Source organism: Erinaceus europaeus, chromosome 17, assembly GCF_950295315.1.
Source record: "Erinaceus europaeus chromosome 17, mEriEur2.1, whole genome shotgun sequence".
NCBI classification, from domain to species: domain Eukaryota; kingdom Metazoa; phylum Chordata; class Mammalia; order Eulipotyphla; family Erinaceidae; genus Erinaceus; species Erinaceus europaeus.
This window is the reverse complement of record NC_080178.1, coordinates 73148508-73220596: the sequence shown is the minus strand read 5'-3', so window position 1 is coordinate 73220596 and position 72089 is coordinate 73148508. Positions and strand designations below refer to the sequence as shown.

General features: G+C 40.0%; 1 protein-coding gene and 1 long non-coding RNA gene across 6 annotated transcripts; one reads left to right on the top strand and one right to left on the bottom strand.

The window, feature by feature from the left end:
• Positions 1-16858: 16858 nt before the first annotated feature.
• On the top strand, positions 16859-68323 carry ZDHHC13 (zinc finger DHHC-type palmitoyltransferase 13). Of its 4 annotated transcripts, none has more exons than XM_060177054.1 (17): positions 16859-16964; positions 27975-28120; positions 30601-30723; positions 31752-31829; positions 32693-32837; positions 35036-35100; positions 38250-38412; positions 38596-38721; positions 42702-42835; positions 47711-47813; positions 51827-51949; positions 52820-52882; positions 53640-53733; positions 54742-54825; positions 60348-60505; positions 63219-63316; positions 67742-68323. In XM_060177054.1, exons 1-17 carry the CDS (start codon positions 16938-16940, stop codon positions 67878-67880), a joined length of 1869 nt encoding a protein of 622 aa, XP_060033037.1. In that variant the 5' UTR covers positions 16859-16937; the 3' UTR covers positions 67881-68323. The 4 variants fall into 4 exon arrangements, with proteins under 4 accessions (XP_060033037.1, XP_060033038.1, XP_060033040.1 ...); XM_060177057.1 differs by having other exon boundaries at positions 16864-16964; positions 27980-28120; XM_060177056.1 differs by lacking the exons at positions 16859-16964; positions 27975-28120 and having other exon boundaries at positions 31769-31829.
• On the bottom strand, positions 49115-56605 carry LOC132533903 (uncharacterized). 2 transcript variants are annotated; one of them, XR_009545661.1, is made up of 4 exons: positions 56550-56605; positions 54938-55082; positions 50680-50744; positions 49115-50536 (listed from the first exon to the last, which is right to left on the bottom strand). It is a non-coding gene; the product is annotated as an uncharacterized LOC132533903 (long non-coding RNA). The 2 variants fall into 2 exon arrangements; XR_009545660.1 differs by lacking the exon at positions 56550-56605 and having other exon boundaries at positions 54938-55151.
• Positions 68324-72089: the final 3766 nt, after the last annotated feature.

Here is a 72089-nt window from a genome sequence, read left to right as displayed (position 1 = left end):
TCTTCTTTGGCCAGGAGTGTGTCGGTATGAGAGGTATAGTTTTTATCCACATGTAGAAGATTCTCACAATAGTGAAACAAAAACAAAAACAAAAACTAAAGAACTTTGTGTGTGTGTGTGTGTGTCTCCCTCTCTCTCTCTTCAAGGGTCTAGCTCCTTGGAAAAACAGCTAGATAACAGAAGCAGTTTGGGGGGTGGAAGATAGCTCACCTGGTAGAGTGTACATGTTCCACACACAAGGACCTGGTTTGGAGCTCCCTGCCAGGACAGAAAGAAATGGAGAGAGGAGGGAAAGACAGAGAGGGGGAGAGAAGACAGACACCTGCAGACCTGCTTCACTGCTTGTGAAGCAACCCTCCAGCAGGTGGGAAGCCTGGGGCTCGAACTGGGGTCCTTATGCGGTCCTTGTGCTTTGCACCATGTGCACTTAACCCACTGTGCTACTGCCCGGCCCCTGAGCCACTTCTTTTTAAGACTTTCAGCGAGGGTTTACTTTGTGCCAGACATTTAGCTGGTTGCTGTATATGAGAGAGCAGAATGGCTGGGCTTCGCTGTCAAAGATCTTTCTCTTGCCCTCTGTCTTCCCATCCTGTCTTGATTTCTCTCTGTCCTAGCCAACAACGACAGCAATAATAACAACAATAATAATAACAACAACAAGGGCAACAAAAAGGAAAAAAATCAGGAGCAGTAGATTCATACTGTAGGCACCCAGCCCCAGCAATAACCCTGGAGGCAAAAAAAAAAAAAAATGAAGTGGCTTTGTCACATAAAGACTACTGTCCGGGGGCTGTTAAGCACACATTGTACTGAGTTCAAGAACACGTGTAAGAATCCAGGTTTGAGTCCCCTACTCCCCATCTGTGGGGGAGATGTTTCACAAGTGGTGAAACAAGTCTGCAGGGTATCTCTCTTTCTCCCCCTCTTTATATCCCCCTTCCCTTCTCAATTTCTCTCTGTCCTATCCAATAAAAAATAAAAAATAAATAAAAGAAAATATAGCTGCCAGGAGCAGTAGACTCATAGTGCCAGCACCAAGCCCCAGGGATAACCTATTGAATGACTACTATGTTCAAGAATTTTCTGTATGTTAATACAAAGTCTTATAACAACCCAGAAAGGTAATGATCATCTCATCTAAATATAAGCTCACTAAGGCTCAGAAAGGTTAAATAAATTTCCCAAAGGCACACAGCTAATGAGATGTTGAGTTCACATGTGAATGTTGCGATTCACATTCGAGGTTTTCTTTCTAATGTGTAAGTCATGCACTTTGGGGTGCAGCACCTATCTTTCTCATAATGGGGTGGGGTTAAGTCTTGGGAAGAGGTGGCTGAGGTTTGACCTGTTACCAGTGGTGCTGGAGAGGGGCATATCTGTCCCTGAGGCTCCAGAGAACAGACCTGTGAGCAGTGAGTGACAATTATATGGTGGCTGGAGATATGGGGCAGCTTTAAAGAACTATTAGATGACAGGAAGTGACTTCATAGTCCCTTTTGACGTGGACAGTCTGGGCCACTGTCATGCTGTTGGTCTAGGAGTCTGTGGCAAGGATGACTCAGTGCCATGCATCTGAACAAGGTAGCTCAGTAGGTATAGTCCTGCTTATTCTAGTTTCTAGGAGGTGCTTGAAAGTTTTGACTGGCGAGGAACTCATCAGCGAATGACTAAAGCCTATTGGATCAGTTTCTTTCTTCCAGTAAGAGCCTCACCCAGTCAGTGGCCTTTCAAAGGAACCTGGTTTCTCCTCTGGACACAAAATGAGAATGTGGAACAGCAGGTTCTGGTCTGGGGAAAAAAAAAAGCTAAAGCCTGAAATAAGTAGAATTCATCATTTTTACAATTGAATTTCTAAACACTGGTCCTCTAAAATGCCTTCTCCGACCCAAATAGCCTGTAGTCAAAGTGTGAATGCCCCTGGTCTGTGCTTTGAGGATGAGTGATGTGTGTTGTCCCCATTTGCCAAGTGGACTGAGTCTCTTTTCTGAATACCCCAACATGAGATTTCAAGCCACCTTTTTTTTTTTTTTTTTTGCCTCCAGGGTTATTGCTGAGGCTCGGTGCCTGCACTATGAATCCACTGCTCCTGGAGACTTTTTTTTCCCTTTTGTTGCCCTTGTTGTTTATTGTTGCTGTTGTTATTACTATTATTGTTATTACTGTCATTGTTGTTGGATAGAACAGAGAGAAAGCGAGAGATGAGGAAAAGACAGAGGGGGAGAGAAAGACACCTGCAGACCTGCTTCACTGCCAGTGAAGCAGTCCCCCTGCAGGTGGGGAGCCCGTGGCTTGAACCGGGATCCTTATGCCAGTTCTTGCTCTTTGTGCCATGTGGGCTCAACCTGCTACACCACCACCTGGCACCCTCAAACCACTTTCTTGTTGTTGTTGTTGTTTTTGCCTCCAGGGTTTCTGTTGGGACTTGGTTCTGGACTATGAATCCACTGCTCCAGTGGCCATTTTTCCCCTTCCTTCTATTTTATTCAATAGGACAGAGAGAAATTGAGAGGAGGGGGGGGGGACAAAGAAGGAGAGAGAAAGATGGACACCTGCAGACCTGCTTCACTGCTTGTGAACTTCCTCACTGCAGATGGAGAGCGAGGGCTCAAACCTGGGTCTCTGCACATAGTACTATGTACGCTGGTGCACCACCTCCCAACCCCCTCCACCACCTGGCCCCTATCCAGTCGCCTTCTTTATTGCTGAAAATCTTCCAAACTATGCTCAGCTCACTGTAACACATCTGTAAACATGGCAGCCATTTGACAAAGCACCTCCTTTCCCACTCCCCTTTGCACCTCCAAGGAGTGAGGTGAGAGGAAAAGTGGGAAAATATGCCCGTTTTTTTAATCTTTGTTTATTGGATAGAGACAGCCAGAAATCGAGAGGGTAGGGGAGATAGAGAGGGGGAAAGAAAGAAGACACCTGCAGCCCTGCTTCACCACTTGCAAAGCTTTCCCTCTGCAGGTGGGGACTGGGGGCTCAAACCCGTGTCCTTGAGTATTATAACATGTGCGCTCAACCAGGTGCGCCACCACCCGGTCCTAAAATTGCCTATTTTACAGACCAGGACCAGGAGACTCCAAAGGTGGAGCAGTCAGGGGGCTGTTCAAAGGCGCTTGATTTCTTCAGGGCAGATCCAGGACTTGAACTTAGATTTCTTAATTTCAGATTCAGCTACAACCACATGCACAGTTACAAACCTCCTCCTCCTTGGCTTCCTCCTCCTCCTCCTCCTTTTCTTCCTTCTCCTCCTTCTCCTTTTTCTTTTAATCCCAAAGTGTATATCAGTTTACTTAGTTAAAATTGCAGCCCTAGTTCATGGAATTATAAAACTGGAAAGGGTTTTGTCGTAGGTTGGACAATAATCCCCCAAAGGCTCACCTCCAAACCCTCAAAACCAATGACTATGTTGCCTCACATATCAAAAGACCTTTGTAAATTTAGAGGGAGGATTTGGAGATGGGCTAAATCATTTGGGTGGATTCCTATAATCACTACAGTTTAGAAGAGAGAAGATTGTGGGACAGAAAAGGAAATGTAACAGTGGGAGCTGAGGCCAGAGTGACAAAGCTACACACTAATGAACCTGGGCAGTCTCTGGCAGCTGGAAAGCACTTCCTGTAGAGCATCTGGAAGTGTGCCCCTGCCAATACCTTGGGTCAGTCCTGGGAAACTGACATTGGATGTCTGACCTACAGAGCTAAGAGGATAAATTTGTGTTGTGTTAAATGTTACAGCCCTTCTTGGGGGAGCTCATTTGTCTCCATGCACTAGTGCTGTCCCCTCAGAATAACTAAGTCTTATAGAAAAAGTTTTTAATTTGTGTGACCTTGAAGTGCTCCAGTGAGTCTGCAGAGGTTACAACTGTTCCCTGCCCCCTCCCTGGCTCCTCTCCTCCATCACAGCAGAAAATCCTATGGAAGCTCCATTGTGGTAAATATATATATGCCTCTTTTATAAAGAAAGCAACCCTGCGTCATGGCCAAGAGCACAGGTTCAAGTCCTACCTTTTCTTCAGCTGTGGGGCCTTAGACAAGTCAGTAACCTCTGTGAAGCTCAGCCTCACACAGCCAACCTAAGGATGATGACTACATGAGGCAAAGTACTTAAGAGCTTAGCAGTGTTTGGCATATGCTAAGTGCTTGCTACAGACAGACTAGACTTTGCTATATGAAGTTAAGACTGAAGGTTCTACCCCAGTACTATCAGGAATCATTTGGGCAGCACTGACTGAATATGGACTCCTCCCCTACGAGGCAGACACTAGCCTTCCCATTTCACAGGTCAGGAAAATGGGAAGATAGAACTGGCCTCCAAGTGATTGTCTTTCATATGTGTCAGGATTTGAACTCAGCAGTGTCTCAACTTGTATCCAGTGCTCCACAGTGCAATCAAGGTATGTGGGGATTATTAGGTAGGTTGCATTATTGACTAGAAATACTGAGATAGGTCCCTGGATTTGGATAACAAGAGTCCAAGTCTCCAGAACTGAAGCTTTGCCACACTCACTGTGCAAATCTGAGGCAATCCTGCCACCTCTCTGGTCTGCACTGTTTCCACCTGCCAACCAAGGAGGTTGAACAGATTACTCAAGGATCCTTCCCACCTCTGATCTGCTGCGCTGCACCTTGGATTTCAGAAAAGCTCTAGTGGTGGAAGAGGCATTAGCGGTGGCCCCTGAAATTGCTCATCAGTTTTTCCTTTTGAACTGTGCGTTTTTGCGGGAATTCAGAATCGGCCCAAGGAAAACTCTCTAATTATCCTATGAGGACTAGTCCAGCCAGTAATTACTCCTATTATTTTTAATTGTATTTTATAAGGTGCCTTTCATCCAAGATCTCAAAGGAGTTCTCAAACATTCATTAGGAGAACCCCACCCCCTTCTGTGTGGATATGAAAGGCAGAGATAGGTTTTAATGTCAAAAAGAAGAGGTGGGGGAGAGAAGTAGGGATTGAGATCCCAGGAATAATTTCACCTCCGAGTTCAAAGGCAAGAAGAACAGAGATGTACCGAAGAAGTGCTCACCTTCACAAGGGATTTAAAGGACATTCTGTGAAGAGCAGGTGGATCAGGAAATATTCTTCCTTAAGAAAAAAAAAAATCAACTTTGCCTTTAACTGCCAAGAAGAGGGCCATTCAGTTTGGTTCAGCTCAATCTTCTTTTTTAAATTAAAAATGTATTATCTTTATCTATTTATTTGCTAGAGACAGCCAGAAATCAAGAGGGAATGGGGTGATAAAGGAGAGAGACAGACACCTGCAGCCCTGCTTCACCACTTGTGAAGCTTTCCCAACACAGTAACAATAATCAGGGGAGGAAACAGATTTTCCAAGTGCCAAATGGACTTCCTGATCTTGGTACGGTGGGAGGACATCCAAAGCTTCTGTCTGCCTAGTATTCATTCCTTTCTCTTCTGGGAGTATTACTTCATCCTTATTCTTACTCTTAGTCTATGGAGTTCCTTGGGGTTGACATCCTCTCTAGTTTCTTGGTTGGGCATAGGACACTGATCAGAGTGCTACACGCTCCTGGGATGAGCCCATTTCCCAAGTTAAGCTAATGCAAACCTTCTTTTAGGACTTCTAGAACTGCTGGCAGAGAGGTCCTCTTTCCTTGGATATAAGGATAGAGGAGTTTGAGGCTGTAGCTGTTGTGGTGGGCCAGACCAGTGGATAAGGGAAAGACTGTCTAGAATTGAAGCTAACAGAGAAGAAATGAGAGTTGCAAGACAGAATTTTTGTAGGCTCTTGATAATTTTCCAGATATGTAAGTCAAGGCATATCTTTTTTTTATCCCCTACTAAGTCACTCTGATAAAGGTTGTTTGTTTGTTTGTTTGTTTTTATACTTGTCACTAAAAAATATCATCACTTATGTGGCTGAGTGGTGAGTGATTCTATGAATCCGACCTTGGGTCTCCTCATTCATCAACCATCTATCTACTCATCCATCCATCGACCCATCCATCCATCCTGTATACATATACTTAATACATTTAGTAGTTTCCCCAGTGTTCAGTTTTGAGTAGACTGATAATCAATTTGTCATGATATATTTAATAACAAATATATATATAAATACATCCATTTCTCTTTAAAGCTACTGGAGATTGGGCAACAAAGGGCATATCCAATTCTGAACTCAGAACTTGGGACACAGCCATAAATTCAGTCCTCCCCGGCAAGTTTCATCAGTGCCATCACAGTCAGACATGATCCCTTTGCTGCCAAACAGGATTCAGTCATGCTGGTGATACAGCCCAAACAGGAGGTCCCAGAATGTCATGGACAATTGTGTGGATTTTCCTGTTGGAGCAGATGCCAAAGCTGTTAGCTTTGTGGTGACATGAATGTGAACTGCCAGGGAGGATTTATTTACTCTACATTTGTTTTTATCCCCTGTATCACAATAGCCACATTAAGAGGAGAGCTGCCTAAAAACCACAGAGATGGTTGCATGCTCTTTCAAGATAAAACGCTATTAAACCAAAGAGTCAGAACCTGTAGGTATATAGACCAGCCACCTGTCTCAAGTTCCTCTTTTTCCAAGTAAAACTACAATTGTAGAGCAGAACATAGGAGCCCAAGGACACATAGATCTTAACTCCAGACTCTTAGTCTGATGCTTTTTCTATTATGCCACACTCCAGCCTCGGGCCACATTCCAAAACAGGTGGAGTATATCTCAAAGGATTCATTTCCTCTTTGATCAGTTACTGGAGTTGATAGGCCAGGGAATGCTGAGGGCAGTACATTATATTTTGAAGTCTTCACAGTGTCTGTCATCATTGCTTGTGGACTACAATGACAGTTTAGGTGCTGTGGCATCTTTCTTTCTCTATATCTATCTATCTGTCTGTCTGTCTGTCTGTCTGTCTATCTATCTTCTATTGAAAAAAATCTTCCCAGAGTGATGAAACTCCAGTGATAATAAAACAAAAACATAGTCACAGGATTGGTTGGAAAGGATCTTAGAAAGTATTTTGCCCACCCCCTCCTGATGTTTGTATTCTGTCTCTGAATTCCATGTTCTCTTCTACCTTTACTCCTTCCTCTGTGTTAATATATTTTGGGTCTCATTTTATTTTTTTATTTTTTTACAGTATGCTAGAGAATGAACTTTTTAAATATTTATTTATTTATTTTCCCTTTTTGTTGCCCTTGCTTTTTTATTTTATTTATAAAAAGGCAACACTAACAAAACCATAGGATAAGAGGGGTACAACTCCACACAATTCCCACCACTGGAACTCTGGATTCCATCCCCTCCCATGGTAGTTTTCCTATTTTTTAATTGAGTCTCATTTTAAAGTGAACAAGCTAAAACCAAAAAAAAAAAAGTTGTTATTATTTTGATTTTTGCATGGGACTAGTGGTCTTCTGAACTTTGTTTCTTTTCTTTCACTAAATTTCTTGAAGAGTTTCTGCCTGTTGCTCACATTTCTTCATGATTCACTCGTTCGTTGACAATTTTTTTCTTATTAGTGATTTATAAGATAACAGAGGTAAAGTTCCACACCACACCCACCATCCACTCCTTAACTGTGACAGCCTGAATTTTCTCAGAAGTCACCATACGGACTTTCGGGGGTCATGGCCATGGAGTAGCAGCAACCAAAAGATTATGTCCACAGACAACTAGATAAAGCCATGAAAAAAAACCCCTGGAATCTCACAATGTTTAAAGAAATTCACTGAGTCACAGGTGGATGCAGGTATGCATAGTAGGGGGCGTAGGAGTAGGACAAACTTTCAAGAAAAAAATCATATATTCCCTCCATATCCTGTCACTAGCTGTGGAGTAGACTATTGTATGGGTCTGTATAATGACCTGTACCCAACCACCACACCAGCTGAAGGGAGAGATCATGGCAAGTGTTCATTCTGCTTCTTGACTGCCTAAAGCTGAACACATAGCTGTTAACTGTATGTGAAATGAAAGATTGCTCTTCTTCACAAGGACGGTGTAGAAGGCACTCCCACTTTGGGCTGTGTCTACCAATGAGTCTATTAGATATATATATCCTCCAGGGCTATTGCTGGGGCTCAGTGCCTGCACCATGAATCCACTGCTCCTGAAGGCTGTTTTCTCCCCCTTTTGTTGTCCTTGTTGTTTTATCATTGTTGTGGTTATTATTGTTGTTGTTATTGATGTCTTTGTTGTTGGACAGGACAGAGAGAAATAGAGGAGGGGAAGACAGAGAGGGAGAGAGAAAGAGAGACACCTGCAGACCTGCTTCACTGCTTGTGAAGCAACCGCCCTTGCAGATGGGGAGCTAAGGGCTGGAATCGGGATCCTTATGCCAGTCCTTGCACTTTGAACCACAGCTTAACCTGCTGTGATACCGCCGGACCCCTGAATCTATGATTTTTATAAGGCACACCCTACCCTACCCTTCAGTGATATGTTATTGTGTGCAACAGGGTTTTCTAATAGTTACTTCCTTCTTCAAACAGCAGTTTGCTCTAGGCTATGATGCAAAGGGTCGTAGGAGTCTCCTTGGGGACCTGGCTAAATGATATTCAGTTGCACAATATGGTAAACTTTCTGGCAAGGTGTTTGGTTTCTATAGCATCAAGCTCATTTTTAATTTCCTTCAAGCCACTATTTCAGCCTTCCACCTCTCTTAGCATTATCTTATTTCTGTGACTATTATAGAGCCTGGTGCTGTTATCTCACTTGGCAGAAACAAAGGACAGGACACTAGTAGGCAACAAAATGAACCTGACCTTCACCTCACATATGACACAAGAATAAACCGCAATAGATCATATTATCTAAATGTAAAATCATGAAATTTTCAAAAGAAAACAAAGCATAAATGTTCATAAAGTGTGATGATTTCTTAGACACATTACAACTCAGAAAAAGCAATATAAATAAAATAATTTTGTTTCATTAAAAATTTAAAAGTTCTGCTCTGTGGAAGACACAGCAGAGGATGAAATGATAAGTACTGAGTGGAGAAATATTTGTAAATGACATAACTGACAACAGTCTTGATATTGGAATAAAGAGAAATAAACAAAATGAAGACTGAAAAAACAAAAAGACTGAAGAAAATATATAGATGACAAACATATGAAAATATGTTCTCAGTATTGGTCATTAGGGAAATACACATTAAAACCACAAGATACCGCTGCTACAATGGCTAAAATTTAAAATATTAATAAAAAATACTAGTCATGGGGAGTTGGGCGGCAGCTCAGTGGGTGAAGCGCATGTGGTACAAAGCACAAGGATCAGCGCAAGGATTCCGGTTCGAGCCCCCGGCTCCCTATCTGCAGGGGAGTCGCTTCACAGGCAGTGAAGCAGGTCTGCAGGTGTCTATCTTTCTCTCCCCCTCTCTGTCTTCTCCTCCTCTCTCCATTTCTCTCTGTCCTATCCAACAACGATGGCATCAGTAACAACAACAACAATAACTACAACAATAAAACAACAAGGGCAACAAAAGGAAATAAATAAATAAATTAAAAAAAATATATATATATATATATATACACTGGTCATGGGCTGGGGAGATAGCATCATGGTTTTCATATCTGAGGCTCTGAGGTCCCAGGTTCACTGTCTAGTATCGCCTTAAACCAGAGCTGAGCAATACTTTAACCTTGCTCATTCTCTGTTTCCGTCTTAGTATTTCTCTTTCTCTCTCTCTCTGAAGTAAAACAAAAAAGTGATTTTTAAATGATGGTCATTGTGAAAATAAATGAGATTTTGCATAAAATGATATGTCTATTCTATAAGTATGTCTGATATTAATTTTTTTAATTTTTATTTATAAAAAGGAAACACTGACAAAACCATAGGATAAGAGGGGTACAACTCCACACAATTCCCACCACCAGAACTCCGTATCCCATCCCCTCCCCTGACAGCTTTCCTATTCTTTATCCCTCTGGGAGTGTGGACCCAGGGTCATCATAGGGTGCAGAAGGTGGAAGGTCTGGCTTCCTAATTGCTTCCCCACTGAACATGGGCATTGAAAGGCCGATCCATACTCCCAGCCTGTCTCTCCCTTTCTCTAGTGGGGCAGAGCTCTGATGAGGTGGGGCTCCAGGACACATTGGTGTGGTCATCTGCCCAGGGAAGTCCAGTTGGCATCATGGTGGCTTCTGGAAGCTTGTGGCTGAAAAAAGAGTTAACATATAAAGCCAAACAAATTATTGACTAATCATGAACCTAAAGGCTGGAATATTGCCTTTGAAGATATGAAGATTTGGGGTCTCCGTTTTGAAGATAGCTAGTAGGCCTATTTTAATTATATTCCAAAGGGCCCATGACTATACTAGTTTTTCCCTGAGCCTGACCTCTGATATGCAGGTGGACCCAAGTTATATTCTGGGGAGATGATGTCATGGCTGGAAACGGGGCTAGAAAGCTGAATCAGGAAAGAGAGTAGCTCCCAAAGATGGGAAAGGTGTTGACTGTAGACCCCATCGATTTGATCTGGGGTCCATATTCAGCTTAGGAGCCTATGTAACCTCTGCATCCCTGTAGGTCTGAGCTCACATTGTGTGGTTATGAGTAGGAACATTCCAAGCTTCTTTTTCATGTTTTATTAGTGATTTAATATTGATTTACAAGATTGTAAGTTAATAGTAGTAGTATAAGTCCATACAATTCCTACCACCAGAGTTCTGTGTCCTATTCCCTCCATTGGAAGTTTCCCTATTCTTTATCCCTCTGGGAGTATGGACAAAAATTCTTTTTAGGGTGCAGAAGGTGGGAGTTCTGGCTTCTGTAATTGCTTCTCCACTGGACATAGGTGTTGGCAGGTGGATTCATATCCCTAGCCTGTTTCTATCTTTCCCTAGTAGGGTAGGGCTCTAGAGAGGTGGGTTCCGAGAAAGCATTGGTGAGGTCATCTACCCAGGAAAGTCAGGATCGCATCATAGTGGCATCTGCAGCTTGGTGGCTAAAATGCAGTAAGATGGAAAACAGGACAAATTTTTTTAATAAATGGGCACCATAAAGTACAAACGGAGCACATCAAAGTAGGGATGTTAGAGTAGAAGGAAGCTAGGAAATCTACTTTAGGAATGTTCCTAGGAGCTATGTCTTAATAGTCTTTGCTTGAGCTTGATAACTAACATGGGTGTGGACTAGAAATACTGTCTGGGAAGATGATGTCAGAGTTGGGAGTAGAACTAGGAAGCAGGATTAGGGCAGAGAGTTGCTTGAAAACTTGAAGAAGATATATAAATGCAATGAACTGTTTACCACAATGATCTAACCCAGGGCCCAAATCTAGTCATATTTAGCACAGGAGCCTGTATAACAATTGAGTCACTGTCAGACTGAGCTCACAGTCCATAGTCACAGCTGGGAATATTCTAGACTGCACACATTCCGAACCAGTCTTCCTCGAGTGGCAAAGTAGAATGACCCAGCCTCCCTTTGGAGAGAGGGTCAGTTACTACCATTGCTAGTTCATAGGAAGGGTACAGTCCTGAAAAAGCTCACAAAAGGGCTTATGTTGACATTTCCAATAGGTGTGACCATTGATGGTGGAGAGAGGGATCTATCAGAGGTCTAGGCCCATATGATCTATAGGGAAATCCAAGGATTCCCTGTCCAGGAACCTGGGTGATGGGGTGGCCTGTTAGTGGCCAAAAAGGCCACGTTAAGTGAGCCAGTGTCTTGCCCTTATCCTTTTGTAGTTCCTTCTTTATCTGACAAGTTTCAACTTTTTCCCAGTTGCTAAAGTGTTGAGTATCGTTTGTTGTATCCAAACTAGTATTAGGCTTATGGGGTCTGGCCTCAAGTAAGGGAGGAAATAGACCCAGGATTTTAGTGGGGTCTTGGTTAGCCTCCAGTTTTTCTGCGTTTACTTGTTTGATGATTCTAACAAAGGTTGTCATAGGGACAATAATTGTTTTTACTTGATATATAGTTTTTGCCAGTATAACTCGTGGCCAGTTGTATAGTGTTTCTTCTGAAGCTTATTAAGGGGTAATAATACTACTGATGCTCTATCAGAACACATTTAATAAAAAGATGGGGGGCGTTGGGTGGTAGCACAACAAGTTAAGTGCATGTGGCACGAAGTGCAAGGACTGGTGTAAGGATACCAGTTTGAGCCCTGGCTCCCCACCTGCAGGGGAGTCGCTTCACAGGCAGGGGAGTTGCTTCAAAGGTGGTGAAGCAGGTCTGCAGGTGTCTCTCTTTCTCTTGCCCTCTCTGTCTTCCCATCCTCTCTACATTTCTCTCTGTCCTATTCAACAACGACATCAACAACAACATCAACAATAATAACTACAACAACAAAACAACAAAGGCAACAAAGGGGAAAATAAACAATAAAAATTTTTTAAAAGATAGAAGCATATATCTTACTTAGTTCTTTTTGCATAGCTAATTGAGTAGATAAAGTGATTGAGGGAAGTAAAGGGGTTGGAGGTTAAGCACAAGGACCTGGCTTGAGCCCCGGGCTTCCTACCTACAGCAGGGATGCTTCATGAGTGGTGAGGCAAGTTGCAAATATCTCTCTCCCTCCCTCTATAACTCCTTCTCCCTTCTCATTTTCTGTCTATCCTATCAAATAAAATAGGAAAAAGGGGGAAAATGGCTGCCAGGAGTGGTGGATTCATAGCTCTGGCATTAATTTCTTTAAAAGTTAAACCACTACTTGTGATATATGGTTCAAGAATATCAGTTCCAGGCATTTATTGATAATGCAGAAAAATGGAAGCGGATGTTCACACAAAATGTTTGTAGCTTGTTTTTTCATGCAAACTTATTTCATAGAAAATGCTAGTTAATGGGGAGTTGGGCGCAGTAGGTTAGGCACAGGTGGCACAAAGTGCAAGGACTGGAGTAAGGATCCCAGTTCTAGCTCCCAGCTCCCCACCTGCAGGGGAGTCACTTCACAGGCGGTGAAGCAGGTCTGCAGGTGTCTGTCTTTCTCTCCCCCTCTCTGTCTTCTCCTCCTCTCTCCATTTCTCTCTGTCCTACCCAACAATGAATGATATCGACAACAACAATAATAACCACAACAAGGCTACAACAACAAGGGCAACAAAAGTGTGGGGGATGGCCTCCAGGAGCAGTGGGTTCATGGTGCAGGCACTGAGCCCCAGCAATAACCCTGGAGGCAAAAAAAATCACTAATAGAAAAGGTAATTAAATTAAATATGATCATATAGGTGGATCCTGAACCATTGTGACTAGTGACCTGTAAGAAGGAAGTTAGGAAGCAGACATGTGCACAGAGGGAAGACCATGTGAAGACATGGAGAAGTTCAACCTCTAGTCTAAGGACACATGTTTCCAAAGAAATAACCCTGCCAATACCTTGATCTTGAACTTCTAGTTTCCAGAATTGTGAGGATATCAATTAGGTTTTTTTTAGCTTCTCAGTCAGTGATATTTTGTTATGGCAGCCCTAAGAAAACCAACACACATGACAAGTGATGGCAAAGCCAAAAGAAGCTGAACCTGTTAAATTGCTGCCCTCCACCCTTGATAGGCCAACACACAGCTCTGTTCCACGCTCTGTTCCATCCTCACTCCCAGTGAGGTAGAAGATTCAGAGATAGTGTCTGTTGTGTTCTAGGAACTCTTCTAAGTGCTGTACTTTACATATATTAGCTTGGTTAATTCTCTAGACAGTACGATTAATCCCCATTTTACAGAGGAGGAAACTGAAGCACAAAGATACTGAGCAACTTGCCCAAGAGCGTGTAGCTATTCAGCACTGGAGCCAGATTTAGGGGTAGGCACTAGGTGCTCCCACCCGTCGTGTTTTTCTGTTGTACCATGCCTACCATTCAAAGGCATTTCAAAAGATGACAGTGACAGGATTTATTTTCTCCAGAATTGTCCATGCTTTTGGGATACTAATACAGAAGAATTGAAATGGCAGACTTCAAGTTTTCTTAATTAAAAAAAAACAAACCTCAAAATTCAGGCCTTGAAAGTGAAAGTACCAAACTTTTTTTTCAAAATCTTCGCAGTAAATCCTCTCTCTACCATTTTACCAGCTGTGAGACCTGGGGTTAATGGAATAAGTCTAGACCTCAATTGCATATATATATATTTTTTTCCCTTTTGTTGCCTTTGTTGTTTTTTATTGTTGTAGTTATTGATGTCGTCATTGTTGGATAGGACAGAGAGAAATGGAGAGAGGAGGGGAAGACGGGGGAGAGAAAGAGAGACACCTGCAGACCTGCTTCACCGCATGTGAAGCAACTCTCCTGCAGGTGGGGACCTGGGGGCTTGAATCGTGATCCTTATCCCGGTCCTTGTGCTTTGTGCCACCTGCACTTAACCTGCAGTGCTACTGCCCGACACCCACCCCCATCACTTGCTTCATTTGAGAGATTAGGAAAATAACGCTGATATCGTGAGTGCAGACATAACATATGCTGAAAAGCACTGTCACAGGTGACACATGCATAGGATATCAATTAGCAACTCTTTCTGGAGGAAAGGACTGGGTTTCATTGCTCCAATTCAATTTTTTCTTTTTTTAAAATGTTTATTATCTTTATTAGATAGAGACAGTTGGAAATGGAGAAGGGGGAGATAGAGAAGGAGAGAGACAGAGAGACACCTGCAGCCATGCTTCACCATTTGCTAAGCTTTCCCCTTGCAGGTGGGGACCAGGGGCTCGAACCTAGATCCTTGAGCATTGCAGCATGTGCGCTCAACCAGGTGCACCACCACCCGCCCCCCAATTTTTTTCAGATGGAAAGAGACCCCCAAATGCTGTCTTACTTCTATGTGTTGAACAGCTCTTGTTAACTAAGCAAAATAACTATATACAAAGGCTCTTTTCTGTGAGGCCTTGCCCAATACCTCATCCTAGCTCGTCCAAATTAATTGGTCTCCACTGACACTCACAGGAAGTTGCTTGCACTTGTATGTGTCACCCACCCAATTTGTTCTTCCTTCTATCATAGAGGTTGATGACATACCTACCCATCCACTCAGTAAATTATATTTAACCTTTGCTACATCTCAGTGTGGTGCCAGCTGGGCTAGAAGGCATTTTCTAGGGCACCTGATTACCCCACTGGAACTCTCCAAGAATTGAAACCACACCTTACAGAACCCTGGGAGTTAAGACATTGACACAACATGGCTCACACCCTCAAATAAGTTGGGTTTTAGAACCACTCAAGACTGGCGTGCACAAGAAGTAAGGGCATCATCACCAATATCATAATTTTACAGTGTTATTGCATTACAGTAACATGCTGGAGAAACCAACACTTTGTTGAAGATATAGACACTTGTTTTATGATTTAGTGCTGTTTTACTAAATCAGGGAATACTGATATTTTCATTCCTTCAATGCAACTTGTAAAGGTCGTAATTTATCAAAAGGCACATTAAGGAATAATTACAGTGCTTGCTTGTTTTAAGGATGGGGCTAGAAGGGTAGGGGAGATAGCACAGCCTGTTAGAGGACTACTTGCATGCCTGAGATCTAGAGGTCTCAGGTTCAATACTTGGTGCCACCTTATTCAAGAACTGAGTGGTGTCTGGTTCCCTTTTTCTCTCCCTCCTCTCATTTCTCTCTCATAATAAAAACATAAGCGTTGGTGGTATAGTGGTGAGCATAGCTGCCTTCCATAATAAAAACATAAATAAATATATTTTTAAAATGCTGAACTAGAAGAGTCCTATTATTTTCTGGGAGTTGATGTAGGAGAGCTCCATTACCCCACTGGAGCTTCCCAAGAATAGATATCAAGTCTTATTTATAGAGATTAAAGGTCATTTCCTTCAATTCAGTCCATAAAAAAAAAGTGTGGGGTGGGCAGGTGAGGGGGAGGGCAGATTGCTCTTGCTCAATCCTCCAGCATGAGTGTTGGAATGCATACATTGTAGTCTTTTATATTAGGAAATGTAGCCCGTTAGTTGGTGGAAGTGACTTGCCCAACAAGACCACAGAAGTGAAAGTGAAGGGAAAGATAGAGACAGGCTGGGGGTATAGACCCACCTGCAAACGTCCATGTCCAGTTACAGAAGCCAGACCTTCCACCTTCTAAACCCCCCAAATAATTTTGGTCCATATTGCCAGGGAGATAAAGAATAGGGAAGTTTCCAATGGAGGGGATGGACAGGGAACTCTGGTGGTGGGAACTGTGTGGAATTGTACCTCTGTAATGTCACAATCTTGAAAGTCAACATTAAATAGCTAATAAAAAAACTAGCCAGCCCTGCTAGCTCAGTCGGTAGAGCATGAAACTCTTAAATAACTAATAAAAATTTTTTAAAAAGTACAGGCCATGGCAATATCATCAAACAGGTGATTCAAAAATAATTGAAAAAATAAATAAAACATTTTTGTTAGAAAAAAACAAATGAAAGTGAAAAGGTGTTTTCTTTCTTAACATTTATTGATTCCCTATTATAGTTCAAACATTGAAGGATTTCACATACTTATTCTCATTTGATACTTCTGTCAGTTCTGTGAAGTGGGTCCCCTTAATTTTTCCCATTTCACACATGAGCAAACTGAGGCGACATCAGATGCTCACATGATTATCTACTAGGTGGTTCAGTCTGGATGTGTTCTCAATGAATGGTGGTCGCGGTTGGGATAAAAGCCTGGTCCTGCCTTAGAACCCGGGTAGGATGAGACACAGGCCAGGAAGGGCAGCTCGCTACCTGTGCACCAAGGGCTTTCTAGCTTGGACCAGGGAGCCTCTGGCAGAGGCGGGCCGGGGCAGCCAGGGCCTCCGACTCTAAGTTCACCAATAGACGGCCGGGTGGCCGGAAAGTCCCGCCCCCAGCCGAGAAGCGAGCGCGGATTGGCTCTCTCGAGGTCGATTGACGGAGCAGGGCGCGTGCGGAGGGCGGCGGAGGCAGGCACCCGAGCAGGAAGTGTGTGGGGGGGGGTTGTGAGGCGGCACCAGGCTCAGTGGAGGACGCGTCGCGGCTGCCCCTTTGCGGAGTCGCCGCCGCCACTGCAGACATGGAGGGGCCGGGGCCCGGCTCGCAGGTGAGTGAGGCGGAGACTTCTTCCCGGGAAAGGCGACGGCTGTGGGGAGAGGGAAGCGCGTCACCAACCGCTGGGGCGGAGCAGCTCCCGGAGTGGCCTCGGGGGGCGAAGGGGCCTGGGCCTGGGCGCCGGGAGCCTGGAAACGAGGAGAAAGATGCTGGGGTTCGCTCCTAGCAACCCGGCAGGCCCGGGAGGACGCAGGGGCGAGAGCCCTGACCAGCCTTCCTGCCCCCCGACTCGGGCGCATGGGAGGCCCCTGGGTTGCTGCCCTCGGCGGGACACCTGGAGGGCGGGGTGACACACCTGAGCGTCGGACCCGGCGGCCTTGACCTGGGCCTGCAGTCTGTGCTGTGCTCTGGGTTCGCAGCCCAGCTGCCTGCGCCCCGCCCAGGCCAGTTTTAGCTGGTGCCATCCTGGCTCACTGCTTGGAAGACAGGAAGGTGGGAGGGGGGAAATATGTATGTATGTATGTATGTATGTATGTATGTATGTATGTATGTATGCGTGTGTGTATGTGTGTGTGTATGTGACTATATGCAAAATCCCAAGGACTCGTCTGGGATGGAGATACCACCAAAAATCAGGTGTAATTGCACAGAACAGATCAGAAGATGCCGTTGGGTACTCAGTGTAGGCTAGGTTTTTTTTTTTTTTTTTTTTAAATGCATTCCAGAATTGAAGCATCCTTAAGAAAATTATATTATCCTCATTTCCGGATGAGAAAACGAACCCGTATCCTTGCGCACTGTAATGTGCGCGCTCAACCAGGTGCACCATCGCCTGCCACACCCCCCCACACACCCCCCACCTTTCATGTAGCAATCTGGTGCAGTGAACAAAACTAGTGGTTAAGTTGTCAGGGTGTTCTTATTAAGTAGTCTTGCATTTTGACAGAAGAAAAGAAAGGTTTGCAAACACTGAATTTTACAAAAGGGATTCTACAGAATTTCAGGTGGAAACCATGTCTTTTTTTTTTTTTTTTGTCGGAGCCTTAAGAAAAAATTGGTAGTAATTGTTATCATATCTTAATTACTGCCATTTATTTACAAAAGCTTCCTTTCATTTACATTCTTAAAATGTACACCTCCTCCTGAAGGGAAGATTACCCTGCCTCAATTTCACGACAGAGGAAGAGAATAATTCAGAGGTTGAAATTAATGGGGCACAATTGAGAGATTTTTGTTGTTGTTAATAGTTGCTGTTAAGCGTTTCAGAACTAATGCTATATATGGAGCACTGTGACTTGCAAAATTCTTCCTCATTCTCGATTCTCACTATGGCTTTGAGGTCCAGAGAGATGTTATTTTAGTTTTTAAGATTAGAACTGAAGTTAAAAAATTTGAGTAATTTTCTAGACATCAACTAGCTGCAAAGTCCAGAGGTAAGACCTCATTCCACTAAGTGATAGAGACTATTATATGTACTGGAGATAAATCAGTGAACTAAGTTGACAAGACAATCCTGCTGTAGTTAAATTTGGTTCTCCTACTTCCCCTAAATGCAACTTTAGAACTGATAGGTTTTTTTTGTTTTTGTTTTCTTTCGCCAGAATCTGTCTATTTAATTTGACCTCCAGTTTCCTTACTGACCTCATTTTTTCACTAATTTCTTATTCAATCGACCCTCCAGGCCTTTCTTTCTACATGCTGTTAACTACCTAGAATACTTCTTCCTCTTATAGCCAGCCACATGGCTTTTTCCCCCAACTTTTTAAGGTCTTGACCAAATGTCACTTTCCCTTGCAAGCCCTCCCCATTATCACATCATGACATTCTCTAACCTCCTTCCTGTTTTATATTCCTCCTCAGCACTTAATACCACCTAACATGCTTTGCTTTGTGTGTTATTTGTTTCCCGGAACTGAATGGAAGTGCTATGAAGACAGTGATTTTCATCTGTTTCGTTCAGTGCTATGTGCTAAGTGGAAAATTAACTCTGGTCCTTCTGTTAGTTTCAGGAGAAAACTTAGTGGCTGTCTGTCATGTTTGCTTTCTCCTTCTCTTCCTTTTTTATTTGATAATTTAACGGGTTAGTGGCCCTCACTGGAGTTTGAGTATGGTGTTTTTGGATCTTGTCTTACCCTAAATAATGCCCCCAGTAGCTTGAAACTTACTGTTTATTGTGTTGTCGGAAAAGTCATGACACATTTTTGCATAAAGAGTACATCATGACTTCTCCAACAGCCCAGAAGAAAAATAATTTGAGGGAGTCAGGCACTAGCGCAGTGGGTTAAGCACACATGGTGCAAAGCGCAAGGACCAGCATAAGGATCCTGGTTTGAGCCCCCGGCTCCCCACCTGCAGGGGAGTCGCTTCACAGATGGTGAGGCAGGTCTGCAGGTGTCTCTCTTTCTCTCCCCCTCTCTGTCTTCCCCTCCTCTCTCCATTTCTCTCTGTCCTATCCAACAATGATGACATCAATAATAACTACAACAATAAAACAACAAGGACAACAAAAGGGAATAAATATTAAAAATTTTTAAAAAAGAAAAATAATTTGATTCATGATAATTCCATTTAAGAAATATTCATCCTTTATATCTTGAGGAAATTGCAGTTATCTGTTGCTCTGTAACAGATCCCCTGAACCACAGTGAGGTAAACTAGTTGCTATCAGTTTAGGAGACTCAGGATTTTGATGAGGCATAATGGGGGTGGTTTGTTTCTGTTCCAACTTGTCTGGGGCTTCTGCTCTTGTACTTGGGATAACTTTTCCCCCCTTTATTGGGGGATTAATGTTTTACAATAGACAGTGAATACAGTAGTTTATACATGCATATCATTTCTCAGTTTTCCACATAACAATACAACCCCCACCAGGTCCTTGTTATCCTTATCCAGGATCTAAACCCCCACCCACCCACCCACCAGTAGTTGGGATAACTTGATAGCAGGGGTTAGTGCCATCACATGTCGTCTTTATTTATTTTTATTGCCTCCAGAGTTATCACGGGCTCAGTGCCAGTACTATGAATCCACTGTTCCTGGCAACCATTTTTTCCATTTTGTTGGATAGGACAGAAAGAAACTGAGACAGATAGAGAGGAGACAGAGAGAGAGACAGACAGAGAGAGAGAGAGGAACCTGAAGACCTGCTTCACTGATTATGAAGTGTTCCCACTGCAGGTGGGGAGCCAGGGGCTCAAACCCAGATTCTTGAGTGGGTCCTTGCGCTTAGTACTGTGTGTGCTACTGCTCAACCCCCTTGATGCTGAATTTCAGCAGGGACAATGGCATGTAGCATAGCATTGTAGCTAAGTGATAAGACACAGCATCTTTTTTTTTTTTTTTTTTTTTTAGGGCAGAGAGAAATGGAGAGAGAAGGGGGAAAACAGAGAGGGAGAGAAAGATAGATACCTGCAGACCTGCTTCACCACCTGTGAAGCGACTCAACTGCAGGTGGAGAGCTGGGGCCTCTAACCGGGATCCTTATGCTGGTCCTTGCACTTTGCGCCACGTGCACTTAATCCGCTGCGCTACCGCCTGACTCCCAAGACAGAGCATCTTAAGAGACTGAAAGGTGACTTGGACCTGCAAACTGACAGTTTCTCAGTGAAACTGACACACTCCTCTGGAGAAGAAGGAATGTCTTCTTTCCTTTTGATGATATATCGAATGATCCATCCTCCGAAGGGAGGATGAACAATATACTCTATGCTACACCTGAGGAAGATGGGTCCTGATATTGGGGCAGCTTGGAACTCTCCTACTCATGACCACAGAATGTGAGCTCAGATCTATAGGAATGCAGAGGTCACATAGGCTCCTAAGCTGAATATGGGCCCCAGATCACATCAAATCGATGGAGTTTACTATCGACAATATTTATACACCTTTCCCATATTTGGGAGCTACTCTCTTTCCTGATCCAGCTTTCTGGTCCTTTTTTCAGCCATGACATCATCTCCCCAGACAATAACTTGGATCCACCTGCATATCAGATTTCAGGCTCAGGGGAAAGGAAAAAACAACAACAAAAACAATAAAAAACTAGTATAGCCACAGGCCTTTTGGAATATAACTAAAATATGCCTACTAGCTATCTACAAAATGGAGGACCCTCCCCCAGCTCTTCATCTGCACTATTCCAGCCATTAGGTTCATGATTAATTCAATTTGTTTGGCTTTATATGTTAACTCTCTTTTCAGCCTCCAGGTTCCAGATGCTAGCATGATGCCAACCAGACTTCCCTGGACAGACAACCCTATCAGTATGTCCTGGAGCTCCGATTCCCCAGAATCCTGCCCCACTAGGGAAAGAGAGAGAGGCAGGCTGGGAGTATGGATCGACCTGTCATCACCCATGTTCAGTGGGGAAGCAATTACAGAAGCCAGACCTTCCATCTTCTGCATCCCACAATGACCTTGGGTCCATATTCAGAGGATTAAAGAATAGGAAAGCTATCAAGGGAGGGGGTGGGATACGGAGTTCTGGTGGTGGGAATTGGAAATTATGTGGAGTTGCAGCCCTCTTATCCTATGGTTTTGTCAGTGTTTCCTTTTTATAAATAAAATAAGAATTATTGAATGATTCTGGGACTTTGCTGTGAATAACACCACAGGTGTATCCATAACTCATAATTTCATAAGGGTCAGGGAAATAGGACAGCATTTTACATTAGAGGTTTTTTTTTTCACTGTTTCATCACAGTTCATTTGCAATTCTTTTTTGTTGTTATTAATTTATTTATAAAATTAAAAATATTGACAAGATAGTAGGATAAGAGGGGTACAGTCCCACACAGTTACCACTATCCCATATCCCATCCCCTCCCTTGAAAGCTTTCCTATTCTTGATCCCTCTGGGAGCATGGTCTTTATGGGGTACAGAAGGTGGAAGGTCTAGCCTCTGTAATTGCTTCTCAACTGAACATGGGTGTTGGCAGGTGTTCCAGCAGTTTTTATTTTTCCGTGGTGGGGCAGTGCTCTGGAGAGGTGGGGGTCCAGGACACATTGGTGAGGGTGTCTGCCCAGGGAAGTCAGGTTGGCATCATGTTAGCATTTGCAACTTGGTGGCTAGAAAAGCATTACGATATAAAGAGAACAAACTGTTTAATAGTAAGGAACATAAAGGCAAGAATATAACAGATGAGTTTTGGGATCTTAATTTTGGAAAGAGTTAGTAGATCTATTAAAGGTATATTCTGGCAAACGCTAGAAGAAGAAGAAGGTATATTCTAAGGTGCCCGTGACTTTACTAATTTTTGCCTAAGCACGACAGCTGACGTGCAGGTGGACTGAAGGTGTTGTATAGGGAGAGGGTTGTCAGAGTTAGAAATTGGACTTGAAAGCTGGATCAGGGCAGAGAGTAGCTCCCGAATATGGGAAAGGTATATAAGTATCATATAAGTATTTATGGTGTCTTTTTAATTTTTTTTTAGGTCTTTCTACTTGATTGCCATTTTGGGTCACTGCACACTATTGTGCCCTTTTGTTTTAAGGTGTATATTTTCCCCTAACTTACGGGCACATGTGCACATGTCTTCTGTCTCCTGGACCCTGATCTGTATTTAGATTCTGTGGCTTTGTGAGGAGGTGCACCACCCGATATGGAATTGAGGAGTCCTATGAGCTAGGAATGGTCTCTCCTGAGTGGTGCAACTGAAGGGTTGACATTCCAAGCCTGGTGTCTCTGGACAAAATCCGAAGTGAAACGTGTGGAGGTGGTACTGGTTGCATTGATTTGGTTGAGCTCAGCACTTGAAGTTATCAAGTAGTTTGGATCAAGTGAAGCGTTAAACCAGACTTTTAATGCCTGGGGCTTGTAGGTCCCAGGTTCAACCCCTGGTGCCAGAGCTGTGCTATGTGAAAAAGAAAAGGGATATGTGAAAATTTCATATTTCTCTTTTTCCCCACTTGTAGGGGAAAGTATTCAGTCAGCTACCAATTCTTAGCATTCCTCCTCCATTACTGATTTTTTTTTGTAATTTTTTTATTTATTTATTTTCCCTTTCTGTTGCCTTTGTTGTTTTTCATTGTTGTTGTAGTTATTGTTGTTATTGATGCCGTCGTTGTTAGATAGGACAGAGAGAAATGGAGAGAGGAGGGGAAGACAGAGAGGGGGAGAGAAAGATAGATAACTGCAAACCTGCTTCACCACTTGTGAAGTGACTCCCCTGCAGGTGGGGAGCCGGGGCCTCGAACCGGGATCCTTTCATCAGTCCTTGTGCTTTGCACCACCTGCGCTTAACACGTTGTGCTACTGCCCAATTCCCCATTACTGATCTTTTTAAGAATCTTGTCTTGTGTTCCCTGCCATGTCCCTGTATTGAGAACAAAAGTACATAGTGGGCATTCAGTAAATATCTGATAAATGAAAGGATTATGGACAAAGTGATAGCTTACTCATCTTTTAGCCCTTGTTTCCTTGTACTGTAATTGCTATATAGTATGTACAGTTTACATTTCCCTGAATGAATGATTAATGAAAACTTTTAGGTTTTCTGGCATCATGAGCATTTGCATATTCTATTATATATCTTTACAGTGTATGCAACCATATAGCGCTCAAACTTCTATCATAAACAGTTGGTGTTTGTTTATGCAGTAAGTCTACCAGTGCACATGTCAGTCATGACTATTGCAACAGCTTCTCTTGGAACCACAGAGAAACTTTATAGTTGTACTGATCCTTTCAGTATATAAATCTAGAAGGATACTGAAGCCAAATTCAGGCTCCTTGGTTAGCTACCACCATACAGGCAGCATGCAATCAGGAACATCAGCCTTGTTTTCAGGGAGTTTATATTCTGCTGTGATAAAATGAAATAACTAGAGAAGAATTTAGTGTTATAGCATAAACTTTACCTTAGTCTTTGCAATGGGAATGCTTCACTTTCCTTAAACATTCCCAGAGTGTTTTTTGTTTGTTTTCTTTTTGATTTAAACCACTCAGCTCAGGCTACTGGTAGTAGCACAGGGAATTAAACCTAGGAAACCCTGTGTGCAAGTTGTGTATGCTGAGCTGTATCCCTGGCCCAAGTATGCCCTGTTAAAATTAATCTCCTTCAAAGCAGGTCATCTCCTTTCTCACTGTTATCTTACCTTTTGGTAAGACTTTGGCAGGAAACAATATCTAGAGCAAAGGAGATAACTTAGAGTTGTAGTCTCTTAAGTCGGCTTTTTTTTTTTTTAATCATTTACACCTATCAGTAAAACAATTTTGAACTTGTACTTCTAGAATAAAACCCCATTATAATATGAAGAATAAGCCAAAATTTTTGTATTTGTTAAATGTCAGGTCTGAAACCAGCAGGATGAAGAGTAGAGCCAGCACCATAACCTGACTGAAAGCTGCAGAGTCTTAAGTCATCCGTGTACTCACTGCATAAAGAGATTACTCTGATTTATGCCTGATGGGGTGATTCTGTGTCATGTGGCTGGCTGGGACTTAGAAAACTGAGTTCCTTTATGTTTCATGTACATTGAAATAAAGAGACAGAGAAGGAGAAACAGCATACACTGGAGCTTCTCTTAGTGTTACGGTGCTCCTATGTGGTGCTTGGGCCTCACACACCCCCTAGGTGCATATCCTACCCAGCGGGCAACCTCTCAACCCCTATTGTGAGATTTGACAGCATATTTATAGTAATATATAATTACTACCTCAATATATAGTCATAATTAGATTTTGAATTGAATGTAAGTCTGCTTCACATTAATCTGTATGGTAACTTTGAAAAAAATTTTTTTGAAAAGAACATTGGTTTTCTTTGTTGTTGTTGTTGTTCATGTGGCTAATAAGGAGCTCTTGCTTTGAATAAAAGTGTCAGTTCTGCAGTTTTCTTGGACTGGTGAAATAACTCACTTGCATGGTGTGCTGCTTTGTCATGTGTGCTGCCCAGCTTCAAGTCTGCCCCTTGGTCCACACTACATTGAAGGAAGTTTTGGTGCTGTGGTACTCTTTCACTCCCTGCCTTCTGTCTGTCTATCTTTTGGATAGAGACAAGTTGAGAAGGGAGGGGGAGATAAGGGGAAAGAGATACACACAGAGAGAGACAGTACTACATCACCACTCATGAAGATCACCCTGTCGTTGGAGACTAATTTTCTTGTTTTCTCCGGCTTATGCTTTTTATTAGTATCTTGATTTATGGCTCTTTGTAGAAGTCACTTTAAAGTACTTGCTTGTTCAAGATGGGTATTTTAGTTATAATCAGTTAATTTGAAAATTACTTAATGTGCTGTATGCTGTAGTAGTCTGAAGGTGCCACTGTCACCCCTTTGTGTTGTAGAACTCTTACTCTACTCTACCCCCACCCTTTCCTTTCCTTTGTAAACAGTTAATTATTTTTGTTTTTTCTCTTTAAAATTTTTATTTGTTTATTGGTTAGAGACATAAGGAAATTGAGAGGGATTGGGAATACAGGGAGGGAGAGAGACATCTGCAGCCATGCTTTCCCTCTGCCAGATGGGGAGTGGAGGCTTGAGCTCGGGGCCTTGAGCATTATAACATGTGCGCTTAGCAAGGTGCACCACTGCCCAGTCTTCCCTCCCACCTCTTACAAAAAATATAAAGGGGGTCGGGCGGTGGTGGCGCAGTGGGTTAAGCGCATGTGGCGCAAAGCGCAGGGACCGGCGTAAGGCTCCCGGTTCCAGCTCCCGGCTCCCCACCTGCAGGGAGTCGCTTCACAGGCGGTGGAGCAGGTCTGCAGGTGTCTATCTTTCTCTCCCATCTCTCTCTGTCTTCCCCTCCTCTCTCCATTTCTCTCTGTCCTATCTAACAACGAACAACATCAACAATGGCAATAATAATAACCACAACGAGGCTACAACAACAAGGGCAACAAAAAGGGGAAAAAATGGCCTCCAGGAGTGGTGGATTCATGGTGCAGGCACCGAGCCCAGCAATAACCCTGGAGGGGGAAAAATATTATAAAGGCCATAATGGAAGCTTTTTTTCATTTTCTCCTACTACATAGTGGCCACTTACAGCCTTGAGTGCATTTCCTTCACTTAGGATTTCAAAACAGGCTTTCAGTTTATATAATCATTTTAAGGTTTTATTCTGACCTGGATTTAGGTAGGCAGAAAAAGAGAGAGAGAAAGAAAAAAAAAAGAAAGGAAAAATGATGATGATGTGAACAGAAGATACCTGCTCTTCTCTACTTCCTGTTATCTCTGCTTTGCCATTTAATCACATACTGCCTTCCATTATTTCCTTAACTGTTTTTCTCTGACTTACTTACTTACCTAAACTCATGAAGGATGGGCACCAGTGTCTTCTGTGCCCTAGCACAATACTTTAATAATAATTAAATGCACTTAACTGTTGACATTGACACACTGAAACCTGCTATGTAAAAAATTAAGATGATACCTTGTCTTAAGGCAGTAACAAATCTATGTCTGTAAAATGAGTCAGTATACTCTGATGAAAAATCTGCTTATAAACAAAGGATTAATCTCCCTAATATAAAAATGAAAAAAAATACACTGTTCACCAATTTAAAAAAAGTGATATGTAGGAGCCCCCGGCTCCCCACCTGCAGGGGAGTCGCTTCACGGGCAGTGAAGCAGGTCTGCAGGTGTCTATCTTTCTCTCCCCCTCTCTGTCTTCCCCTCATCTCCATTTCTCTCTGTCCTATCCAACAACAAAGCAACGTCAACAATGGCAATAATAACTGCAACGAGGCTGCAACAACAAGGGCAACAAAAAAGGGGGAAAAATGGCCTCCAGGAGCGGTGGATTCATGGTGCAGGCACCGAGCCCAGCAATAACCCTGGAGGGAAAAAAAAAAGTGATATGTAGAAAATACATATTTTTTCTTGTCTCAACAGCCTCACTTTGGGAAAATCTGTAGAATATTCTAGATGTTAGAGGGTTGTTACAGAAGCGAAGGCTGAAATCAACCTGTATCTGTAATAGGAAAAGGACTGAGTAAATAATGCTAGATCAATGGAATAATCTCAGCTGTTACTGCAGAGTTGTATGTGATAGGTTGTTAGGTAAGAAAAGCCAATTGATGAATATAGCTACTCATAATCATGAGGAAAGTCAGCTGATAAATATAATGTGATTTCATTGTTTTATTTAAGAAATACAAGAAGAAATTATAAAACCTGTGTGTATGTGTGTTACATATATTCTCTATTTACTGAAGTATATAAACTTGATGAGGAAGGATATACTAAACTGTTAACAATCGTTCTCTGGTGGTGTGTAATTGGAAAGGAAAGAAATCAGCCCTTTATTCACTGTGTATTTCTTTATCTTTAATACTAATATGACTCATTTGTACTTTTAGAATTTTGTGGTAAAAATAACTTTTATATAAAAGTAAGTTGTTTATTAACTCTCTAGAAATTCCAAGTATAGTTCATGTCTTCCCTTAAATTACTGTATAATAAAAGGAGTCCTAAAACATGGTTTTTGTTTTGCTTTTTCTTGATAGAAACAAAGGCAGAGGGTCAGAGAAAGTGAAAGGCAGCTTCCTTCAGTGTAGTAGGGGTTGCGTTTGAATCTGGTTCACACACATGACAAAGCAGCACTCTATTCAAGTGAGCTATTTCACCAGATGTACCATCTTTAATGAGAGGAGAGAACATCAGGGCATTACTCTCCTATATCTGGTGCCATGCTTAAAACTCGAGGCTCACCTGCAAATCTTGTGCTCTGCCTCTGAGCCACATCCTCAGCCATACTATCTTTTTTCTTCCTTGATTTTATTTCAGCCCCAAGATTACTGCTGGGGCTCAGTACCTACACAATGATTACACTGCTCCTGGCAGCCCTTTTATTTATTTGTTTGTTTTCTTTTCTCTTTTGATAGAGAGTGTCTCTCCTTCTCTGTCTCTTTCTCTATCTCATCCTTGTTCTCTTTAAATAAATCAGTAGATTTTTAAGATGAGTTGTTTTTTTTTTTAATGAACAGAAAGTCCTCCCTAGGAAATACATCCAAGACTAAAAAAAATCTGATTTAATAATACAGATATTATTAATCATAGCAAATGATTCATTATCCAGTGGAATACAACATTAATTCTCTTTCATATTACTCTTACTCTTCAGTGCAGGAATCACAACCATGGCCCTCACCCTCTAGGATTTGGTCGACTTGGAGCCTGTGCACATGAAAACAAAGACCTTGTCAAGGCGAGAGAAGCTCTTCCTCTTATAGCGGACTCAAGTAACTGTGACATTGTAAAAGCTACTCAGTAAGTTTTCCCAATGTCTTGTTTTATTCTATGCTTTTTGGATTCAGTTCACAGCATTCCCGTGTACAATTTCCCCTTCTTACTCCAGCTGGCACGTGTGCCATGTAGAGATCAGAGCACTCAGCACAATTCTCCTGGTTCATTTCTTCTTGCACTTTCTCATTAGATTGCTTTTGCACAGTTCTTAACTTTTGTAAGAAAAAACTACGCTGAGATTGAAACATACTTTTGAATCTTTTAAAATATACCACCACCTAAATATATAGAGTGAGAAAATATCTCATACACTTGTTGCGATCTTAAGTAACTGCTTACTTATGTAGTATTTTTTATGTACCTGCTGTGCTGGGTATTTTAGATGGAAGATAGTAAGGTAGAGGTAGGGTTTCTGACCTCTTTTCTTCTTCTAGCGTTTGCCCTTCTTCCGTAGCCAGTCAACAGCGTCAGGTTGAGCCTGATGTAAAGTTTCGAGACCTCCTTTGAATCTGGAGAGGTGGCAGTCGTTGACTATGTGGGTCATAGTCTGTCTGTAGCCGCAGGGGCAGTTCGGGTCGTCTCTGGCTCCCCAGCGATGGAACATAGCGGCGCACCGGCCATGGCCTGTTCAATAGCGATTGAGGAGGGCCCGATCATAACGTGCTAGGTCAAAGCCGGGTTGACCGGGCTTGCAGGGGTCTGTGATGAGGTGTTTGTTCTTGACCTCAGCTGACTGCCAACTCTGTTTCCAAGAGACTGGAACAGAGAAGTTCAGTGTAGGCATAGGGGACCAGATTGGGTGACGAGACGTCAAGCGTTGGACAGGGTGGGCGAAGATATCTGCGTATATTGGCAGGTCCGGTCAAGCGTAGACGTGGGAAATGAACTTAGATGATGCCGCATCCCGACGAATATCTGGCGGGGCGATGTTGCTAAGAACTGGCAGCCATGGAACCGGGGTGGAACGGATGGTTCCAGAAATTATCCTCATGGAGGAATATAATTTGGAATCGACCAAGTGGACATGGGGGCTACGGAACCATACTGGGGCACAGTATTCTGCAGTGGAATAGCATAATGCCAGAGAGGATGATCGTAGTGTGGAAGCGCTCGCGCCCCATGAGGAGCTGGCCAGTCTTGCAATGATGTTATTCCTCGCGCCCACCTTTGCTGCAGTTTTTATGAGATGTTTGTGAAATGACAGAGTGCGATCGAGAGTAACACCAAGATAGACTGGCTGGGCTTCATGCCGGATTCTCGTATCGCCAAGCTGCACATTAAGCTCACGCGAGGCCGAGGCATGGTGTAGATGGAAAACAGATGATACCGTTTTTGCAGTGCTAGGGATTAGTCGCCATTTTTTACAGTAATCAGATATCACAGACATGTATGTCTTTCGTGAGTGTTTCCTGACCACTTGAAACATAATAAATTTGAGTGCTGTGGTGTCTCTCTCTCTCTCTTTCTCTCTGTATGTGGGGGAAAAAACCAACCCTGAGCGGTTGAATCCCTAGAGATGACTAGAAAATAAGAAACATTTCATATTTTTTACTCTGATATATCTGAACAACTGCCTTAAACTTATAGGCAGATAGATGGTTAAATAGCTATTTGTCAAGTCTCTTCCTCATTTTCCACTCCAATTGCTCCCTTGAGGTGCTTATACCTCACCTGTGTTTATTGCCTGAGCCTCTAAATTGGTCTCTTGGTCTGTGTTTCACCCTGTTCTAATCATCTTCCATTGCTGCTAGTATGACCTTTTGTACAACTAGGAGTCTCAATGCTTTCTGTTTTAAAGCCTTCAGTGGTTTCCTTTTGACCAATAGATAAAAGCCTAAACTTTGTAATATGGCATAGCAGTCCCATAAGGACTTTACCTACCTCCTCTAGCTTTGTTTCTTACTATGCTCTCTTATGATTTATGCACTAGTAGTGCATTAAATTGCTTCTACTTCTCTGAATATCCGTGCAGGTTCACATCTCTGATTTTTATATATACTACCACTCTGCCTGAATAGCCTGCTTCCAGCCTGTGAAACATAATTCTGATGGCATGCTTTGTCTCCTTGAGGAAGAACTAAGCATTCCTTCTGCTGTTATACCTACACTATGTTCATTTTTTTCCATTGAGTCTGTTGCATCTTCAGTTTATTTATGGTCTCTCTTTCTTTCTCTGACTGTGAAATCATTACATGGGTTTGGTTTGATTCAAGGATTAATGCCATGTATGCTTGGCAGATAGGAGAGAATCAAATAAAATTTACTGCAGGAGGACAAATGTGACTATTAAAAGATGACTTAAAAATCAAATTCAATTGAAAATGGATCTGATCACTTAGTAAAACTGGTTTAAACATTTTTTTTTTGTTTGGTTCTACAATATGACAGCTTTGTATCTATGTTTGTCATTGTTGTATTTCTGTATTGCTGAAAGATAGGTTGAATAAAGATACTGTTTGAAATTATTTTAAAGGCATTAAGTCTTTTTTTTTTTCTTATTTGAGATATGGAATTTTTGAAAGATGTAAAGAGTTGGTGGAAGCAGGATATGATGTCAGGCAACCAGACAAGGAAAATGTATCTCTTCTTCACTGGGCTGCTATTAACAACAGACTGGATCTTGTAAAGTAAGATGAAATATATATGCACTAATCAAATGTGTATTTATTATTTGAGACTGCTCCTTTAAGTACATATATGATGTAGTCCCTTATTGCAAGTGAATACTTCAAAATGTGATAACTTTGGTTATCATGCCATGTCAATCCAATATTCTAATAGGCTCAGAAAGGGAAATTAAAAATAAAACCATGGGGGACTGGGCGATAGTACAGTGGATTAAATGCACATGGCATGAAGCACAAGGACCCACCTGCACAATGATCCTGGTTCGAGCCCCCAGTTCTCCACCTGCAGGGGTGTCTCTTCACAGGTGGTGAAGCAGGTCTGCTGCAGGTGTCTATCTTTCTCTCCCCCTCTCTGTCTTCGCCTCCTCTCTTCATTTCTCTCTGTCCTATCCAGCAGCAATGACAGCAATAACAACAACAGTGATAACAATAATAAAACAACAAGGGCAACAAAAGGGAAAAAATAAGTCTCCAGGAGCAGTGGATTTGTAGTGTAGTCACTCAATCCCAGTGATAACTCTGGAGGCAAAAAAAAAAAAGAAAGAAAAGAAATATGTCTGCCTCATAGGCTCACTTTATAGGTTCTTTTTACCTTGTTAATTTACCTCTGTGTACCCCACAAGTAGGAAAATGCCTAGTGTTTCTAAAAGATTCTGGATTACTTTAATAACTTTTTCATTACTCTTAGAATTTATTCACTATATAGTGTTCTAATTTTAAAATTGACTTAACTTCAGTTTTCTTCTTAGTTCCTAGTTCTTTAAATGACATCCATCTCAAGAATATTATAGAAAGTAGTTCCTATGTGTTTTGTATTTAAATTATAGTGGAATCGTCCTTGCAGCAGGATTACAGTGTTTCACTAGGGCCTATCTGATGCTTTTTGTTGCATGATGTTTCAGAATTAATAGAGCTGAGAGTATTTTAATTTGTTTTCCAACATATTTGTTACTAATAAGAAGTGTTTTCTTTCTCATTGTGATTTTTGAGTTTTAAATCCTATTTCTATTTATATCTGCTTTTAACAGGTTTTATATTTCAAAAGGTGCTGTGGTAGATCAGTTGGGTGGAGATTTAAATTCAACTCCTCTTCACTGGGCCATCAGGTAAAGGTTTTTTCAAACACTGAAATTGCTATTCAGAATGAAGAGTGACTTAAGTTTGTTTTCTGAGTGTTATAAACTTGCACTTTATGATAGAATTTTCTGTGACTATGGAAGTGCTTCTTTTTGAGCTATCCAATATGGCTAACACTGTACATGTGAGACATGAAATATGGCTTGTGCAAGTCAGTAACTGAATTTTTATTTGCTTTGATTTCTTTTTTAAAAAGATTTATTTATTCATTATTTGTGTACAGTATTCTGCATAGAAAATTAACCATATGTCAGTATAGGAACCAGTAGTTCCTAAGAATAATAGAATCAAAGTATACCTGTAGCCTATGAATATTATACTTCTGGTTTAATTAATTAATTTTATTTTATTTTACTAGAGCATGTTCAGCTTTGGCTTATGGTGGTTTGGGGGATTGAAGCTGGAACTTTGGAGCCTAAGGCATAAAAGTCCTTTGCATAACCATCATGCTGTCTGCCTCTGAATATTATACTTTTATAATATCAAACATGTAATTATCTTTTGTTTATAAAATATCAACAGTTTTAAAGCATTTATTTTTAGCATTAGTTATATAAAATTATTTATACATGGTACACATACTAACAACATAAAGTTTGAGATAGATTGAGAAGTTTATCACCTGTACTCAAGGAGGATTACCCAGATGGTTCTAAATTTAGAACAACTACATAAAAGATGTTTGGATAACTTCTCATGTTTTAAAAATCTTTTATGAAATTCTCTTTTTAACAAAAAACTTTCATGTCTTAGGCATATCAGTTTCTCCCTAAGTTTTGTCCTTCCTTTGCATGCTTTAGAATCCAGTATGATTTTTGTTCTCCTTTTACAGACAAGGGCATTTACCTATGGTCATATTATTACTACAGTATGGTGCAGACCCTACTCTCATTGATGGAGAGGGATTCAGCGGCATCCACTTGGCAGTATTGTTTCAACATATGCCTATTATAGCGTATCTCATCTCAAAAGGGCAGGTATGTTTTGAAATATATCTTCCAGCTATTGTGAATTGGAAGAGATCAGGGAAATTATTAGTAGTGGTTTGTTCTTGTTTCCCTCCCTCTTTCCCTCCTTTCTTTTTGCCACCAGAGTGATCAATGGCGCTTGTTGCCTGTATAGCAAATCCACCACTCCCAGTGGTCATTTTTCTCTTTTCCTCTCATTTCTTTTCTTTTCTTTTTTTCTTCTTCTTCCTCCTCCTCCTTTTCTTCTTCATCTTTTTCTTTTTATAGGACAGAGAGAAATGGAAAGGGAAGAGGGTGATAGAGAAGAAGAGAGAAAGAGAGACACCTGCAACACTGCTTCAGCACTCAGGAAGTTTCCCCTCTGCAGCTCAGCTGTGGGGGGCTGAACTCTGGTCCATGCACATGGCAGTGTGTGCATTCAAACAGTGTCCTCATTTCTGAAGTCAAAGTGATAGATAATCGGATGTCCAGATATTAGTCTCAGTAAATGTTGGTGCTAAATACTGCTTTTCAGTATCGCTGGTGCAAAAAGGATAGGTAACATATAATTAGATGTTTCTGAACTTGCAAGGCTGTAATACTTTATGATCCTAGTAATTTGTAGAGTTTTGCAATGACATGACTTAAAAACCTATATTTTTCTTCTGGTGGAATGTAGAAATGTTAAGTCAGATCACTAAATTAACCCATCATTTGCTTTCATTATTTGAATCCAAATGGGAGACCAATTTAAACATTTGCTTCTTATTGTTCTGTAAAGTAAATCTAGGAAAAAAATGACTTGCCTTAAGAGGCATCCACTTATGACACAGGCTAAATTATAGGTTATTGGCAGTGGGAGTCTCACTGTCGATTATAATTGCCTACTTTCTGGTAGCAAAGCAGTTTACACATCAGCAGACTTGCCTATATAACAGGCAGGGAAACATGTTTGCACAAATGCCATCAGGATGATTGTGCTCTTTTGAAATAAGTACTTTCTCTCAGATTTAGCCAATTGAAGTAGAATAATGATCACCTCCTAGGTCTCATTTTTAAAAGACCCAGGAGGAATCCTTTCTGCATCTCTGTAGTCTTCTTCACAAGCTGCATTCCTCCAAGGCCCATGAGAATCTTCAGTGATTGAAAACCTTTCTTTTAGCTTTTTTGGAACCCTTATTGTGCACCTTACACCTTGGCCCATTTTATTAAAAGGGAGCAGATCTTCATGGAGCTATAATGTCCTCTTCCCTCCCTCCCGCATATGTTCTAGAAAATAAAAGAAATATTTTCACTTTTTAAAATTTTAAATGTCTTAAAATGCAATGAAGTTGTCTCAAAAGAAAGGTAATTCATAATTGCTATAACTGTTTAAGTAGAAGGAGCATAAGTTAATGTCAGTCAAGGTATAACTTAGATGACCTCTAAGTTTCTGTAGTTCTATATCTAATAGTGATTATTGATATTTTTCTTTTGCTCTTATCTCTCTTCCATTCACATAATACAGCACTTTGAATCACATATGTAGGCTTTCCCTTTAAAAATATTTTAGGGGTCAGGCAGGTGGTGTTACACCTGGTTGAGTGCATATGTTACAATGCATAAGAACCCAGTTTTGAGCCTCTTGTCCCCATTGCAGGAGAAAAGCTTTGTGAGTGGTGAAGCAGGGCTGCAGGTGTCTCTCCTCTCTCTCTACCCCCACTCAATTTCTGGCTATCTCTATCCAATAAATAAAGATATTAAAAAATATATTTTACAGACAGGCTGGTAGAGTATAGGACTTGCACAGGTAAGATTTCTGAGTTCAGTTTCTGGCACCACATATGCTAGAGTGATGCTCTGATCTATCTTGTTAAATGAAGAAATAAAACATAATATTAATATTTTGTAATTCATTGGATTTTTTTTACCCAGCAAATGTAAACTTTTGTTTTTTTACATTGTGAGAGAAGCAGAGAGACCAAGAGACTGAGACTAGAGTACTGCTCTACTGTTTACTCCAGAGATCTAACTAGAGCCTCACGCAGACAAATGCTGTGCTCTGCTGTTGAACTGCCTCTCTGACTCTGGAAGATTATTCTTTTACTCAAGTGGCATTTAAACTTGAGTCATGTGCCTTGTAGGTGCAACAGTAGTGTTGAGTATATTAAGAGAATACTTCCATTAGAGGTTAACAAGGACTTTAACTGTTTACATTTATGCTGATTGCCTTTTTTTTTTTTAAATAGAGTGTAAATATGACAGACCTAAATGGGCAGACACCTCTTATGTTATCAGCTCACAAAGTACTGGGGTAAGTAAACCTGAGAAATCTCATTCTAATTCTTGGTTCCAACAATTTCTTTCTGTGTATATAATTTTAAATATATCCCTCTGTGTGAAGTGATATTACATTCTGAATAAGAAATTAAGAATTTCCACCCTGTGGTTATTACATGAACTTTGAATGTAGTTAGAAAAACACAATTGGAATAAACTTTAGGCATTGTTTTGATTCAAATGTATTTGAATAGAGGTTTTTACTTTATCATTTTGTTTCCAGTGTTGTGTTTCATTTCTGATTATACTTTTACTTAGTACTTGTATCCAAGGAACTGAGTTAGTTCTGTTGCCATTTGGTAGTGATTTAGCATAGTATTTGTTAAAAAACCATTTGTCTTCTTCATAGTGTTTAAAGATTTTGACAGGATAAGCAGGGTAAAGAGATTTTTAAAGAATCTCTCTTTTTTAATTGGGGTTTGATAGTCTCTAACATAGTCTCTAACATAGTCTCTAACACATAAGCACAACCTCTCATCTCCCGTTGACTGTTGTCTAGGAGACACAACAGGGTCCCAATGTCTCTTCATCCTGTCCCACTCTCTCCTTTCCCAGAGTCCTTTGCTTTGGTGTAGTACGTCAATTCTAGTCCAAGTTCCACCTTATGTTTTCCCTTACTGTCTTTGTTCTTAATTTCCACCTATAAGATAATTCATTATTGCTCTTTCACTTTCTGGTTTGTCTCATTCAACATGATGCCTTCAAATGCTGACCACGGTATTGCAAAGGAAATTACCTCATCATTTTTGACAGCAGCATAATACTCCATTGTGTATATGTACCACAACTTCCTTAGCCATTCATCTGTCATTTGGTGTCTGGGCTGCTTCCAACTATTACAAACTGTGCTGCTGTGAACTTTGGTATGCATAGGTCTTTCTGGATATGTGTTTTTGTTTTGCGTGGGTAGATCCTTAGGAGAGAGATTGCTGGGTCATAAGGCAGGTCAATTTCTGGAGTTCAGATGAATCTCCAGACTGTTCTTCACAGGGGTTGGACCAACTTGCATTTCCACCAGCAATGTAGGAGAGTCTCTTTCCCCCCACAGCCTGTCCAACAGTTGATGCTTCTGTTTTTCTTTTTTTTTAATTTCTCTATTGGGGAATTAATGTTTTACATTCGACAGTAAATACAATAGTTTGTACATGCATAACATTTCCCAGTTTTCCATATAAAAATACAACCCCTACTAGGTCCTTTGTCATCTTTTTGGACCTGTATTCTCCCCCACACCCATCCCAGAGTCTTTTACTTTGGTGCAACATGCAATTCCAGTTCAGGTTCTACTTGTGTTTTCTCTTCTGATCTTGTTTTTCAACTTCTGCCTGAGAGTGAGATCATCCCATATTCATCCTTCTGTTTCTGACTTATTTCACTCAACATGATTTCTTCAAGGTCCATCCAAGATCGGCTGAAAATGGTGAAGTCACCATTTTTTACAGCTGAGGAGTATTCCATTGTGTATATATACTACAACTTGCTCAGCCACTCATCTGTTGTTGGACACCTGGGTTGCTTCCAGGTTTTGGCTATTACAAATTGCGCTGCTAAGAGCATAGGTGTACACGGATCTTTTTGGATGGATGTGTTGGGTTCCTTAGGATATATCCCAGGAGAGGAATTGCAGGATCATAGGGTAGGTCCATGTCTAGCCTTCTGAGAGTTCTCCAGACTGTTGTCCACAGAGGTTGGACCAATTTACATTCCCACCAGCAGTGTAGGAGGGTTCCTTTGACCCCACAACCTCTCCAGCATTTGCTGCTGTTACCTTTTCTGATGTATGACATTCTCACAGGAGTGAAGTGATATCTCATTGTTGTCTTGATTTGCATTTCTCTGGCAATCAAAGACTTGGAGCATTTTTTCATGTGTTTCTTGGCCTTTTGGATCTCTTCTGTGGTGAATATTCTGTTCATGTCCTCCCCCATTTTTGAATGGGGTTATTTGTTTTCTTGTTGTTGAGTTTGGCAAGCTCTTTAGATATTTTGGTTATTAGCCGCTTGTCTGGTGTATGGCATGTAAAGTTCTTCTCCCATTCTGTAAGGGATCTCTTGGTTTGGGTAGTGGTTTCTATTGCTGTGCAGAAGCTTGTTAATTTGACATAGTCCCATAGGTTTATACTTGCTTTAGTCTTCTCTGTAATTGGATTCGTTTCATTGAAGATGTCTTTAAAATTTATGTGGAAAAGAGTTCTGCCAATATCTTCCTCTAAGTATCTGATAGTTTGTGGTCTAACATCCAAGTCCTTGATCCAGTTGAAATTTACTTTTGTATTTGGTGAAATATAGTGATTCAGTTTCATTCTTCTGCATGTTTCAACCCATTTTTCCCAACACCATTTGTTGAAGAGACTCTGCTTTCCCCATTTAATAGTCTGGACACCTTTGTCAAAGATTAGATGTCCACAGGTGTGGGGGCTTACTTCTGGGCTCTCAATTCTATTCCACAGGTTAGTGTGTCTATTCATTTTCCAGTACCAAGCAGTTTTGATGACAATGGCCCTATAATACAATTTGAGATCTGGGAGTGTGATGCCTCCAGTTCTGTTTTTTCTTCTCAAGATTGTTTTGGCCTCACCTGTAGAGAGGTCTCTTCACAAGCCGTGAAGCAGGTCTGCAGGTATCTATCTTTCTCTCCCCTCCTCTCTCAATTTCTCTGTCCTATCCAACAACATCACTGGCAACAATAATGACAACAACAAGGACAACAAAAATGGAAAAAAATAACCTCCAGGAGCAGTGGATTCGTAGTTCAGGCACCGAGCCCAAGCGATAACCCTTGAGGCGAAAAGGGAAAAACAACAACATTAAAGTATGAAAAAAAGTAAAAGCAAGTGAATATTGCTGCTAAAATTGTATATAATATATATCATTTATATGTTATATATAATTATGTAGTATATATAAAATATATAATATGTAGTGAACTGTTGCTTCAAAGATTTCTGGAGAGAAAGGTCTCTCCTGTTAGCCTGTAGGATAGAGCTCTGCATAAGAAGTTCTTCAATTATCAGAATACTTGTTAGTTAGTTAACACATTGGTTTAGAATATTTCTTATTTGCATTTACCTGTCAAATTATCATTTCTGTTAATGCCCGTTGGTGTTTTGTTATTTTGAGACAGGCCAGAACCAACTGGATTTCTTTTAAAGTTTAACCCATCTCTCAGTGTGGTTGATAAAGTACACCAAAACACTCCGCTCCACTGGGCAGTTGCAGCAGGAAATGTTAATGCAGTTGATAAGCTTTTGGAAGCTGGTTCTAGCTTGGATATCCGAAATGTTAAGGTAGGATGAAGTATTTGTGTCCCTTAGTTCACCTTTCTGCAGAAAGATCAGCTTATAGATACACGTTTTAAATTCAGAAAAGTATGAACAAGCATGTTTAGTGTATGATTTTAGTGAGTTATTTTAAAGTATTTGACACCTATAATATATTGAAAATGTAATTGAACTTTTTTTCTTTTGCAGGGAGAAACGCCTCTTGATATGGCTCTACAAAACAAAAATCAGCTAATTATTCACATGCTAAAAGCAGAAGCCAAAATGAGAGCCAACACAAAGTTTAGACTCTGGAGGTGGCTACAAAAATGCCAGGTATTTCCATGTAAGGGTATCTTATGTGCTGTAAGAATATTTTGTGTGTCTTTGTTTGTATTGCTTTTTTTTATTTTTATTTTTATTTTATTTATTTATTCCCTTTTGTTGCTCTTGTTGTTTTATTGTTGTAGTTATTATTGTTGTTGTCGTTGTTGGATAGGACAGAGAGAAATGGAGAGAGGAGGGGAAGACAGAGAGGGGGAGAGAAAGACAGACACCTGCAGATCTGCTTCACCGCCTGTGAAGCGACTCCCCTGCAGGTGGGGAGCCGGGGGCTCGAACCGGGATCCTTACGCTGGTCCTTGTGCTTTGCGCCATGTGCGCTAAACCCGCTGCGCTACAGCCCGACTCCCGTTTGTATTGCTTTTAAGGCTGCAGGAAAAACCAGGGAGTTGGCATAGTGTTGCACTATAATTGCAATTATATTTTTTTCTATGCATCTTAAAACCTATGTAAAATAGGTATTGTCATTGGCAATTTATTGCTAGTTTTCAGCTTGAAGGATGAAAACTATGAAAATTAGGGTGTACTTCCACACTTTTTTTTTTTCCTCCAGGGTTATTGCTGGGCTCAGTGCCTGCACCATGAATCCACCGCTCCTGGAGGCCATTTTTCCCCCTTTTTGTTGCCCTAGTTGTTGCAGCCTCGTTGCGGTTATTATTGCCATTGTTGACGTTGCTTTGTTGTTGGATAGGACAGAGAGAAATGGAGAGAGGAGGGGAAGACAGAGAGAGAGGGGGAGAGAAAGATAGACACCTGCAGACCTGCTTCACCACCCGTGAAGCGACTCCCCTGCAGGTGGGGAGCTGGGAGCTCGAACCGGGATCCTTACACCGGTCCCTGCGCCACCACCCGACCCCCACTTCCACACTTTTTAATGAAGTGACTTCATAAAGGAAATATTTGTAATATTAAGAGGTGAGGCTCAAATTGTATTCATTTCCTAATAGTGGTTACACTTCTGTGTGGCATGTTATACAAAAAGACTTCCATGTCTGCGGTACCACACATCCCAGATTCAACCCCAGCACCACCATAAGCCAAAGCTGAGCAATGCTCTGGTCTAAAAAAAAAGGAGAGGGTTGGGTTAAGCATACTTGGTGTGAAGTGCACAGACTGGTATAGGGATCCCAGTTTGAGCTCCTGGCTCCCCACCTGCAGGGGGGTCGCTTCACAGGTGCTGAAGCAGGTCTGCAGGTGTCTGTCTTTGTCTCACCTTCTCTGTCTTCCCCTCTTCTCTCAATTTCTCTCTGTCCTATCCAATATCATCAATGGTAACAATAACAATAATGACAACAAGGGCAACAAAATGTGAAAAATGGCCTCCAGGAGCCTAGTAATAACCCTGGAGGCAAAAAAAAAAAGGAAAGAAAAATAAAAGATCAATAGAGAAAGAAAGTTAAACTTGTTCTTATAAATGGTCAGTAAAATATAAATATAGCTCAGTTTATTAGGTGGTTATTCATTTTTTTTTTTTTTTTTTTTAATCAGAGCCCTGCTCAGCTCTGGATGATGGTGATGTAGGGAGTTGGGGGATTGAACCTGGGACTTTGGAGCTCAGTCAAGAAAGTCTCTTTACATATCCATTATGCTCTCTACCCCCAAATGTTTATTATTTCTGCTTTTAATTGTTTTAAAAAATGACATTTAACTTCATCGTATATAGTAATATTGAACAATTGTGTTCTCAGAAAGACTCTGATTTCACAGACACTATCAGATTTCTATGTCGCACATAAGGGTCATTATAAACACTTAGCCTATTTTGCACTTAGGTATGTGGAAGGAGTCAGAAAGAAGTAATGATTATTCCTCAGTCTCCTTTGTCAACTCTTCTGCTTCTCTCACACCCCATGTTGGCTTGGGTGCTCCAGGCTTATGTCCTGTACCTCTTTTCTGTTTATTTTTTCCTTTGGTGATTTCATGCACTTCTATGACATTAAGTGCCATCATCTATATGTTAACAGATCCTAGATACATCTCTAGCTCATCCTTCCATATGTGTATATCCAATTCCCTGCCAAGCCTACCTATTGTGGTGTGTGATAGGCATCTCTAACATAACATATCCAAAATTGAGCCCTCCGTCTCCTCCCACCTTTCCCTAACACTTCCATCCATAACCTTCCCCTTCTTATTAGGTGTCAACTCCGACTTCCCAGTCTCTGTCATGCCACATATGCAGTCCATCAGAAAGCTCTTGGCTAGCTCCACCCTCAGTATATATCTACAGTCTGACATCTTACCACTACACCACCAGTGTATTTTGATCCAGCCTCCACTGTTTCATGTGTAGTACTGCAGCTGTCTGACATCTCCCTACCCCATTCACTTCTGTCATATTCTCAAAACAGCAGCCAGGTGAGTCTAAAATTCATTCAAGTCTGATGCTGTCACTAAGCAGCTCAGAATTCTCTAAAGTCTTGTTTTTCTCACACAATAAAAACCCAACTCTTCATAATGGCTTTTAAGGCCATATATGATCCAGCTTCTTAGGTACCATAAAATTCACTTAGTGTGTTTGTCACTGTCCTAGAATTGAATCTCCATCAGAAACTTTTAAGTTCATTAATGTGTCCAAGGAGGCCTAGAATCATGCCTGGTGGTCCTGGAAAAGGATGACAGAGGACCAGTGGGGATTGTATTGTTATGTGGAAAACTAAAAAATGTTATGCATGTACTATTATATTTACTATTGACTGTAAAACATTAATCCCCCCAATAAAGAAATTAAAAAAAAATCATGCCTGGTATCCAATATATACTAGAATATTTGTTGAATAAACAAACACTAAGAATGTTATCTCTGGGGCTAAAGTTTTAAGAATCATTTTAAAATCTTATTTTAGTTCTGAAGTTGTTGCTTCTAAATTATAAATTTTTCTTTTTAAAGTCTAAATTCACTCATTTTGTGTTACTGTGCAAAGTAGAAAGCATTTTAAAGATTTGATATGGGGGGGGATTTGATATAATTTGAAATTATCCATCCTCAGGACTGTGGCTGAGAGAAGTAAAGCTTGAAGACAGCAGAATGTATTTTCTCTGTTTTGCAGCCATGAAAGCTGTACTTGCTTCTAAGGTCATTCATGTATGTTGTAGCTAAGGGACTGCATTGTGGAAATGTGGTACCTGACTCTGGTGCAAACAATCACACCACTTTTATTCTTTTAACTTTACTGGAGGAGTTAAACCTGAATAATTAGCATCCTGAGGACAGTCTTTGACCTCCATGTGACATTTAGAGAATCACTACTTTCCTGAAATTCAACTTTATTGATTCTCTGGTTATTGATTACTTTATTACTCCTACTTCTCATTCTGCTTCTCTGATCACATTAATCGTTCTTTCTTAGTTGCCTTCTGTGACTTTGCTCACTCTCCCATAGGTGTTTGTATTTGGCTGGCACTCTCCCCTTTCCTACTTGCAAACAGTCCTTGGATTATTGCTCAAGGTATTAACACCTACTAATCGATGTCACGGTTTTTCCCTACTGCTAGATTTGTTTTTTAGATGACCTGATGAATATCCCCTACATGTCCACAGGCATTTAAAATTGCACATACCCCAAACCAGACTCATTTTGATACAGATTGTTAAGTGTTAGCATTTATTATTGTTTATATCTTATTATTTATTGGATAGAGACAAATAATTTGAGAGGGAAGGAGATAGAGAGGGGAAAAGACAGCACTACTTATCCCCTGTAGGTGGGGAACAGGGGCTTGAACCTGGGTCTTTCAATAGAGGAATTAAGAAATATAGAATATGTTTAGGTAACCTTTTGTAAAACAAGCCTTTAAAAATTGTTTTCTAATGGAAAATAATTTTTTAAATTTCAGATTTATTCAAAGTCATTTTGAAGACAAGTTCTGTATTCTACTATTTTATATATTTAAGAAGTGTTTCTGTTAAACTATTACTAGCTACTTGAGAGTTAAAGTCCATAAAGTTCTAAAGTTCGGAATCTCTTTAACAGCCCTTCCTGCTGTTGCTGTTTTCTGTGATTACCCTGTGGGCTGTTGGATACATACTGGACTTCAATTCAGATTCTTGGCTTTTAAAAGGATGTCTTCTAGTGGCACTGTTTTTTCTGACATCTTTGTTTCCAAGGTGTGTATTATTAGTCTTCACAAGAAAATTATTGGATTTCCAACTTGATCTGCTTATTTATTTCTTTTTAAAAATTTTTTAATATCTATTTATTTTCCCTTTTGTTGCCCTTGTTGTAGTTATTATTGTTGTTGTTATTGATGCCATCATTGTTAGATAGGACAGAGAGAAATGGAGATGGGGAAGATGGGGAGAGAAAGATAGACACCTGCAGACCTGCTTCACTGCCTCTTAAGTGACTCTCCTGCAGGTGGAGAGCTGGGGGCTCGAACCGGGATCCTTCTGCAGGTCCTTGCGCTTTGCACCATGTGCGCTCCCACCCACCTCCCGATTGCTTATTTCTATTGCTGATTAACTGGAATCAGATTTTTGTTGAATTATAGATGTTACCTCATACAGTCATTCTCAAGGATGGTGAGAGGGAAGTACTTCAGTAGCACCTGATTTGACTGAAAGCAAGTTAGTCAAACCAGTAATTTGGCTGAATTGACAACTGGTGGAAAATAAATAGCCTAACTCATTTTGTGAAGTGTTATTTCTAGTAAATGATGAGATTCTTGTAACTGTTTTGCATCTTTAAACATTTTTCTGAAATTGTTTTTTCTCTTTCTCAACTCACTTAAAAGTTTTTTGCTTTTAATTATTATTTTTTTTAAGTTGAAGCAACCAAGTTCAATTGTAGGAGGCTCTTAAAGGGTAGCTATGCTATGGCTCTATTTTACTTTATTTATTTATTTTACTTTAGGGGGTTACAGGACAGTTATTGACACATGATCTACTTTTAGGGAACCATTTATATATAACTGTATATAGTCATTGGTTAACAGTTTGATTAACTGGCTTCAAGTTAAGCTTTACCACTTATCTGTCTTGACCTTGCATTAGTTGCTTTGCCACTCTGTGCTTCAGTTTCTTTATCTATAAAATCTATAAAATGGGGACCAAGTGACAGTCCTTTATGGTTAGTATTTTTACAGTGGTTAGAACTACGCCTGGCACACAGTTACTCAATAGTTATGCCATGCCCCTGTGTCTTCCCTTTCTCAATAAAATGGCATCTAGTGCCCCCCATGCATAACTGCCATCTTCCATTCTTCCCTTTCCCCACTGTCCACATTTTCAAACATTGCAAAGTTCTTCCTGCTTTGCCTCCAATTAGTCTGCTCCTGCCTTCTCGGTAGGCTCCACACACCAGACCTACTAACTGGTTCCCAGTATTCACCTCTTACCCCCTATAACTCATCTCCACTTGGCAGCTCAGGTGGTATTTTGAAAAGCAGGCCAGTTTCTGTCTCTTCTCCCTGCCTAAAACCCTGCAATGGCACTTCCTTATCATAAAATCTATACCCTTCCATTTATTCCCACTCCCTCTTTCCTTCTCTGTGCTCCAACCTCCTTTCTATATCTAGAAAACAGAACTCATTCACACTTGGAATCTTGGCTCTTGCTTGTGTCATTGTCTGAAGTATTTTGCTATCATCTCTTGTTGTTTATAAAATATTTTTAATATTTATTTATTTTGAATAGAGACAGAAATTGAGAGGGAGTGGAGAAGGAGAGAGATATCTGCAGCACTGTGAAGTTTTTTTCCTGCAGGTGGGAGTTGGGCGCTTGAAGCTGGGTGCTTGTGCACTGTAATGTGTGTGCTGCTGCCTGGCTCCAACTATGACATTTTTTTGTAACTGAAACCATCATTCAGAGCTCATCCCCACAGTCTCCTCCTTAGTGAGGTCAGCCTCATTTATTTTCTTTGTAGCAGTTAATCATTATGTCCTGGAACATAAAACCAGGAAACTTGGGGCTGGCAAATAGCTCACTTGGATAGTGTGTTGCTTTGCCATGTTTGTGTCTCAGGTTCAATCTCAGCCCCCACTACACTGAAGCTTATCTCACCTGTTGACCATTTGTATTCACTAAGTGAAAGAAAAAAAAAAAGTGAGGTTGACCATCCATAGAAAAGGACCTGGAAGGAAACATGTTTTGCTGGCCAGTTATTATACTCTGAAAAAAGCATGAACTGATTTTGTTTGATTACTTTTTTATTTATTTCACTTCATTTCATTTCCTCCATATCGCTGGTGTTCTGTGTTGAAACTGTGAATCCACTGCTCCTGTGGCCATTGTTTTGATTTTTGGGTTGGACAGAGAGAAATTGAGAGAGGAGGGGGAGAAAGAGAGGAGGAGAGAATGATAGACACCTGTAGACCTGCTTCACCGCTTGTGAAGTGACACCACCACCAGCACCCCCACCCCCGCACGTGGAGCCCCTGGAATCTTTGCATGGGTCCTTGTGCTTCATGCTATGTGCGTTTAACCCGCTGCGCTTCTGCCCAGCCCCCCATGAGCTGCTTTTGTCGTAAGAAAAAGCAGGTTATTAGAAAACTCTTAATATTTGGCTACTAAAGGACAGGACAGTTGTTGGAAAATGTACTAAAATTTAAATATAAAACAGTAGTTCAAATTTTCTGAAAAGTCCTTTTTTTGAAAAATTTTTATTTATAAAAAGGAAACATTGACAAAACCATAGGATAAGAGGTGTACAGCTTCACACAGTTCCTACCACCAGACCTCCATTTACCATCTCCTCCACTGATAGCTTTCCTATTCTTTTTTAAAATTTTTTTATTTATAAAAAGGAAACATTGACAGAGCCATAGGATAAGAGGTGTACAGCTTTGCACAATTCCCACCACCAGACCTCCATATACCAACCCCTCCACTGATAGCTTTCCTACTCTATAACCCTCTGGGAGTATGGACCCAAGATCCTTGTGGGATGCAGAAGCTTGAAGGTCTGGCTTCTATAATTGCTTCCCCACTGAACATGGGCATTGACAGGTCGATCCATACTCACAGCCTCTCTCTCTTTCCCTAGTGGGAAAGGGTTCTGGGGAAGCTGAGCTCCAAGGCACATTGGTGGGGTTGTCTGTCCAGGGAAGTCTGTTCGCATCCTGCTAGCATCTGGAACCTGGTGGCTGATAAGTGTTAACATACAAAGCCAAACAAATTGTTGACCAATCATGGACCTAAAGGCTGAAATAGTGCAGATGAAGAGTTGGGGTGTTCTCCATTTAGTAGATAGCTAGTAGGCATATTTTAAAGAGGTCTATTTTGTTGTTCCCTGAAAAAAATTTTTTTTAAATATTTTATTTATTCCCTTTTGTTGCCCTTGTTGTTTTATTGTTATAGTTATTATTGTTGTTGTCGTCGTTGTTGGATAGGACAGAGAGAAATGGAGAGAGGAGGGGAAGACAGAGAGGAGGAGAGAAAGATAGACACCTGCAGACCTGCTTCACCGCCTGTGAAGCGACTCCCCTGCAGGTGGGGAGCCGGGGTTCGAACCAGGATCCTTATGCCGGTCCTTGTGCTTTGCACCACCTGCGCTTAACCCGCTGCGCTACAGCCCGACTCCCTCCCTGAAAAATCTTAAGATGCTTAGAACTGTTAGCTACATGAAAATTTATAACTTAGAGATATTCATTTTTTCAGTCATTGGATTGACTTGATACCCAAGTAAATTTTTAAGCTAGGTCACCAAGGATCTCAATCATGACTTTTGGTTATCTATTTCTTTATTTATTTGGCTTATTAGGTCTTGTTTTTTTCTAAATGGAAAGCAGAGGGATGCAATATTTACTCACTTAGAATAAAGGGCTTTGTCATTTTGTTTGCTTTATTAGAAGCTAAATGTGTATGAAACTTTTTGATGAAGGTGAGTTAGGAGTTTTGTAAGCTAGGCTTGGCATAATAGGCCCAATTCAAATAGACAAATTAATATAGTAATTTTACCCATACTGCTTTTTTTTTTTTTCTCCTATGCTGCTCTATAACTTCAAATTTCATGGAAGTAAGTAGCTACAAACTGCTACTATTATTTGGCTCAAGGATAGTTGCTTATTGACCCAGGCTGTTATGTGACACCTGTTAGAAGTAGGCAGGCCATAGCAATAGGCTCTTAGATATTAGATAATTCACTGTGCTACTTAATTAGGTCAAACACATTTGTGCTGTAGAATTTCAGACAGGCCGTACTCTGGAGATTACCTAGCCTTACTTGACCTATTCTGACAGCATATTTGGTACTGGGTATTTGGAATCTAGTTCTTCTAAAATACTATTTCATCATAATTATATTTATGATCTGTGTGCCTGTTTTAACTTTATGGATTTTGGACCCCTTTACATTCATCTTTAACCATCATTATTTTCCTGGTGTAAATTTTACAATAGATCCAAGTAAACTATATTTATGCATAGATTTACTTTATTTTAACATGAAAGTCAGCTTTTTTGAAATTACAATAGTAATCATTTGAATAAGTTATGTATGAACTTCAAGTGACATGTTAACAAAGGGATTCTGTTGTTTATAGGCAATCACAACCTTTATACATGTCAGTGTCAAGTATCTGCTTCTTAAGATGGTTGTAGGATGAGCGTATTTAAGGTTGTGTACATCAGTATATTTCAAATACATACTGCTGGTCTCCAGATAAAAGTGTTAAATGTGAAGAGGAATCACCCCAAGTATTTGAAGTTTTGCATTTTTGAGTTACTGAAAGTGTTACACTAAGACATACAAGTAATGATATTTCAACAGAAATAAAATGATTCATTGAAAATATGTTAGTGGGAATACAATAATAATGTGCTTAAGAACTAAAATATCCTCATCTTAAAGTTCTTATACATCAGTTTTCTCATGTGTAAAATAAGATGATGGTATATTGTCACAAGGAAAGTGACACAGTAAGCACTCAAGGGAAAACTGTTGCTATGTAAAGGAATTATTATTATATTAAAAGAAATTCTGAATAAACTTAATATGAATTATACTTATTTTCTGTAATGCCTATTGTTTATTTTTTCTTTTAGGTTCTTGGTTGGCTATAAGTCTTTGGTATACTTACCAACAGTCTTTCTGCTAAGTTCCATTTTTTGGATATTTATGACTTGGTTCATCTTATTCTGTCCTGATATCCTTTATCTTTAAATTTAAATGCAAGCCTCATTTCGCTTTTTAAATATAGTAATGCCATTGTTAGACATTTAAATAGTAAAAGGTATTCGGGTAATGCAACTCACATAAGTATTCACTTAATGATTCTGCTTGAAGATGTTTAATGTTGAAAATCTACTTAATTTTGGATATAATCTCAAAGTGTACTGTGAAAGTGCTAAGTGTCTAGTACTGATTACTCATAAGAAGGAAGCAATAGAGTAAATCATTGTTCCCTTGAATCCATAAAATTTGTTATATTGCCTTGAGTTTTTGGGTTTTTTGTTTTGATTTGTTTTTAGGTCAGATAGTTCTTTCAACTTGGTCAGCAGTTACAGCTGAGTACTAACTCTCTGTTGATCAAAATGACTGTGTGGTAGGAATAGTAAGGGAGAGTGTTGGCTTCCTTAACACTGTTCAGTCACAGTATTATTATTTAAGATAGTGGTTGTCAATAACGGTAAAAAATAAAGTTACTTAAAACGTGTGAAACATTTTTCAGAAAATAGTTCTTCTGATTTAAACTTTTCTCGGATGTGTTCTTATTTTATCCTGTTTTGCTTCCTTTTCTTCCCCCCTTCGGTTGCCCCTTTTTTTTTATTGTTGTAGTTCATTGTTGTTATTGATGTCGTTGTTGGATAGGACAGAGAGAAATAGAGAGAGGAGGGGAAGACAGAGGGGGAGAGAAAGATAGACACCTGCAGACCTGCTTCACCACTTGTGAAGTGACTCCCCTGCAGGTGGGGAGCTGGGGGCTCAAACCGGGATCCTTACGCTGGTCCTTGTGCTTTGCGCCATGTGCACCATGTACACTTAACCCGCTGCGCTATTGCCCGACTCCTAGACCTTTTTTTTTTTTTTTAATTATGATTGTAGTGTACTTGGAGCTTTCATGACTGACTCATGAATGAGAGCCCATATTAAAAGACAAAGCAAATAAAATAAAACTCATGTAGAGGAGCAGGACCCAGCCACGTTCAGCATAAGGATATATTGTTGTCTTTGGGTTGACCAAGTCTGGCCACCTTGAGATTACTTCTTGGTTTTTAGCCATGTATAGATCTTACTGGTTAGGAGGTATTTTCTCCTCCTCTTTACCTTCTTAACTTGTTACAGGCTCCTTTAACCCCTTCCAAGGAAGCTGTCATGACTTTGCTTTACAGAGTTGTAGAAGAAGAAAATATATTGGATAGAAATATAACTCTAAGCATATTTTTTAACTTGTATTTTATTTCTCTCCTGGTAATGGCTTTTTTTTTTTAAGTAAATGGGAGAGGTGATATACTTAATTCAGGAATGTCTTTTCACAAGAATAAATATAAAATGAGGAGGTCATATGTATTCTCAGAGGGCATACATCCACCCTCATTGTACCATATTTTTGTTGTAAGTATCCATTTTATTTCTAAATATTACTTCTAATATTCTTTAGATTTCTTTAATCTAAATGAATGCTACAGTGTACCAGGGAAGCCATTTGATTTTTTTCAAGGGATTTTATTACATTTAACCTTTGTTTCATAATTACTGATTTAAGGTCAACTTTTTAAGTACTAGTTTTATTACTGCCACTTAATGAAGGCTTGTATGACATCATTACAGGCTATAAAATAATTTAGAAGTAATAATGGGTACATGAAATAACAGCAAATCTACTTGTATTTTAAAGACTGGTAATTCCTAGGATAGTTGAGAAGAGATTGCTTGTGTTTTTATCTATTAACTCATAAGGCAGGAGAATGAAGATAGTTTATAAATAATATTTCTTGGTGAGTATTTAAAATTTGAGCAATTCATGCCATTTCAAATTTTACATGTTAGATAGTTTTTATACCGTTTTTTTTTTTTTTTTAATTTGTGGAGTTGAAATGAACAAAAATGTGACTCTTACTGTAGATTGATAGCTCAGTCACAGGATTTATTATTTGGCTGAGTTTAACTAGAAACAGTAATATTTGTTGCTGTATTGCACCAAAGTAAAAGACTAGGGTTAGGGTTAGGGTTCAGGTCCTGGAACATGATGGCTGAGAAGGACCTAGTGGGGGTTGTATTGTTATGTGGAAATGTTACACATGTACAAACTATTATATTTTACTGTCAACTGTAAACCATTAATTCCCTAATAAAGAATTTTTTTTAAAAAAAGGCCTTTAGGCAAAATCAGACTGAGAAGACACTTGAACGGAAGTGTGAAGATGGAGCTGAGTAGTAGGGAAAAAAAAGAAAGAAACTATAATATTTGTAAAGATGTCATTATATTAGAAGAATAGATCTATATAGTTATACATAATCTTATATATATGTGTGTGTATATATATAATATATATACTTATTTTATTTATAAAAAGGAAACATAAAACCATAGGATAAGAGGGGTACAATTCTACACAATTCACAATTCCCACCACCAAAACTCCATATCCCATCCCCTCCCCTGATAGCTTTCCTATTCTTTAACCCTCTGGGAGTATGGACCCAGAGTTATTGTGGGATGCAGAAGGTGGAAGGTCTGGCTTCTATAATTGCTTCCCTGCTGAACATGGGTGTTGACAGGTGGATCCATACTCCCAGCCTTCCTCTCTCTTTCCCTGGTAGGTCAGAGTTCTGGGGAATCGGAACTCCAGGACACATTGTTGGGGTTGTCTGTCCACGGAAGTCTGGTTGGCATCATGGAAGTCTGGTTGGCATCTAGAACCTGGTGGCTGAAAAGAGAGTTAACATATAAAGCCAAACAAATTGTTGGGTAATCAAGTTACATAGAATCTTAAGATAGAACTGACAGGATAGGATATTTCACTTAAATGTGTAGCTTAGTAAACCTGTTGAGCTAGGCATGTATACAAACCCAGTGCTGGTGAGGCAGTCAGCCAGTAGGTGGCATACTTCACCTTCAGATGCATTGTTTCCTAGCTGTTGGAAAGACACTGATGTTAGTAAAGTGGGAACTGCATTCTCCATCGCATAATTGGCATTTTATAGATAATATTATTAACATTTTCATGAATAAAATCAGAGTGGAAGGCTACGGGTTGAAATTAATTTTAAAGGCAGTTCCAGGTTGACTTTGTATCACCTCAAAATCATTCCAGAATGAGTTATGCTTATCCTTAAGACATTTTTTTCTGTCTTGTCCATGATATCTCCTCTCAAATAATACTTGGTTTGTTATCAGTTTTCAAGGAGAGAGAGTAGTTTCCTTTGTTTCTAAATTAACTCGGCCTAATGTAATTACAAGGATTAATTACTATATTTTCCAGTAGGGATTGTTTTTTTCCCCAAGTACTAAACCAAGTGATTGTTCCGTTGAATGGTTTTGTTAAAGTGATCAGAAACTATTTTTAGATGCTCATAGGCAAGCCACAGTTACATTAGAGATTGATTTGGGTCTTTAATGTTTTTCACTCTTGTGGATATCCCTCACATTTTGCAACTGTACCTATTAATATTTTGTGATTATCAGTTAATGCAAAGAGACTATTAGCCTGCCATGAACAGATTACTATAGGATTACAACATGGAATGGGACCAGGGATGTGTGTAATAAAGATAGTGGGAGTTAAGTGAAATAAGTCAGAAACAGAAGGATGAATATGGGATGATCTCATTCTCAGGCAGAAGTTGAAAAACAAGATCATAAAAGAAAACACAAGTAGAACCTGAACTGGAATTGGTGTGTTGCACCGAAGTAAAAGACTCTGGAGTGAGTTGGATGGGGAGAATACAGATACAAGAAGGATGACAGAGGACCTAGTGGGGGTTGTATTGTTATATGGAAAACTGGGAAATGTTATGCATGTACAAACTATTGTATTTACTGTCGAATGTAAAACAGTAATTCCCCAATAAAGAAATTTTTAAAAAAAGATAAAGTGGGAGATGGAATAGAATGCAAAGGAGAGAGGTTCTTAGGCACAAATGATAAAATTTGCTTATATCATAATTATGCTATTTTCTGTTGAAATTTGATACATTCCTTAACTTGGATTTAACATTTAGCAGGCACCCCTGCCTACTTCGCTTTTATTCTCAGCTTAATGGGCTTCCTCTACTTCTTCTACAAAACTTGGGCAACTGATCCAGGATTCACTAAATCTTCTGAAGAAGAAAGGAAGACAGTGAGCTTTCTTTGCAATGCTGCTGTTTGTTTTTAACAGGATGATGTGTAAACTTCAGAAGGTCATAGCCATTCTAGTGGTTGTCATGACTGCACCTTTACTGCCTGATACCTAATAGATCCTGCCTGGTACCTAATTGAGGTGTAGATGATTAAGTCAGCAAAGATGAGATTTATCTACTGGCATACTTCATTTGTCAGTCTTTTAAGTGAAAGGCTTTAGAATATTTCTGTTTTCTTTTAAAGTTCCACTCAGACTTTTCTGAGATGTGATTTCTGTGAGAAGATATCTTTTTCTCCGTCTTTATAATGACACTTAGTGATCATTTGGCTTAATTTCCCCACCCCCCTACTTAAGACATGGAAGGTAACTAGACAGAGCCCCAGGGAGTCCTACTTCTAATTAACTGAGGAGCTACCCTTTTCTTCCTTAATTGTGAAGGTGTCAGACAACATTGCATGTCTCTCATTGGTTGTGAAAGTTTAGAGGTTGGGAGGGTGTTTTCTCCTCTGTTACTTAACAATATTCCTAAAAGACCTACACCTTGGTGCTTATCAGTTCTGATACATACCAGTGGTCTTTGTTTATTTTTTATGAGTGTATTTGTGTGTATGCATTTTTTTCTCTAGCATACTATAACTGGGAGAGAGAAGAGGGTAGGGTGTTTTGTGTGCATTCTAATTTAGTGGCTATGGTTGAAAGCTCAGCCTTGAGAAGTCACATTATTTCAAGCACAGATTCAGTTGGTGGCAATGATTCCAAACTGTTTTTCTAGCCACCACATCGAGGAGGAAGACAGTGAGTACAGTATAATGGTACACTGTTCAGCCCCCAATAACGCAGAGTTATAAGGACAAACATGTCTTTCAGAATATCATCACTCTCGCAGAGACTGGCTGTTTAGACTTCAGAACATTTTGTACATCATGCCTTGTGAGTGAGTCTTTAAATATTTTAAAATATGTATTGTGAAAACAAATTATATTGCTCATTTAAGCATTTGTCAAATCCTCATAGCATATTTGTATGCCTTTGTTTATACCATATTCTAATTTTATGTTACTTTCAGTTTTGCCTTAAACATATGGAAGAAAGATGTTTATAACTTCTTGAAGTTGGTTATAGTTAAATCGCTTTATATAAGGGTCTATAGTATGTTTTAATTATTTTTCCCTGCCAGGAAGCATATATTAGAACTAACTTTGAGATAGAGGCATACATACAGTGACCCTAAAGACAAGTGAAATCTTTCATTTTGGGACTGAGAAATCAAGGCCTTGAGAGAAAGAAATAACTTCCCCTCAACAAGGGCAACAAAAGGGAATAAATAAATATTTTTTAAAAAGAAAAGAAATAACTTCCCCTACATTGTTGCTATAGTCAGAAATATAATTCAGGGTTCCTTTTTTTTTTTTTTTTTTTTTTTTAGTCCTGTGTTCATTCTACTTTGTTGAAACTGTCTCATTTCTGCTTAGTCCATTGAATAAACTATGGAATTCAAATACCCTCTAGTGCTGACCCAGTCAAAATAATTACATGGAAGTAAACATTAACAGGACTTTCCAGTTCTATAAATTAATTGATGACTGGCTTAGATTTGCACAGAAATAAGCTTGACTTGTTGCCACTTTGAGACACTGATTTTTTTTTTTTTTTTTTTAACCTGGATCTCTGTTAATTTCTCACTCAGATAAGGAAGCCATTAAGGTCACTCCACTGCCATGTGTGCAACTCCTGTGTGGCTCGGTATGATCAGCACTGCCTATGGACTGGACGGTGCATAGGTGAGAAATTTTCACTTCAACATATATTTAGTTATGTGTGTGACTCATAAAGGAAGAGGAAGGGCATCTAAGGAACCCCCTTCATAGCTTTTCCTTGTCAGAGAATCAGCTTCATGTTACAGTTTTTAGAAAACTTTTGATAATAACATCACTTGTATATCATCTTAGCATTTATAAAACATTTTCTTATGTGCTATCCCGTTTGATCTTTAGTGCACAACTATGAGGTTGCCTTTATTGTGTCCCATCTCCTGTGTCATGAGGGCAGTGCATACAAGAGGGGGATGTCACTGCCTGGCACCCTCGCTCCTTCTGTGCTACTATAGATATTTCTTTTTTCACTATGTGCAGTCTCCTGCAGTGTAACTGTTCAGTGCTGTCCCCTGGTTTTGTTTTCTGTGTTCCTCTGATCAGGTCAGAGGCTGAACCTAAGTAAACATATTAATTGGCAGGAAGGAAGAGGCACAGTATGATTTGCTCCATATCCTGCCAACCCCCCTCTCTTCAATACAGTACTGGCCTTGCTAGTGTTGTAGATGTTTAGTAAACTTGTTTCTATCAAAGGAAGTATCTTCTTTAGGGGCTGGGTGGAGGTCACTTGGTTGAGTACACACATTATAGTGCCTAAGGACCTAGATTCAAGCCTACAGTCCCCACCTGCAGGGGGAGAAGCTTCATAAGCAGTGGAACAGGGTTGCAGGTGTCCCTTTGTCATGTCACCCCCTTCCCTCTCAACTTCTGTCTCTCTCTACTCAAAAGAAATAATAAAATTAAAAAGTACCTTCTTTTAGGTAAGTAGTGAGTAAACTTTAGTTGCATAGTTAGCATGAATAATTGGAATATATTAGAGCTATTTGATTTTTATAATGATAATTAAAGACAAAACAGCAGCCTGTTTTTTTTTTTTTTTTTACTTTGATAAAATACTTTTGACCGTAAAGTGATTAGTTAATAAGGTCTTGATCTGGAAAATCATTGTAACAAAGTATTATGTTCTTTTTGATAAAGGTTTTGGCAACCATCACTATTACATATTCTTCTTATTGTTTCTCTCCATCTTGTGTGACTGGATTATATATGACTCTTTCAATTGTAAGTATATTTTTCTTACAGCAAACTCACACGTACATATACTTTTAACTCTTTAATAGCATATTCGTGTTGGATAACTATCAACCATACCCCTAATAAAAAATGAATGTACCTGAGACTCAGCCATGTTTGGGAGGCAACAGGAAATTAGAAGAAACATTAGAAGAGATTAGTCTCCAGTACTGTGGTAAAGGTTATACTCTAAAGTGAGTAATTTCTCCTCCTCCTCACTTCGATGGCAGTGGAGGAAAATTCAGCTGCTCAAATACAAAGCAAGAAAGTAATAAGTAAATAAACTAGATGGAAAAGGTTGGTGACAGAGAGGTTGGGGCAGGGCTAAAGTGAACACTGTACTTAAGGAACAAAATTTTAGGGGCTAGATTCTGGCACACCTACTTGAACACATGTTATAATGTGCAAGGCTCAGGTTCAAGCCCTACCTGCAGGGGGAAAGCTTTGTGAGTGGTGAAGCAGTGCTACGGGTCTCTTTCCCTCTTTATCTCCCTATATCCTCTTGATTTCTGGCAGTCTCTATCTAATAAATAGAAATAATTTTTTTAAAAAAAGAACAAAACTTTGAAACTATGTATCATTTGATAAAGATACAACTTAGAACTGGAAAGAAAACTGTAAAGTCATTGAAAGCTTAGAAATAAAAAACTTAAAAGAAAATATTAGATCTCTTAATCTACATCCCTGAGAAAGAAAAAATTCAATAGCAGTGTAAAAGAACCACATCTAACTATTCTATAGTGATCAACTAAAAACAGGATTTAAATCAAAACAAAGAGTTTGGTTAGCTCTTAAGAAGTGCTTGCCTCCAATGGGGGAGATTGCATAATGGTTATGCAAAGAGACTGTCATGCCTGAGGTTCTGAAGTCCCAAGTTCAATCCCCCACACCACCATAAGCCAGAGCTGAGCAGTGCTTTGGTGAAAAAGAAAGAAAGAAAGAATTGCATGGCTGTACTTTTAAACCTTGAAATGAGTATTTATTGCTGGTAGTAAACTACAGCACTTAAAAGTTTGTTTATTCGTTTTTACTTTGTTACTTGTTTTTTTTTCTTTTTTTAATATTTATTTTCCTTTTTGTTCCTCTTGTTTTTTTTTTTATTGTAGTTACTGTTGATGTCGTCGTTGGATAGGACTGAGAGAAATGGAGAGAGGAGGGAAAGAGAGAGAGACAGACAGACAGACAGACACCTGCAGACCTGCTTCACCACCTGTTAAGTGACTCCCCTGCAGGTGGGGAGCTGGGGGCTCGAACTGGGATCCTTACCGGTCTTTGCGCTTTGCACCTTGTGTGCTTAACCCGTTGCGCTACCGCCCGACTCCCTATTTGTTACTTACTTTTAAGGCTTTGGGAGCACTTCCATTGATTATGTTTTTATCTACCCTTGTTAGATTCATGTTCCAATCCTAGATTTTGGTATTAGAATACTTGTTTGTTGCTTGGGTTAAAATCTGAAATGATTTAGAGAAAGATTATTTTAAAATTGTTTTTTCTCTTTGCATTACAAGTCCTACCTCACCCTCCCTGTCCCCTCTTGCTTCTCTCCCTGCCATTCCTACCTTGACTTTCTTTAGTTTAAATTTTAATTTTTAAAAGAAAATTTCTTGGGGGATGGGCAGTGGTGCACTGGGTTAAGTGCACATAGTATGAAGCACAAGGACCAGCACAAGGATCCCAGTTTGAGCCCAGCTCCCTCTCTCCAGGGGGCTCACTTCACAGTCAGTGGAGCAGGTCTGCAGGTGTCTTCCCCTCCTCTCTCGATTTCTCTCTGTCTTATCCAACATCAACAACAACAAAAAAAATGGCCACCAGGAGCAGTGGATTTGTAGTGCAGGCACCAAACCCCAGCAATAACCCTGGAGACAAAAAAAGAAAAGAAAATTTCTCCAGTGCCTTTCTCCAGCCTCCCAGTTCCCCTCCTTAGAAACATCCATTTTTACAAATTTTTGTTTGGGATTTCATTTATAGAGGTTTTCATTACTGTCTATTTTAAATAATTTCCTTTTACCCTCCCATAACCTGGGAGAAGGTTTTGTTTGCCTTGTCATTCCCTTTTCTACCTGAATAACTAATAATTATGAAATGCTTTTGTAGCTTTCTATAACCACCACTGTCTGAAATGGATCTAATAATCAGAAGGTTGCGGTCTCTGATCTCAGTTCTAGTAGAAGACTCAGTAATCCTGAGCACTGAAATTTTAAAAGTGCTTGAGAGTATGTCCTGTGGTGTCAGAAATAAGTTTTTTTCTGGGAGCCGGGTGTTAGCACAGCAGGTTAAGTGCACATGGCGCAAAGCGCAAGGACCAGCGCAAGGATCCAGGTTCGAGCCCCTGTCTCCCCACCTGCAGGGGAGTCACTTCACAAGCGGTGAAGCAGGTCTGCAGGTGTCTATCTTTCTCTCCCCCTCTCTGTCTTCCCCTCCTCTCTCCATTTCTCTCTGTCCTATCCAACAGCAACAACAACAATAACTACAATAATTAAAAGACAAGGGCAACAAAAGAGAATAAATAAATATTTAAAAAATTTTTTTTCATTTTTTTTTAAAGTGTTTTGTTTCTGCTGAAAGAGCTGCCTTTTAAGGACTGACAATAAAGCATAGTCCTGTAAAAACCTTTTTTTTTTAAATTTATTTTTTATTTAAGAAAGGAAAAATTAACAAAACCATAGGGTAGGAAGGGTACAACTCCACACAATTCCCACCACCCAATCTCCATATCCCATCCTCTCCCCTGATAGCTTTCCCATTTTCTGTCCCTCTGGGAGGGAGCAACCTTTTTAAACTAGCCGATGGGCCAACTTGTCCCTTGCACCTGATCCTGGAGAGAGAGCCAAATTCTACACTACTCCTGTCCTTCCCTCTTCACTAAAAATAGTCACCTTTGTTTGCTATGTATATCCATGTCTAACAGGACCATTGATAAGAGCAGAAGTAATTTTCCATCACATTATATCTTTCCATGTTGCTTTCTTATAATAAACATTATCTCTTTAGTCTTTATTCTCTGACTGCACTAGTTTTTATGTTTTGTTTCTTAGGAACATTCCCACCTTACATCCATTTCCAGCTGTGTAGATTAGCTGAACACATTGTTACTTTTAGCCCATTTATATTCTGACACTGTCTCTTTACACCGAATGAGGACATCATGCCATTTATCATTTTGTAGACAGAAAAATTTGATTCCTACTCTATTGTTTAAAGGAGGCTTCATTGCCATCTCACCTTTTTTTGCCATTAACACTTCTACTACCAGAGTCCTACTATTCCTGTCTCTTCACTAATCCCATTGCAGCTACTTTGGCTCTATACATCCTCCATCCTATTTATTTTTGTGCGATCTATTTTAAGCTGGACAGTAAGCAATACAAAGTGTTAGCATCCTAAAGGGGAAGAATTCAGTATTACAGAGAACTTTGTAGCTGTCAGAGCTACCTAAAGATGAAAATGGTTGACTTGGAATAGTAAACATTCCCTGTCTATAACCAGTGACTACCTGGTAAGAATTTATTAGCAGTACCTGTTAGAATGGGAAATTGAATAAGATAGTGTTCATGACCATTCACAACTCTCTCTGACATTAAATTCAAAATTGGCCCTGTGAAAATTTCAGTATGAAGCCATGCTGTGTTATTTAAGAAACTGAGAAGGGAGTAGGAGAAATCCACAAACTTTAGCCATTCTTTCCTACTCATCAGTTTTACTCTTTGCCTGCTGTTGGAAATTCTTTTAATTTATTTATTTATTTTTGTCATGTCAGGTGGACAAGATGCATCTTTCTTTGCTGAGAATGAGAAACTCTAGAGAGAGTGTGGTTTTCTCCAACTCATTACCTTGATTTTCTCTTGGAATGCTTCTGGAATATAGTCATGAAAGATGGTTGGGAATGAATCAAATGAAACTCAAAAAGGAACATTTTTTTTTTTTTTGACTAATGCAGTTGATAGTAAGGTCATATTCTAAATCAGGCATCACAGGTACCAGAGGGAAGCTCTGTTCCTCTCTCTCCCTCTCCCTCTCTCTTCCTCTCTCAGAAAGTAAACAAAGATGTATTTAGGGAGTTGGGTGGTAGCACAGCAGGTTAAGCACACATGGCATGAAGCGCAAGGACCGGCACAAGGATCCCAGTTTGAGCCCCCAGCTCCCCACCTGCAGGGTGTCACTTAACAGGCAATGAAACAGGTCTGCAGGTGTCTGTCTTTCTCTCCTCCTCTCTGTCTCCCCCTCCTCTCCCCATTTCTCTGTCCTATCTAACAATGATGACATCAATAACAACAATAATAACTACAACAACAATAAAAAAAAAAAGGGCAACAAAAGGGAAAATAAAAATTTTTAAAAGACATTTAAGCCTGGGAGGTGGTGCAGTGGAGATAGTAAGGTTATAGTTTTTGTTTTTTCTTTTGCTCTGTGCCATAACATAATCTCTTTAGTGCTTCCTTGGGAAAATGTCAGAAACTGCTTATTATTGACAGAGGCATTTAGGAAACTCCTTTTAAGGTGCAAATCTATAGAATTTTCACTTCAAAAGTAACTTGCCATTTATGAGTAGTCATGGTAGCCATAAGAACCATTGACTTTATATAAAGTTGATGGGATAACAAAATAACTCACCAGACTTTACCGGGTGCACCACCCAGGCTTGAACTCAGCCCCAGCAACACTGGGGGAAGCTTTGGTATCTCTCTATCCGCTTCTGTCTCCTTCATATCTGGAAAAAGCTAGACAAGAGTTATACAGCCCCAGGAAAAAGAAATTATATAATCTTGAAGATCTGTTTGCTCCTTGCTCTTACTATTAGTTGCATGGTTAAGGGGTTAGGATTATGAAGGCTGTAGTGAAGCCTTCTTTCTTCAATTGATATATAAAATAGAGGGTTAAACAATAGGAAAGCTATCAAGGGAGGAGATGGGATACAGAGTTCTGGTGGTAGGAATTGTGTGGAGTTGTACCCCTCTTATCCAATGGTTTTGCCAGTGTTTCCTTTTTATAAATTAAATAAATAAATAAATAAATAAATAATAGATGTCCATGGGGAACACCTGTACCATGACCATGTGAGTTTTGCTTTCTATTCATTTCCTAGGAGTGGATATCCTGTAAACTCCTTTACCTGTCTTTTCTTCCTCTGCAGGATAAATTGAGATACCAGTGTAGAAATACACCCTGTAACTTCATACTGTTAGATTGCATTCCAGTGATATCTAAGTGCTTATTAGGATTTCTTGTTACCCCAGTTATGACATATTGATCTGAACCCTTAATAAAAGTTTATGTTCAGATCTGAAATAGACCCATATTTTCTGTAATATGGATAAGATAGATAATTTCCTGGGACAGATATTTATTAAATATTTACTCAGCTATTGAATCCTTGAACAATTTATTTCCAGTCAGTGATGATTCTGTGGGCCTTTTTTTGCTTTTATTCCTTCACTGTCAACTACTGGTGAGATATTACCATAACTTTAATAGCAGTGTAAATAATGAATCCCACTTTTGTGAATTCCTAGATTGGTCAATTCATTGTACCACAACGTTCAGAGAAGATGGACTTTGGACCTACCTCAATCAGATAGTGGCCTGCTCCCCTTGGGTTTTATATATTTTCATGCTAGCAGCCTTCCATTTCTCCTGGTCAACGTTTCTGTTATTCAATCAGCTCTTCCAGGTATTTTTTTTTCCCTTAGAATGCCTCTAAGTGAAATTTATAATTCTTTGCTTGAAGGTAAAAAGACTTGAATTTTGAATCAGAAGACTTAGATGCTATTGGCTTGTCAGAAAAGTCATGCTGTGTCTTTTCTACTATATATATATATATATATATATATATATATACACACACACACACACACACACACACACACACACACACACACACACACACACATATATGACTTTTCCAACATCCCAATAGTCCTACCTCTGTCACTCAGTCCGTGGATCTCGGCATGCCATTTGATTCTTGAATTTCAGTTTCTTTGTCTGTGAAATGAAGATAGTAAAGACTGTTTGCTCTCAAAAGGTGCTCCAAAAGTTCATTGTTAGTATTGACTTCATAAGCTATTAAATCTTATGTCTTTATTTCTCAATTAGAAGTATACAGAGGTGATTTGAATTGCTAAAAGATCATTGGTGAACAGCAAAATTACAACTAGACTTAGGTCTTCTGACAGTCCTAGTCAAAGGATTTTCTCATCATTCAAGGCTAATTATATGATGTGTGAAAACATGATATAAACTAAAAAAAATGTGCAAATGTGAAATGATTATCTTCCCTCATTTCCCAACCCTGTTTGTTATCATTACTACATAATGCTTAGGTGGAGAGGAGTAGGGAAGAAATGACAGATACACCACTAACCAAAGGGCACGGTAATTACTTCTCTAGAAAATGTCATGACCATTAGAAAGTTCAAGTTCCCAAGCAGTACTCACCTTCCGATTTTACAGAGATGCCTTCCTTCATCCCTGAGCATAACTTAATGTCTGTCATTGCTGTAGTCAGCCATTCTGGAATGTACAGCCACGATCAGCCAATTACTGTAGAACCTCAGATGACTAGAGTATCGCTCAGCAAAAGCAAAAAAAAAAAAACTGCACTTTTACATAGAATACAGATTCTGCAACAATTATAAGAATTAAAAGGGGTAAAGGAATTAAGCTAGCAGCACTAACTAAAGTTAGGTTCTTGAGCATTTGTCCTATTTTCCTGTCCCTCTGACATCTATACACTAATTAAGAATGATTATTGACAGATTATTATTAACATTGTCATTTATAGTACCTGATATTTATATATGTTTCACATATTCTGAAGCACTTGCACTTACACACTGTGCCCTCAAACACATTTGAGGTAAACACTGCTAAAATAGTGTCTCCATCTAATGGATGAGAAAGCTAAACCTAAGAATATGTTGTGTATAGCTCTGTTGTTAGTAACAGGTAGAGTTTAAAGCAGAACCCAGATTTTGAGACATCAGTTGTAATCTTATGTGAACTCTCAGAACAAGTTCAAGTATATGAGACTGATATCCTTCATTTAAAAAAAAAAGGCTAGTATGTACTTTCTAAGAAAGAAAAATGGACTTCAATTTTAGATGGTTTTCAAATACAAGAATTTTTAGAGTAAAGTTGTCTTTTCTAAACAGAATAGTCTAGTTACTTACAAATTTTCTGGTGAGCTGTGGTTGGCTTTAGCAAGTGAAACTGAGCATTGCTAGCTAGGACCATGGGTTTTATTCTCATATTTATTGGAAGTCTTAGTTCGAGTTCTGTCATTTTCTAAGCTATGTGATCTTGGACCAGCTATGTTATGTCTACAAGTGTCTGCTACCTCTCATATTTTTCACAACCTTAAACAGGTTGTTTTGAGAATTAAGTGAGATAACTCTGATTAGTAGTGGCTTTGGCAAACGCTAGAAGAAGAAGTAGTGGCTTTGATGATTTGAGAGTTTTTAATGACCTTAAATCTTATTCTCCCCTCAAATATATGACTTAAGTTTTATTTTAATTTTTATTTAATTCTTTGGGCCAGAGCACTGTTCAACTTTGGCTTATGGTGGTACCAGAGATTGAACATGGGACCACTGAGTCTCAGGCACGAAGATCTTTTGTAAAAATTGTTATGCTGTCTTCCCAGTTCTAAATGTAAATGTCCTTCAAATTATTAACTTTTTCATTTGACCCTTTTAAGTGAGATTAAGACATGAATACAAAAGTTCAGATAAAAGTATTGGCATTGGGAGTCAGGCAATAGTGCAGTGGGTTAAGCGCATGTGGTGCAAGGACAGAAATAAGGAGTCCCCAGCTCCCCACCTGCAGGGGCGTCGCTTCACAAGCGGTGAAGGAGATCTGCAGGTGTCTGTCTTTCTCTCCCCCTTTCTGTCTTCCCCTCCTCTCTCCATTTCTCTCTGTCTTATCCAACAACAGCAACATCAACAATAATTACAACAATAAAACAACAAGGGCAACTAAAGGGAATAAATAAATAAATATTTTTTTAAAAAAAGTATTGGCATTGACCTTACATGGTTTTACTAGTATGTAAGTTTTGTACTGAATGTATTTAGAATCTAAACTTGGCCATAAGCTGTGACTTGCATTAATAAATCAATTGTTTTGTGATTCTGAGTTTTTGCTTTGCTTTCTAGAAGATTAATAAAAACCAGACAATTGACCCCTTCCCCAAATGCCCATCTACTATATTTACACAGGCAAGTCTACTTTAGAGCTTCTAAATCTTTGCTGTCCCTCGGATTCTTGGTGAGAACACTGGATAATACAGTCTTCAGGGTAGTACTGAATGTTTGGCAGTGTCTGGTGACCTACTGGGTGTCATGGAGTAGTGTTTTCACGCGCCATCTAACCTTCTTTTTCAGATCGCTTTTCTGGGCCTTACCTCCCATGAGAGAAGCAGCTTGCTAAAACAGAGTAGGCATACAAAGCAGCCATTCTCCCTCAGAAGGACACCGTACAAGTAAGTGTGATACATGCTGAACCGTAAATCTGTGCAAGATGTGAACTTAGCCACTGGATTCCCAGCCTAGTGCCACTACCTAAGACCATATTGCTCTCTTGCTTCCTGGTAGCCTCTACTTTCCTGGAAGCCTTGGTGACAGGAGGTGAGTGATAATGCCATGAGTCCCAAGTTAATAAGAATTGGAGATTCGTTGTACTGGACTGGGCACAAATCATAAGTGACTGTGAAGTTATGCCAACATAGCTATACTGTCACAAGGTTGTATGTTGCTGGCATCAAGTCACCGTGCAGTAGTTACTCATGTGGCTGAGAAAGGTAGCCTCATAGGACTCTGCAGAACACAGTAGGTGGTGAGCATGGCCAAGATGTCCATCTTGACTTCTAGCACCAATAATTCTTTTAGCCCCCATATTTAATGTGTCCACGGATGTCACAGAGAAACCTAGGTTTTCAGGTTTGGGATCTATTCACTTCCAGAATACTGATTACGTAAAACTTGTCCTCAGTTGAAACTGTTTGTGAAAAGACTGTCATCTTATGATATGAATGATCTAGTTTTGAAGCTTATCTTCCTGTCACATATTTTGGGGTCTTGGAAGCTTGGGAGTGCTGTAGAGGTGACCCAGAGCCCTCTAGGGGTTTGAATGCCAGTGTATATCTCACAAACAGTCTATTTTAAAGCACACTCATGGTACAAGATGAAACTGTTAGGCTGTTAGACTAGGAAATCAGAGCCTGGAGTATGACAGTGATGAGTTCAGAGATGAGAAACACTGACTTAATTAGGAAAAGATAGCTAACATGAAGGAGAGTAAAACTAGTATTAATCTTACGATGGTTATTTCAAAGTGGCAGTTGAAGAATAAATATTTACTCCTCCAAAGAATGACTTTGTGCTAAAGGTGAAGTTTTAAGCCGAGCCTTGAAAGATGTGGTGCAGGTCATGATAGAAATGGAAGGAAGGGCACAGTACACCCTGACAAGAATTAGAATAAAAAGAGAGGAGAGAGTCGGGTGTGGTTGTGAATTGGTGAATATCTGAACACAAGCTAAAAGGGGGGGAGCAAAAGAGGGAAATACTAAAGACGTTTGAACCTAACTTCCAAAGTCTTGCCTAAAGCACAGTATGGCATTGCTTGCCCACCCTAAGTGGCTTTTACTTTCTGAGCAGCTCTTGAGCTGCACCCTGTAAAGGTCCATTATACTCCCCATTACTGCCGTCTCCAATCTACGCAGTCTTCTTTCTGCTTCTGAGGCCAGGAACCACATTCCTTACAGTTGTCACTAAATGGCAAAAGCAGTGCAATCCTCCTATTGTGATGCGTATAATGACTTGAAAAAATGGGACACACACACACACACACACACAGAAATGAAAGTTCTAGTAACTAGAATAAAAAGCAGTATCCCAGAATCTCATGGATAGAAAATATATAGGCCACTTACAGTTAGGAAAGTTCTGAAAGGGAAATGGAACTTGACCTGGGCCTTAGAATTGGTGTGACTTAAAAAAAAAAAAAAACTGGTGTGACTTAAATGCATAAGAGAAAAGGGTGCAGAGTATGGACTCCAGGATAGGAAAAAAACTCATGCAATTATAATCATAACAATGTGCTGTAGCAGAGGATTATAAAGATAAGTTTGGGGAGCTAACACCTGAGGAGTCAGTTGAAAGATTTTACTATAAAGGGTCTTGAATACAAAGATGAGGAATTTGGATTTGAGCCTCTGGACAGAGGAGTATCTTTAAGGAGTTTTAATTGGAGACTTCTGCAAGTGTGGCCATGGTAGTCTAGCAATCTCAAACCCTGCTCCTCATTACAATCAGAAAGCATAACAAAGGGGCCAGGTGGTGGCACACCTGGTTGAGCGCACATGTTACAATGCACAAGGACCTGGGTTCAAACCCCCAGTCCCCACCTGCAGGGGGAAAGCTTCACAAGTGGTTTAAGCAGTGCTGCAGGTGTCTCTCTGTCTCTCACCCTCTCTATCCCTTCTCTCTCGATTTCTGACTGTCTCTATCCAATCAAAAAAGATAATAAAAAAAAAAAAGAAAGCATAACAAGGGAGCTGGGCAGTAGCACAGCGGGTTAAGTGCACATGGCACAAAGCACAAGGACCAGCGTAAGGATCCCGGTTCGAGCCCCTGGCTCCCCACCTACGGGGGGCGGGGGTCACTTCACAAGTGGTAAAGCAGGTCTGTAGGTGTCTTACCTTTCTCTCCCTATCTCTGTCTTCCCCTCCTCTCTCGACTTCTCTCTGTCCTATCCAACAACAACTACATTAATAACAACAATAGTAATAATAACTGCAACAAGGGTAACAAAATGGAAAAAAATGGTCTCCAGAGGCAGTGGGTTTGTAGGCACTGAACGCTAGTGATAACCCTGGAGGCAAAGAAAAAAAAAAAGACATAACAAAAAAGCGCACCAAATCTCATTAGACTACACTTGAAGTTCTAGAAGAAATATCTTTGCCTAAAGGTGGGCCTATTCTTGTAGCCAGCAAAGCAAAGAGAGGGTGAGGGAATGTATACCGGGGCCAAAGACTCATTTACTCGCTTGTCAGATGCCAGAGCCAACTTGGCCAGCATACCACTCAGCTCTACAGTAACTCTGGGCCCTTAACCCCTACCCCTAGGGAACATCTCATGGGAATGAGAGTGCTGAACTGCTCATAAGGATTCCCATGTGGCAGAGATGTAAGGTAGCAAATATCTGACTGAGCCATGCAAAGATAATTTACTGAGTCTGCCTCTCTCAAGGGTGAGCCACAGAAACTGGAAAGATAGAGGCACAGGTAGGGAAAAGCCCACCTTGATCTGGAAAAGTGCTTTTACACTGCTGGCTTTCAAGGGCTGAGTACAAGCCACAGCACTCCAAGTGGACCCTGCCTCACAGGTGTTGATACAGGAAGCCAAGCACTAAACCAGGGCACCATTCAAAAGAACGTCACCCCTCCTGCTACTAACATAAAAAAAAGCTGTAGCCACCTTGCCACCTGCTGGCTCAACAACAAAAGCCACATAAATGTGCAAACACAGGTGATATATTACTACTCCATTTAAAACTACAGCTGAGACTACAGAACTAAAGTCGACAGAAGAATTCTAGGAAACTATAGGACTAGAAAATTTGCCAGAGAAAGAGTTTAGAAAATTCATTGTGAGGGCAATTTAGGAAATTAAAAACTAATACTAATACTAATGAAACAGCTTCAGACAGAGATTCTGGATCTTAAAGAGTTCCTCATGGAGTCAGGTGGTGGTGCATCTGGTTGAATGTATGTTTCAATGCACAAGGACCCAGATTTGAGCCCTTGGTTCCCACCTACAGGGGGAAAGCTTTATGAGTGGTAAAGTAGGTGTCTTTCTTGCTCTCTATCAGTCCCTTCCCTCTCAATTTCTGGCTGTCTCTATCTAATAAATAAAGATAATAAAAAAATTTATTTAAAGAGATCCTCACTAAAGAAATGGAACACACAAAAGAAAACTTGTAGAGATGCCAGGCTGAGAGACACTTTGAGCATTGCAGGCTCAGTGACAAGCCCAGGAAGTAGACATAGAGAATAGAGAATATCAGGACTAAGGGGCAAAGTGAACACACTCTGAATTCAAAGAAGATGAAGAAAAAAAGCTTAGGAAAAATGAAGCAGCTCTGTGAGAAGTAGACTTCACTAAGAAGGCAAACATCAAAGTTATTGAAATTCTAGAAGGAGAAGAGAGAGAATAAGGAGCAGAGAACATAATCAAGGAAATGATAGCTGAAAAATTTCCAGACTTGGGGAATATCCAGAATATAGTTGTCCAGGAAGCAAAGTATACCCAAATTCATGAATCAAAACAGCATACATCAAGGTGAATCACTGTAAAACCTTCAAAAGTCAAGGACAACAAAAAGCTGCCACAGACAGGAGTTTTGACTGGGTGGTCAGGAGTTATGGATAGAAAGGCATATGTGTAAGTATGTATCAGTCTCTAATGTAAACTATGAAGTAGAATAAACTGAAACAGCATCATTTGGAAAGCTCATTTTAGATGGCTCTTTTTTTTTTTTTTAACCCATCTTGTTAGTTGTAGTTTATCTGACTTTTGAGATAATCAAAGTCTAAATTATGGTAGTGGAAATGGGAAGAAAATGAAAGACAGTAGTAACCATGTCAATGAATGGGGAACCCAAAGCCAACTAAGTTGCTGCAGAGTTGTCAGGGTCTCAGAATAGGAATTCAGACTCAGAATGATGCTGGGATTCCGTTTTTAAGAGTCCATTAACACAGGAAAACTATCTGATTCACCTCTGGACTTCGGCAGGAGCTTCAAAAGACCTTGTACATTGTTGATTCTCAGTGAATGTTTATATTTGAATGAATGTCAGGAGCTGAACAGGAACTGTGATAAGATGTGTTCTGTCCCTTTCTTGGCAGCCTTGGGTTCACACAGAACCTTGCAGACTTCTTTCGGTGTGGCTGCTTTGGCTTAGTGAAGCCCTGTGCGGTAGACTGGACGACACAGTACACCATGGTCTTCCACCCAGCTAAGGAGAAAGTCCTTCGCTCAGTATGAAGAAAAACAACCCAAAATGCTAGCTCTGGTTTATTTGTGTTTCTGTTGGTCTATCAGTGAAGATTCAGAGTTTGCCTCAGCCCAAGGAAAACACAGGTAGTTTTAAAAGCCCTTTGGAAAAAGCCGGCATTCTCAATAAAGACGGCACATTGTCTGAACAGATGAACTGTTCCTGAACAATTCTGACAGGCATCTAAAAAAAAAAAAACTTCTATATTTTTCACAAGGAAATGCAAACTACTTTTTTAAAGACAATATTCACTAATTATGGATAAAATGTGGTATTTTCAGATATTTTATTGGCTGTTTCAAAATAGTGCTATTCTTTCAACTTGTAATTTTTGATAAATTATTTGTCTTTGTTTTATCTATAAATATGTAAAAATATTTAAATAGATGTATCTGTTTTGCTTTCACATTTAATAAAATGAATTTTTTTTGTAGTTGAGTTATTGACACTTAGCTCTTCTAGAATCTTCAATTTATTAGAGATTTATGTGGGGCATACTCATAGTTTTAAGAATGAGTTGAAATGGTTGTTAGCAACAAAGAGCAAAATTTAGTGTCGTTTTCCACCATACTTAGAAAAAAGAAACTAGGAGGTCTTTTTTATGTTAATACTTAGTATTTTATTCTAATCAGATTAAGTTTTAAAGAAAAACTGCATCTCAATAAGAATAAGGCTAAAATTATAGTTTCCTAGTCTATTCAATAGTCTTTTTTGCTTATATTTAATAAGCACTCATTATTTTCACTGGAGAAACAAAAATGCACAGAAAAAGTCTCCCAACATTCAGTGGTTTATAGTTTACTGGATTAAATTTTTGGTTGTATATTATTGTTTTCACAAATATGTATTAGACCATTATGATAGTATTGTGAATTCCCGTTAGAGTCCCAGTCATTAAGAGTCCTCCTGGGGTTAAGCGCAGGTGGCGCAAAGCACAAGGACCGGCATAAGGATCCCGGTTGGAACCCCGGCTCCCCACCTGCAGGGGAGTCGCTTCAGAGGCGGTGAAGCAGGTCTGCAGGTGTCTTTCTCTCCCCTCTCTGTCTTCCCCTCCTCTCTCCGTTTCTCTCTGTCCTATCCAACAACGACAACAACAATAATAACTACAACAAAACAACAAGGGCAACAAAAGGGAATAAATAAATAAAATAAAATATTTTTTTTAAAAAAAAGTCCTCCTGAAGCACTGGAGGTGTCCAGTAAGTATCTGAATTAATCTGTTGAATGGACAAAGGACTTCTAAGTAGAACTGGACATTGTCAGAATTGCGCTTTGAAGACTTTGATTCTCAATGGGGAACAAAAGAACTTTTTCAAACTACAGCCTTTTCTCTTCATTGCTCCCTGCCCTGTAAACACCTTCAACTTGTACTTTTTAGATTAACATTAAAATGTTCATGACAGGAATTGGGCGGTAGCACAACGGGTTAAGCACAGGTAGCACAAATCTCAAGGACCAGTGTAAGGATCCCGGTTCGAGCCCCTGACTCCTCATCTGCAGGGGAGTCACTTCACAAGCGGTGAAGCAGGTCTGCAGGTGTCTATCTTTCGCTCCCCGTCTCTGTCTAGCCCCTCCTCTCTCTATTTCTCTGTCCTATCCAACAACAACGACATCAATAATAACTACAATGATAAAACAAGGGCAACAAAAGGGAATAAATATTTAAAAATATCAAAAAAAAAATCTTCATGACAAGGTGAGGACCAGGAGCACACTTGTTTGGATTTCAAATGCCTGCTTCAGGCTTCACACACCTCTGTATCCCAGATCTTTTAATAGATATGTAGCAGAGAAAATGTCCATTCCACCAGTACTGAGCACCATGCTACCTCTTCTGGCATAAAGCTTGTAAGGAGGTATACCAGGCATGAACTTTGTGGCTTAGCGGGGAAACAGGTAAGTGAAACTACAGTACAATGCAGAAATATTCAAAAGCCATAAGTGAAACAAAGTATTTTTAGAGTTAAGGGGAAATTGAGTAGATGTGATTAGGGACGTGTTTATGGGTGATGGGGCTCTAGCAAGGATACTTAGATGGGAAATTTGCAGCTGTAAGTACGTGAGTGAAGATGATGTCAACTTTAAGGTATAATCAGAGTTTGTTATAGGTGGGAGAGAGCTTTGTTAATAAACTGGAAAGGTGGGTTGGGGTTTTATCACCAGGGGTCTTGCATGTTGAGTTAAGGTGAGCAAACAAGCTATTTCTTACTTCTCTGTTAGTAAAAAGTCCTGGGAGTTGTATACAGTCTACATTCTGCTTTCTCTACCCATTGTCTTTCTAACCTACTACACACACACTCTCATCCCTGCTCTTGTAGAGTACACCATTCTCTTCCATGCTGCTAAGTAAGTGGCCAGCTCAGAATTCTTATTTTACAAAACCCAATATCAGCATCTGTTTTAATATACTGTCTTCATGTAGCTTCTGCGTGACTGCTCTTCTTGAGTTTCTTCCTATTCTGATTGTTCTGAGAACCTAAAGCTTCCTTTGCTGTTTTTCCTCCCCTTCCATGTATGTTGGAATGCCCCAAGTCTTAATCCATTATCTTCTAGCTCTTTATCTAAACTCACTGTCTAGTGCTTAGCAATCTCACCTGATTACATGATGACATATTCCTTCTATATGGGTAGATAGTATGGATAGAAACTGCTATGCAGTAGAGGAGTAGGCTGCAAGTTCTGTAGTTATTTCACATATGAATCTTAGCCCTTTACAAATCTAGAAGTCCGTAGTGTAGGGAATGTGGGAATAGAGCCAAGTTTGTATACTGCTTTTTCTTTTTGCCTCCAGGGTTTGCTGGGGTTTGGTGGCTGTACTAGGAATCTACTGCTCCTGGAGGCCATTTTTTTCCCATTTGTGTTGCCCTTGTTGCCATTGCTGTTGTTATTGGATAGGACAGAGAGAAATGGAGAGAGGAGGGGAAGAGGGGGAGAGAAAGATAAGACACCTGCAGACCTGCTTCACCACTTGTGAAGCGACTCCCCTGCAGGTGGGGAGCGAGGGGCTTGAACCAGGATCCTTCTGCCTGTCCTTGAGCTTTACACCATGTGCACTTAACCTGCTGTGCTACTGCCCAGCCCCCAGTATATTGCTTTTAAAGTCAGTACAGATCAAAAGGAATTTGTTTCAGTTAATTCAGTTTATTGTTTGATTGATGATGATATAATCTCTCATATGGCCCTGGTAAAAACTTTACAAATTAAAAGTACATTGTCCCTTGATTGTTTCTCCAAAGAGTATAAAATGTACAATATTTCCATTGTTGGGGGGCTGGGCAGTGGTGCACCTGGTTTAGTGCACAAGTTACCATGCATAAGGACTCAAGTTCAAGCCTCCCAGTCCCTACTTGCAAGGGGAAAGCTTCACTATCAGTGAAGCAGTGTTGCAGGTGTCTGTTTCTCTCTTCTTCTCTATCTCCCCTTTCTCTCAATATCTCTGTCCTATCAAATAAAGTTTTAGAAAAATGTTACCATTGTTGGGCAATTTTGGTGAAACCCACTGGCTGACCTCACCCCAGCCAGTATCTCTGGACAGTTCAAGCTTACATGTACATTTATACCTTTGAAAGGGGAATGGGACACAATCTCTGCCTGTGATACTTTTTCTATATCATTTAATTCAGACCAATCAAATGGAATAAATGGTCACAGACAAGTGCATTTGAGCGTCAAAAAGTTGACAAAAAGATAATCGGGAGATAAGTTAGCAACAGAAAGCACATATAAGCAACGCTGAGTAACTGATCTAAAGAAAACTTTCTTGGGTCTTGATGCAGTCAAGAGCATGGTTTAGTGTTTTGTACAGTTTTTGTCTATAGATTTTCATTTGCTCTCATTTACTCCTAGTGTCAGGATGTCTCAGTGGTGGGAGAAATGCTGTGGTTGTTAAAAGCGGGAATCTGAGAAAACACACACTGGGATCTTGCTGAGGAGGCAGAGAAAGACATTTCTAATTGGTTGTTTTTCATTTGTGACTGGTGTTTTGATGTAGGAGAAGTCTTAAGAAAATTCCTAGGCCCTGAGGAATTGTTCAGAATAAAAAGAAAATCTCTCTCATGTTTCTGTAGCATAGAAGCAAACTCAACATTTTGCTTCCATTTCAGAGTCTTCACAAAATATGTGGCATTGTCAAGCCCAGGGTAGGAAAAAAGGACCAGCTCTTCAGCGATCTTACTGGCTTTGATGTTTCTTTTAGAATT

What these genes read in the sequence shown, in the direction of transcription:
- ZDHHC13 (XM_060177054.1), top strand. Translation starts at nt 16,938, where the DNA reads ATGGAGGGGCCGGGGCCCGGCTCGCAG. An exon ending in AACAGACTGGATCTTGTAAA is followed by an intron (nt 30,724 to 31,751) that starts GTAAGATGAAAT and finishes TGCTTTTAACAG; the next exon opens with GTTTTATATTTCAAAAGGTG. An exon ending in TATATATGACTCTTTCAATT is followed by an intron (nt 54,826 to 60,347) that starts GTAAGTATATTT and finishes GTGAATTCCTAG; the next exon opens with ATTGGTCAATTCATTGTACC.